The sequence below is a fragment of the Brassica napus genome, chromosome A3 (genome assembly GCF_020379485.1).
Source record: "Brassica napus cultivar Da-Ae chromosome A3, Da-Ae, whole genome shotgun sequence".
NCBI classification, from domain to species: domain Eukaryota; kingdom Viridiplantae; phylum Streptophyta; class Magnoliopsida; order Brassicales; family Brassicaceae; genus Brassica; species Brassica napus.
Genome location: NC_063436.1, coordinates 37297999 through 37370087, shown reverse-complemented (window position 1 = coordinate 37370087; position 72089 = coordinate 37297999). Strand labels below are relative to the sequence as shown.

The 72089-nt window shown below is 33.2% G+C and overlaps 1 protein-coding gene and 2 long non-coding RNA genes across 3 annotated transcripts; all 3 read left to right on the top strand.

Annotated features, from left to right (window-relative positions):
• Nucleotides 1–27344: 27344 nt before the first annotated feature.
• On the top strand, nt 27345–31396 carry LOC106442752 (WRKY transcription factor 6-like). Its single transcript, XM_013884405.3, has 6 exons — nt 27345–28478; nt 28662–28751; nt 28856–29002; nt 29097–29414; nt 29501–29614; nt 29957–31396. The coding sequence occupies exons 1-6, from the start codon at nt 28110–28112 to the stop codon at nt 30608–30610; spliced, it is 1692 nt and encodes a 563-aa protein (XP_013739859.1). The 5' UTR covers nt 27345–28109; the 3' UTR covers nt 30611–31396.
• A 9457-nt stretch (nt 31397–40853) lies between these two features.
• LOC106375057 lies at nt 40854–43612 on the top strand. Its single transcript, XR_007338458.1, has 4 exons — nt 40854–41312; nt 41394–42442; nt 42530–42692; nt 42762–43612. It is a non-coding gene; the product is annotated as an uncharacterized LOC106375057 (long non-coding RNA).
• Nucleotides 43613–45172: 1560 nt separating this feature from the next.
• Nucleotides 45173–45921, top strand: LOC125607293. Its single transcript, XR_007338457.1, has 3 exons — nt 45173–45259; nt 45390–45801; nt 45890–45921. It is a non-coding gene; the product is annotated as an uncharacterized LOC125607293 (long non-coding RNA).
• The last annotated feature ends 26168 nt before the right edge of the window (nt 45922–72089 follow it).

Genomic DNA, 72089 nt, shown 5'->3' with positions numbered 1-72089 from the left:
CAGATGGCAAATCATGATAGGGTTCAAGACATGATTACTGATGCATTTTTAGAAATGTAGAAGTGTAGCTGATGGAACTGGAAATGTAGAAGAACCTTATTTGGATGCAAAAAGGTTTTATGAAATGCTAGATGCTGCAAATCAACCAATCTACACTGGTTGTAGAGAAGGTGTCTCTAAATTGTCTCTAGCAGCTAGGATGATGAATATTAAAACTGATCATAATTTACCCGAGAATTGCATGGATGCATGGACAGAGTTGTTTAAAGAGTATTTGCCAGAATACAACGTGTCTGCTGAATCTTATTATGAGATACAGAAATTGGTTTATAGTCTTGGGTTGCCTTCGGAGATGATAGATGTTTGTATCGACAACTACATGACCTACTGGAAAGATGATGAGAAGCTAGAAGAGTGTTGATTCTGTAAGAAACCACGATTCAAACCGCAAGGACGTGGGAGGAATAAAGTACGGTACCAAAGGATGTGGTACCTACCAATTACAGATAGGTTGAAAAGGTTATATCAATCTGAGAGGACTGCTGCATCGATGAGGTAGCATGTCGCTCATTCATCAGATGCAAGAGCGTGGAAACATTTCAACAAGGTACACCAGATTTTAGTAGAAATATTCGGAATGTCTATCTTGGGTTATGCAACGATGGATTTAGTCCATTCGGAATGTCTGGAAGACAATATTCTTTGTGGCCAGTCATTCTTACGCCGTACAATCTGCCGCCGGAAATGTGCATGGAATAAGAATTTTTGTTCTTAACCATATTAATCTCTGGGCCGAAGAATCCAAAACAGTCGCTAGATGTTATTCTTCAACCATTGATACAAGAGCTACAGGAGTTGTGGTCAGAAGGGGTGAGGGCGTATGATTGTTCACTGAAAAAAAAATTTACGATGCGAGCAGTTCTGCTGTGGACGATAAGTGACTTTCATGCTTATGGGATATTGTCTGGTTGGACTACACATGGAAGATTATCTTTTCCATATTGTCTCGGATCGACGGATGATTTTCAACTGAAGAATGGTAGGAATAATTGTTCGTTTGATTTTCATCGTCGCTTTCTTCCCATTTCTCATCCGTACAGAAGAAATAAGACATTGTTTAGGTACAAAAGAGTTGTCAGAGACAGTCCTCCTCCATATATCACCGGCCAACAGATCGAAGCGGACATTGATTATTACGGAGCTCAAGAAACAGTTAAGTGTAGAAGAAACTGGCATGTTCCTGGAAATATGCCTGATAGATATGGTGTGGCGCACAATTGGCATAAGAAGAGTATATTTTGGGAGTTGCCTTACTGGAACTTTTTGAGGCAATTCCCAAAATATACTCTTCTATGTCACAACCTAGATGTGAGACATATAGAGAAGAACTTTTTGACACCATCATGAATGCAATACTGAAAATCCCTGAGAAGACAAAATATAAGAAGAAGTCAATGATGGACTTACCATATATTTGTTCAAGAAGTGATTTATATATCAAGAGCAATGGAAACATTCATGTTCCTATCTTTCGGTTGTCATTAGCCAAAACAACTTTGTTTAATTAGGTTACATCAGAAGTTAAGTTCCCTGATGGTTATGTTTCTAATATGTCAAGATGTGTTGAACGAGGTCAAAAGTTCCCAGGAATGAAGAGTCATGATTATCATGTGTTTATGCAACGACTACTTCCATTTGGTTTTGCCGAGCTCCTTCCAACAAATGTACATGAAGCAATTGCAGGTAAATATTAATTTATAATATACATATGTTATGAAATTTTATTAATTGGGTTACTTTTGCAATATACAGCCATCAGAGCCTTCTTCAGAGATCTTAGCACACATACATTCAAGGAAGAAGTCATCGAACAACTTCATGAGAACATTCCGATCATATTCTTCAATCTGGAGAAGAAATTTCCACCTTCATTTTTTGACGTCATGGAGCATTATTGGGGTCAAAAACGGTCACGACGGAATTATCACCCGAAAACCCTCGGAAATCGCATTTCCGAAAAAGATAGTAAAAAGAAAAATATAATTTTCGTAAAAAAATAACCAATACGAAGTTTTTACGAAGAAATATCTTTGAAAGCTCAAAGCAAACGAACCAAGCTCGGTCATTGCGTAACTACCGCACATACACGATGTCCGGTCGCTACGTAGCAACCAAGTCCGAGCCGAGCTTGGTCGCTACATAGCGACCGAGCATCCAACCTGCTGGGTCGCTACGTAGCGACCGAGCGATCATCCCGCTCGGTCACTACGTAGCGACCCAGCGGGTTGGATGCTCGGTCGCTATGTAGCGACCGAGCTCGAGCCAAGGCTCGGTCGCTACGTAGCGACCGAGCGCTCGTCCCACTCGGTCGCTATGTAGCGACCGAGCTCGAGCCAAAACTCGGTCGCTACGTAGCGACCGAGCGCTCGTCCCGCTCGGTCGCTAAGTAGCGACCGAGCTCGAGCCAAGGCTCGGTCGCTACGTAGCGACCGAGCGCTCGTCCCGCTCGGTCGCTACGTAGCGACCAAGCGCTCGTCCCGCTCAGCCGCTACGTAGCGACCGACCTCAAGTCAAAGCTCGTTTGCTACGTAGCGACCGAGCGCTCGTCCCGCTCGGTCGTTACGTAGCGACCGAGCTCGCCAAAGCTCGGTCGCTACGTGCGCTCGTCCTGCTCGGTCGCTACGTAGCGACCGAGTTCGGCCAAAGTTGGTCTCTACGTAGCGACCGAGTGTTCGTCCCGCTCGGTCGCTACGTAGCGACCGAGCGTCCGTCCCGCTCGGTCGCTATGTAGCGACCGAGCTCGGCCAAGCTCGGTCGCTACATAGCAACCGAGCATCCGTCCCGCTTGGTCGCTTCGTAGCAACCGAGCTCGGCCAAGCTCGGTTGCTACGAAGCGACCGAGCGTTCATCCCGCTCGATCGCTACGTAGCGACCGGGCTCGAGCCAAAGCTCGGTCGTCCCGCTCGGTCGCTACGTAGCGACCGACTGTCCGTCCCGCTCGGTCGAGCTTGGCCAAGCTCGGTTGCTACGTAGCGACCGAGCATTCGTCCCGCTCGATCGCTATGTAACGACCGGGCTCGAGCAAAAGTTTGGTCGCTGCGTAGCGACCGAGCTCTTCCGAAACGTCGAGACGACACCAGTCCATGCACTCTCGTCAAACCTTCAATGCTGGCTCTCGAAGACCGTGGCAAGCTCAGTCTATTTTTTCCGCTATTCTAAATCATCGATCAAACTTTGCGGATTAATATCGCGGAAAGTTCGTTCCTTATCGAAAGAAATCGTAGTAAACGCTTCGAGTCGGAAGACGGCCCAAAGGGACCTAAAACACGACTCGAGGCCCATCCTACGATTTCTTAACCAAAAGACCGTAAACCACATAACAGTTTACACTTGGTCCACAAGGAAGGATAAATGTCAAGTTTCCGCGGATAAATACGGAAGTTTTGAAGATAATTGTGAAGATCGGAAAAAATGGAATATCTACATTTTTATGCTATGACGGCTTAAGGGCAGAAGAGTAAAAGCGTAAACCGACCTTGGAGCTAGTATATAAGGAGTCCTAGGCGAGGAGCGTGGAGAAACGATTTTTCAGAGAAAACTTAGCACTTAGAGCAATTTAGGCAATTTTCCGTTTTTGTTATTTCGAGCTGCGACTCAATTAGGTTTAGCCGTCTTAGGGTTGCTAGAATTAGGAATCTCGCCGACAGCTCTCGAGCCCAGGCTTATACCTTGTTGTAACCGCTCATACGCAAATTTGGGATAAGATCTTCTTTGCTCTCTTTTTTCGATTTCTTATTTTTATCGTTGTTATTCTCGTGTTCTGATTGCTTGACGTGTGGTATTAGCAGATATCCGGGTCCTCTGGGAAATTAGAGTTTTCCTAGTTTCCTTATTTAAACGGAAATAGACAGTGCAAATTTCGGTTCCCACAAGCATCTAGTTGTCCACCTCCCGTATGAAGCATTGCTTCGTGAACCTGTTCACAACGGATGGATGTAACCATTTGAGCGTTCCATGAAACATTTGAAGGGAAAAGCAAAAAATCCTGCAAAGGTCGAAGATTCAATAGTTGCTGGGAGTTTGACAGCATAAACATCTAACTTCACATTATACTACTTTGCTCTAACTGTTCGTACGAGAAAAAGAGTTCCTAGAAGATATGATGATGGAGGGTACCGACATCATATGCAGTTGATGGTATTCCTGACATTTTCTGTCAAATTGGACAGTTTGGTGGTAAACTGAAAGAAGTATGGTGGTCATGTGAAGAAGATAAGCATAGTGCCCACACTTATATTTTGCTCAACTGCGAGGATGCAGTAATCCGTTCCTTTGAGAGGTAAATATTCTTGTGAATGTTAATTATATGAAAAATGTTAATTATATATGCTCAAAAGCATTCATTTTATTTGCAAGATGTTTGTATCTCAAGTTGAAGAAGCAATACCAGAAATATCCTCAACTGAGGTGGACGCACGGAAAGATAAGCACTTTGTCAAGTGGTTAAAATCACAGGTACATATGTATCTCACTTTAACAGTGATGCTATAAGATAATTTTAACGGTGATGCTTTTTATAGGTTGAGTATGACGATCCATATTACCCCGTATGGTTTCACGATTTGGTCCAGGTCCAGTAGCAAAGGTCACCACATCACCTATTTACTTCACACGAGGTTTTACCTTTCACACATACGAGTATGGAGACATCAGGCAACAACTAACTACGAAATATGTGTGAAAGGCGAAACAAAATTTTATGGGATCTTGCAAGAGATTATTGAAGTCGAATTTCCGGAGTTATTGAAGCTAAAATGCGTCCTTTTCAAATGTGAATGGTTCGACCTCGTTGTGAACCGAGGTGTTCGGGTTAACAAATTTGGTGTTGTGGATGTCAATTCTGGGAGAAGATACAATGGTGTAGCATGAACAGAGACATTGAAGAGGAGCTGAGTGAGTCTGATGAAGAACTTGAAGCTGATGATACTGCAGTCAACTTGAGGAAGAGAGACTTATCCAGTGAGCCAGCCAGCGTGTGGAGTGGACCAGTTACCAGATCAAGACTGAGAGCACAAGAGCAGAGTCTCCAAGACTTAACCAAAAATGTGGAGCTTGAATCAAAAGGAGAAGTCCAAGACAAACCAGCTTGTTGGTTCAATCTGATTTCAATGCAATTTGGGAGGGTTTTTATTTGGGTTTTCATTTATTCCAAACCAAAGACAATTAGGATTAGTAAACCAGTTTTAAATAGGAATAGGTTAGCTTGGCGATTTTCTTTAGTTCTCATAAACCGAATTGGTTAAGGATTAGGGTTAGACTCGTTTTTTCTTTAAGTTTACGCAGCTGGAGACATGAAACATCAACTTTGAATCTAATAATTTCCCAGCAGCTTTGTTTTCCTTTGTCTCATGTTTTTCTCTGTTCAGCTAAAGGAACATTGATCTCACTTAAAGGAAGGAATTCCTTGTGAAACCATCTTAGACTATACAGGGTGATCATGTGTCTTTGAGTAGCTATCTATCTTTGTCGCCATCCCACAGCATCAGAGAGGCGTCCATAGTTCAACAGAGTGCTAGTAGCCTCCAAGAACAACCCATGTTCATTACCTTCAAGTGATCCAGGAGCAGAAGCCATGCCCTGGCTGCACCAAGTGGCATCAGAGCCACTTGAAGGTTAGGGTTTGCGATTTGTCTACTCAGATCATTCACTCCATCAAACACTTTTCTTATCTTTCTATCTGTTGTAAGCCAACTGAGCCAACCCTGCAAATTAAAAAAAAAAAAAGAGATCTCTGATCCAAATCAAATAAAAATAATAATAAGAAAAGCTGAAGAGAAATCCAGCTAGCTGAAGAGTAATCCAACTTAGGGTGGTAAAGTCAGCTGGTGCCTAAATCTCTTAATACTTTCTCTCTCATTCATTGGGGTTTCGTTCTAGATCTTAGGTGTAGAGCTTTGAATCTTAACTGAACTTGTGAGGAAAGCAGAGACTTGGCAGCTGAAACTGAGTGAGAGAGAGAGTTTGTTTTTAATCTGTCTGTGTTTCTTTGTCTTTACTAACTTGTCTTTCAGGAACAATGGCTGATGATCGAGATGGAGAGGAAGTAGGAGAACCGGCTGCTCAGAAAATTAACCTCAACCAAGTTCAATTTGAGGCTATGATGGCTGAGATAACGAGAAGAATGCAAGCTAATTACAATCATGCTCAGCAAGCTAATGAAATCTTCCCTGGTGATATTGCAGGACAGGAGAGAGCAGCAGCTGTTGCTGGAGCTCAAAGAGCACTCACTGGACCTATAAGAGGACCACGAGTTGAAGTTGAAGTTGGGGGTCATAGGATCTATGATGATTAGGCTGATGAAAGTGATGACGAGTCTCAGGCTAGTCAACACGGCAGGCGCCATAACCACAGACAACCAGCAGCTGATAACTTAGGAAATCTCAAGTTGAGAATTCCTCCATTCCATGGCAAGAATGAGCCAGATGCCTACTTGGAGTTGGAGAAGAAGATAGAGTTAGTCTTTAATTGCCAGCAGTTTACTGAGGGAAGGAAGGTCAGATTAGCCGCCACTGAGTTTAGTGGGTATGCTATCAACTGGTGGGAACAGATTGCAACCACTAGGAGACGCAATGGAGAGCCTCAGATAGCTTCCTGGTTTGAGATGAAAACTGTGATGAAGAAAAGATTTGTACCTACTCACTATGGGAGAGATCTTCACCAGAAATTGAGAAAGCTTTCTCAAGGATCTAAGAGTGTGGAGGACTACCACCAGGAGATGGAATCACTCATCTTGAAAGCTGACCTGATTGAAGGAGCTGAAGCAACCATGGCTAGGTTCCAAAGAGGGTTAAACGGTGACATACAAGACAGATTGGAGCTACAGGAGTATGAGGACATGGATGAGCTACTGCACAAAGCCATTCTCATTGAGCAGCAAAACAAGAGGAAGAGTTCAACCAAGACTCCATACGACTCTACTTCAAAATATGTGTACTCCAAGGATGATAAGACACCTGATAAGTCAAGGGAGGGGTTTACATCAGCGGATGCAAGGCGAGATGACAAGGGAAAGGGACCAGCAACAGCTACCAGGTCCAGGAATGTCAAATGCTTCAAGTGTCATGGGTTTGAGCATTATGCCAGCGATTGTACCAACAAGAAGGTGATGATAATCCTAGCCAATGGGGATGTGGTTTCGGAAGACGAAGAATCCGACCAGGAGTCTGGGGATGAGGGCGTGGAGTACCCTGTCCGAGGAGAGTTACTGGTCACTAGGAGACTCCTCAATGCTCAACCAAAAGTCAAAGAGGGTGCGCAAAGAGAGAACATGTTTCACACCAGATGCTTAATCCAAGACAAAGTTTGCAGCTTGATCATTGATGGAGGCAGTTGTACCAATGTAGCAAGTGAGGAACTGGTAGAGAAATTGGGTCTTGAGGTGTATAAGCATCCTAAGCCATACCTCTTGCAATGGCTCAATGAAGAGGGAGGGCTAAAGATCAGCAAGCAAGTGAAGGTATTACTATCAGTGGGTAGATAATATCAGGATGAGATGACTTGTGATGTGGCGCCTCTTGAAGCTAGTCACATTCTACTTGGTCGCCTTTGGCAGTTTGACAAGAGGGCAGTACATGATGGCTTCACCAACAGGCACACCTTCACTCACAAGGAGAAGCAAATCACGCTGGTTGTGCACCAGGATCAAATGCATCTTAAGAAGAGAAGGGATGAAGATAAGGCCACTGGAAAAGCCTTGTTGCTGGATGAATCCAAACATGTAAGTAAGATGAACCTCTTTGCTACTACTAAAGATATCAAAACTGCTATGCTTGAACAGCCAAATCTGATATTAGTAGTTTACAAGGAGTTGTTGATCTCTTCTACTAACACTGACCCTGTGATTCCAGAAGAGATTGAGTGTCTTTTGCAGGAGTATAGGGATGTTTTTCCAGAGGATAATCCAGTTGGTTTACCATCCATTAGAGGTATTGAACATCAAATTGACTTTGTACCAGGAGATTCCATTCCTAACCGGCCAGCATACAGGACAAACCCTGTTGAGACAAAGGAGCTCCAGAAACAAGGCAATGATCTCTTGGAGAAAGGCCACATCAGGGAAAGCTTGAGTCCTTGTGCTGTACCTGTGCTACTGGCACCTAAGAAAGATGGGAGCTGGCGCATGTGTGTGGACTGCAGATCCATTAACAACATCTCAGTTAAGTACAAACATCCTATCCCACACTTAGATGATATGCTAGATGAGTTACATGGTTCATGTGTCTTTTCTAAAATTGATTTAAAGAGTGGTTACCACGAGATTAGAATGAAAGAAGGAGATGAGTAGAAAACTGCTTTTAAAACTAAGCTAGGATTGTACGAATGGCTTGTCATGCCTTTTGGCCTTACTAATGCACCTAGTACATTCATGAGGTTAATGAACCATGTCTTGAGAGCACTGATAGGTCGATTTGTTGTGTTGTATTTTGATGATATACTGATATATAGCAGGACCATGAAAGAACATGTTGATCATTTGAGACAAGTGCTAGATATGCTTAGGCAAGAGAAGATGTATGCTAACTATAAGAAATGCTCTTTTGGAACAGATAACCTTGTGTTTCTAGGCTTTGTTGTGACATCACAGGGCATACAGGTTGATGAGGAAAAGGTGAAGGCTATCAAGGAGTGGCCGATTCCTAAAACCATTGGAGAAGTCAGAAGTTTTCATGGATTTGCTGGTTTCTACAGAAGGTTTGTGAACGATTTCAGTACAATTGCTGTCCCATTGACTGAAATCATCAAAAGGAGTGTAGGATTCACTTGGGGGCAAGCTCAGGAAGAAGCATTCCAACTGCTGAAAGGGAAGTTAATAAGTGCTCATTTACTTGTACTCCCTGACTTTTCTAAAACCTTTGAAATAGAATGTGATGCTTCTGGAGTTGGAATTGGAGCTGTGTTGATGCATGAGAAGAGACCTATAGCTTACTTCAGTGAGAAGCTAGGAGGTGCCACCTTGAACTATCCAACATATGACAAGGAGCTGTATGCTTTGGTGAGAGCCTTGCAGGTTTACCTTTGGCCTAAAGAGTTTGTGATCCATACAGATCATGAATCTCTTAAGCATCTCAAAGGGCAACAGAAACTGAACAAGAGGCATGCTAGGTGGGTTGAGTTCATTGAAACATTTCTTTATGTCATCCACTACAAGCAAGGTAAGGAGAATGTAGTTGCTGATGCACTCTCCAGAAGTATTGCTCTTTTATCTTAAATGGAAACTAAGCTCTTAGGCTTTGAACATATCAAATCTATGCTATGCTGATGATCCTGAGTTTCAGGAAGTCTTTAAGGGATCTGAGAAACATGCTAGTGGTAAATTCTATCAAGTAAAGGGTTTTCTTTTCTATGATAACCGCCTGTGTGTTCCTTGTGGCTCTTTTAAGGAATTATATGTCAGGAAAGCTCATGGAGGAGGGCTGATGGGTCACTTTGGAGTCGCCAAAACACTCTCCACCTTGCAAGAACACTTCTACTGGCCGAGTATGAAGAAATATGTGGAGAGGGTGTGTTCCAAGTGTGTCGCGTGTAAGCAAGCCAAGTCCAAGGTCCAACCAACAGGTTTGTACACGCCTCTCCCTATCTATACTGAACCATCGATTGACATCTCTATGGACTTTGTTTTAGGATTGCCTAGAACCAGGAATGGTAGAGATAGTATCTTTGTGGTTGTTGACAGGTTTTCTAAAATGGCACACTTCATACCTTGTCACAAAACTGATGATGCATCTATAATAGCTGATATGTTCTTTAGAGAGGTTGTTAGACTGCAAAGCATGCCTAGGACTATAGTTTTTGATAGAGATACTAAGTTCCTTAGCTATTTTTAGAAAACTCTGTGGGGGAAATTGGGAACTAAGCTATTGTTCTCAACTCCTTGTCATCCCCAAACTGATGGACAGACTGAAAGAGTCAATAGGACTTTGTCTACTCTTCTGTGTGCTATCATTAAGAAGAACATCAGGACTTGGAAAAATTGTTTGCCACATGTAGAGTTTGCATATAATAGGTCAATGCATTCCGCTACTAAGCTTACACCTTTTCAAGTCACTACAAAAAAACAGCAGCATACCGAGGGAAAAAATCGTCGGTATGTCGTCGGAATAACGTTATTCCGACGACATACCGACGAAACAAGTCCTCGGAAATAACTCCTCGGAAATTCATTTTTCCTCGGAAATCCCTCGGAAATTTCCGACGGAATTCCGAGGAAATGAATTTCCAAGGAAACTCCGAGGACCACTAGTTCGTCGGAAAGGTCCTCAGAATATACTGAGGGAGAACTTCCTCGGGATATTTCGATGGACTTTCCGATGGTCCAATCCTCGGAAGTTCCGACGAAATGTTCCTCAGAATTTTCATTGGGAATTTCCGAGGAACGGAGCCCTCGAAAAATTCCGAGGAAGGAGTCCCTCGGTATATTCCGACGACTTATTCCGAGGAAATGTTCGTCGGAAATTTCCGAAGGTTCATTTCCTCGGAATTTCAAAAAAAATTAATTTTTTAAAAAAAATAAAATTTTTGAAATTTAAATTCAAAAATATAAAATTAAAATTAAAATTGAAAACATATTAGATAATATTCAAAGTTGTACAAATAAAAATAAAACATTCCGAGTTTTTGAAAAAAAAACTACGGGTTTTGCACGTTCGGGAACACCTCGTTCGGGTACATCCTCTTCATCATCTCCATCATTTGCTCGTTCAGCCTCTTATGTGCCTCATAGCCCGCCTGTTGAGCCGCCATCTGGGTCTCCAACACAGATATGCGATCATCCTTGTCCTTCAACTGAGCCGTAAGTACTTCTGGATCAACAAAGGGCGGTGGTGCAGAAAAAGGAGGAACCGACCAGAAGCGACGACCCAAACCGACCAAACGTCCCTTCTTCTTTGGAACCAACTGAAATAGAAAATAGCCAAATTTAAATAATATAAAAGGATGATAAAATAAAAATCAAGAAATAAATGAATTGAACTTTAAAAAAAAAGAACTTACCGATTCAACGATTTCGTTGATTCGAACCCGGGACAAGTTGGTCGAAGCCGTCGAATCGTCATCCTCGGTTTGAAGCTGAGACACTTCATCTTGCACCTGAGTTTGGACCAGGGTGACCACTTCCCTCACAAGACCATCATCAATCTGGCCGGTCTTCTTGTTGGTATACGCCCTCTTCATTAGGGCGACATCATCAACCGGCTCGCCATCATTTTCTTCCGCCTTGAAAACATAAATTAAACAAACATTAGAAATTAGAAGAAATGCACAAAAAATAAAATTTCAAAACTTAAATAATTAAAGAAAAAGCGGCTGAACTTACCATGCGATCCCCCAGAGTGGCAATAGATTGAGCACCCAAGTTATGCTTGAAAACGCCCTTTCCCTTTACGCTCGCTCCTACGGTTGGTGGAGTTGGTGGAAGAACTTTCTTTCGTCTCTTCCTTATCCCAATGCACACACAACTCCTCCCAGACCGTGTTGTTCATCGACTTTGGGACCTTTTAATAAAAAAAAAGAAAATAGTTAAATAAAAAAAATAGTTTAATAAATTAAAAAATTGTTTAATAAATTAAAAACAACCTTGTTTATTTCCCACTTCTTCTTCCACTCGTGCATCTGCTTCCCATAATTGTCCATAATTTTATGGACGAAGTGGTGATAGATAAAGAGCGTATCATCGAAATTCCAGTTGAATTCTTGCTGAAAAAAAAACACAATTAGTAGAAAATTTATATTAAAGATTAAAAATATAAGTAAAAAATTAGAATACTTACCGCAAACTGACGAAACCACAGATGCTGCTTGTGGGTAAGGAAGTCAGTGAAAGTCGGATGTCCCTTGTCGAGGGCCGAGTACATCATACGGTTGATCCATGCGCTGATCCCGTTCCCGGATCGGGTAAACCTAATAAAAAGAACAAATTATTAATAATGAATCAAATTTTAATGAAAAAAAAATACGTTTAATTACCATGTCTGACCCCGTCCATGTGAATACGGAGTGAGATAGGGAAGATGGTCACGACCGGGCTGTCGAACCAACTCCGCAACACTCATCACTCCCGGAGGACCCGGAGGAGCAGGAGCGACTGCAGCAGCGGGAGCGGGAGGAGCAGGAGCGGGAAATGGAGAGGGAGATGTATGGTAGGAGCTGTGGGGCGAAGCGGAATCCTGAATTTGGCTGGACGAACCCCGAGACTGGCTCCCCGTACCACCACGACCACGACGCTGTCGAGGCCGGGTCTGATCATCATTAGACCTGTAAATTAAAAAAAACATATTTAAAAATTAGTTCTAATAATTTTAATAAATAAAAAAAACATATTTAAAAAATAGTTTTTAATCACAAAAATATAAATAGTTTAATAATTACAAAAAATAGTTTTAATAAATAAAAAGTAGTTTAATAATTACAAAAAAAAAGTTTTAATAAATAAAAAATAGTTTAACAATTACAAAAAATAGTTTTAATAATATTAAATTTTTTTAATAAATATAGAACTTTATATTATATATATATATATATATTATTTTTTTTAAAGAAATCCCAAATAATAGTTTTTAATCACAAAAAACGTTTTATAGATATTAAAAATGTTTAATAAATATATAAATGATTTTATAATGCAAAAAATAGATTTTATATACAAAAAACGTTTTCATATTATATATACATAATTATCAATTAGATTTTTATAACCACAAAATTAATAAAAACTAAAAAAAAATTCCAAATCAAGTGAATACCATAATCAAACTCGATTTTACACAATCCTACCATTCACCCTAACAAAAATCTATAAATATCATTCCAAAATCATCAAATCTACTTAAAAACCTAACAAATCTAACCTAAGAGAGTGGGATAGGGTTCATACATGATGCAGTGACTGAAATTGAGGAGGATTAGGGCGGATTCGCCGGAAATCATCGAGAGAGAAGGGAGGAAATGGCAGAAATCGCGAGAGAGAAGAGAGAGTTCGGCGGAGAGGAAGAGAGAAATGGGGAAGACGATCTGGTTCGACCTAATAAATTGAGGCGTCCGACGGAAAATGTCCGTCGGAATTTCCTCGGAATGATTAAATATTTCCGTCGGAATTTCCTCGGAAATCATTAATTCAATTTTCGCGAAATATTTGGCGGCTTGGTTTACCCAGTTAAATGAAAATATTCCGAGGAAACAGGGTTTGGGCTTTCAAAACATCGATTTTTTTTTACCGTATTTCATTTCTTATACAATTGTAATGCATACCATTGAGGATTCTTTGTATAGATGATCATAAACCATGAAATAACAAAATTTCAAAAATAATTGTAAGTATTCCCTTTATTGTTTATTAAAGTGTATAAGTGTTTCTCTTATGTTGTGTGGTTTTCGTTCATGCAATCGTAAAAGTGTTTGTTATTGGGTAAAACACCAAAGTTTGACTTCATAATCTGGTTAAGACACTTAATGAAAGTTATATACGTGTTATTCAATCCGCAAAACGTTGTTTTCGGTTAAAAACCCCTAGTTCCTCGGAATTTCCTCGGAATATTCCGAGGGCATTCCGAGGAAATAATGGAATTTCCGAGGAAACCCTTATCTTCCTCGGAATTCCGTCGGAATATTCCGAGGAAGTTCCGAGGAAAAAGACTCTATAATCAAATCCCTAAATCGACAAGGTCTATTCCGAGGAAATTCCAAGGAAAACCTATCTTTCCTCGGAATTTCCTCGGTATTTCTATTAAAAAAAAAAAAAGTCGATGCTAGTCTGTTTCCGAGTCATCATCACCAGATGAATCTGAATCTGGATCTTGGTGAAACTCTCCAATCACTGGTTCATCCTCTACGTGAACGACGGCTCCTCTCTGAAGTCGGTTAAATCGACTACAAGGCCAACTCCAGCTAAATCTTCTGCTGCACTTAAGTTGCCGGATGTGTTTGGTTGTAATGGGTCTTCCAGCTCAGAACTTCCCTGAACTCGGCCTCTCGGGTTGAGTCTTGTAACAGTAACCCATGGATCATCTCTGTTCCTTACCCGGGGGTACTTGATATAACAAACCTGTAACATTTAAAAAAATTATTAGTAAAATTATAAATTAATACACATGATGGTGAATCATTTTGAATAATTAACATTTAATTACCTGATCGGCATGAGAAGCAAGAATGAAAGGATCATAATATTGCAGCTTTCGCCTCGAATTTACTGATGTAACACCAAATGCATATGTTCTCACACTTCGATCTGGAGTGTTGTCGTGCCAATCACAATAGAAAACAGTACAACGCAATCCAACCATGCCCAAATACTTGATTTCCAAAATCTCATGTATGTGTCCGTAGTATACATCATCTCCTGATGCAGAACAAACGCCAGCATCATAAGTCGTACTCGAACGTCTCCTCTTCTGAGTTGTGAATGCATATCCTCGAGTACAAAATCTCGGATATGACTTCACAACAAAGTTTGGTCCAACGACCATCTCGCGTATCCAATCGTCAAATGTTTCACCTCTATCCAAACCAGCAGACACCTATTAATAGCACATATATATGTTATACCAATAAATGTGAATTAGTATAAATATGTGATAAATGATATTTTAATTTGTTTAAAGCACTCACATAAGTAAACATCCATCCAGCAAATTCTTTATGCTTCATTTCTTCTAGTTCGTCCTCTGTGACAGTCAAACCAACACGTTTTCCTTCCGTGTTTTAGTTGGAAAGCATCAGTGTTATCTTAACAATATGGACATGATAGCCTTCCATGCGTTGTCCATCCAGATAACATACCATATGCTGGAAAATCACTTATTGTCCACATTAGTACTGCCCGCATTTGAAAGTTTTCTTTACACGAAACATCGTATGTTTCAGCACCTTGAGCCCATAGTTGTTGCAACTCATATATTAGTGGCTGAAGAAACACATCAAGTGATCTCTTAGGATGCTCTGGTCCGGAAACGAGAATCGAGAGAAACAAAAATTCTCGTCGCAAGCACAAGTTTGGGGGTAGGTTGTATGGTGTAAGAATGACTGGCCATAGAAAATACTGTCTTCCACTCTTGCCAAACGGGCTGAAACCATCAGTAGATAATCCAAGGTAGACATTTCTTCTCTCATACGCAAAGTCGGGATACTTTGATTGGAAATGCTTCCACGCTTTTGCATCTGAAGGATGTCTGATCTCACCATCTGTTGAGTGCTCCGCATGCCATCTCATTGGTTGCGCTGTGCGTTCAGACAGATACAACCTCTGCAACCTTTCCGTCAAAGGCAAATACCACATCCTTTTATATGGCACTGGAACTCTTCCACTCGTATCTTTATAACGAGGCTTCCCACAAAATTTGCATGTAACCCGCTGTTCATCCGCCCTCCAATAAATCATGCAGTTGTCGCTGCATACATCTATTACCTGATACGATAAACCAAGACCAGCTACGAGTTTCTGAACCTCGTAGCATGAACTAGGAGCTACATTATCCTCGTGTAGAATACCTTTTACAAAATCAGCAATCGCATCCACACAGTCTTCAGCTAAATTATAATATGTTTTAATGCCCATCAATCTTGTAGCAGATGATAAAGCTGAATGACCATCTCTGCAACCTTCGTACAATGGTTGCTTTCCAGCATCCAACATATCATAAAATCTCCTAGCTTCTGCATTGGGTAAATCTTCCCCTCTAAAATGATCATTTACCATCTGCTCAGTACCTACACCATAATCTACATCTGTTCTAATTGGTTCTTCTAATCTAACCGCTGGCTGAGGTTTGCTAGTACTACCATGTTCATAATCAGTTTCCCCATGATGATACCAAATTTTGTAACTTCGTGTAAACCCACTCAAATATAGATGAGTCCAAACATCCCACTCTTTAATAACCTTTCTATTTTTACAATTAGAGCAAGGACATCTTAACATACATGTTTTTGCTTCCGGTTGTCGGTGAACTAACCCCATGAATTCGGTTATACCTCGTTGGTATTCTTCCGTAAGCAATCTCGTGTTCGGATCCAAATGAGGTCGATCGATCCAAGAACGAAAATAATTTGAAGAAGACATGTTTTTTATGAATCAAATTCGTGTGTAAAGAGAGTAAGAGGGAGGATGAAGATATGGACTGAATGAAGAGGAAGAGGGGTGCTTGTATTTATAGTTGAAATCCTGCCGACAGACCGAGAGAATTCCGACGGAATTCCGACGCCAACGGCTAGTTCGTCGGAATTTCCTCGGAATTTTTAAAATCCCTCCAACAGCTCTCCAACACTCTCTAATGGCTATAATATATCCTCGGAATTCATCGGTTTTTTCCGAGGAATACATTTTTCCTCGGTATTCCATAAGAATATTTCGACGGATTGATATTTCCTCGGAATTCCGTCGGTATATTCCGAGAAAACCAAATTTTGTGTTTCCTCAGAATATCCTCGGAAATTTCTCGGATATTCCGAGGATTTCATTTTCCGTCGGAATGTCCGTCAGAATACCGCTGTTTTCTTGTAGTGGGTTGTATATGGATTCAATCCATTGTCTCATCTTGATTTGTTTGCTTTACCTTTAAAAGGAAAAACTAACCTTGATGGCAAGCAGAAAGCCGAGTTTGTTAAGTCTTTGCATGAACAGGCCAGGAACAACATAGAGGAGAGGACCAAGATGGATGAAAGACGGAAGAACAAGGGAAGAAAGGAGCTGTTACTAGAACCTGGTGATCTTGCTTGGATCCACTTGAGAAAAGACAGGTTTCCTGTTGAGAGGAAATCAAAGTTGTTGAGAAGGACAGATGGCCCTTTCAAAGTGTTGAAAAGAATCAACAACAATGCTTAACAGATTGATCTTGAAGGTAAGTATACAGTAAGTTCCACTTTCAATGTTTCTGACTTGATCCCTTTTGTTGCAGATGAAATGGATTTGAGGACAAATCCTTTTAAAGGAGGAGGGGATGGTGTAGCCATGAGCAGAGACATTGAAGAGGAGCTGAGTGAGTCTGATGAAGAACTTGAAGCTGATGATACTGAAGTGAACTTGAGGAAGAGAGGCTTATCCAGTAAGCCAGCCAGCGTGTGGAGTGGACCAGTTACCAGATCAAGACTGAGAGCACAAGAGAAGAGTCTCCAAGACTTAACCAAAACCGTGGAGCTTGAATCAAAAGGAGAAGTCCAAGACAAACAAGCTTGTTGGTTCAATCTGATTTCAATGTAATTTGGGAGGGTTTTTATTTGGGTTTTCATTTATTCCAAACCAAAGACAATTAGGATTAGTAAACCAGTTTTAAATAGGAATAGGTTAGCTTGGCGATTTGGTTTAGTTCTCATAAACCAAATTGGTTAAGGATTAGGGTTAGACTCGTTTTTTTCTTTAAGTTTACGCAGCTGGAGACATGAAACATCAACTTTGAATCTAATAATTTTCCAGCAGCTTTGCTTGTCTTTGTCTCATGCTTTTCTCTGTTCAGCTAAAGGAACATTGATCTCACTTAAAGGAAGTAATTCCTTGTGAAACCATCTTAGACTATACAGGGTGATCATGTGTCTTTGAGTAGCTATCCATCTCTGTCGCCATCCCACAGCATCAGAGAGGCGCCCATAGTTCAACAGAGTGCTAGTAGCCTCCAAGAACAACCCACGTTCATTACCTTCAAGTGATCCAGGAGCAGAAGCCATACCCTGGCTGCACCATACAACAAGTTCGAGCCTTTCATCCTAGCTTCTCAAGCCGAGCAAGTTAGCTTCCTTCTATACCCTCGCCTTCGAAGTTCTGGGATAAACTGGTTAGCTGTTATAAAAATTACACCTCGTGGACGAATTGTTGCTGGAGAAGAACCACCTTTGCAAGAAGAAGACGCTATCAATGAAGTTGATGTACCTGATCAACAACTTAATGAAATTATTCTGATCGAACCGGAAAATCGACAATATGAAGATCTTCCCGGAGATGTGACAGGTGAAGCACGTGAAGACGAGTTCGATGGAAGCGACGATGATCATTGTACCGATCTTGATGAGAACGAAAATGATTCAGAATGATATAATCTATGTAACAAATGTTTTTTTTTCTTTTTAATTTTCTCATTTTAATGTATGTGTAACAAATGTTGTTTTTCTTTTTCATTTTCTCATTTTAATGTATGTGTAACATATGTTGTTTTATATGATATGTTTTCTTTTGGTTTTAAAAATTTAATTTGGAGTTTAGGGTTTAAGTTGGATAAAGAGATAAAGAGGAAGAAAATGTAAAGAAGAAGATGGTGTTATAAGATAAGTAACTTTGGGGTTTAGGTTTTCAGGTTTCGGGGTTTAGGGTTAAGCCTCGTAAAGTCGTTGTTAACAAAAACAGGGGCCTGGTAAATTCGTCGTAAATGAAAAAAGCATGAGCGTTCCACGTAAATTCATCGTAAATTTTCCACGTAAATTCGTTATAAAGTTAAAAACACTGGCCTGGTAAATTCGTCATAAATAAAAAAAGCAGGCCTGGTAATTTCGTCGTAACTGAAAAAACGCGGGCCTGGTAACTTTGTCGTAACTTTACGACAATTTTACGAGGAATGTCTTTTCTTATATATAGGCGACGCCAATGAACGAGCAAACTCGTTCATTCCTCCAAAATCTCTCTCCACTCCTCTAAGGTAACCTTTCTCTCTCTCTCAAATGTTTTTTTAAAAAAAATTGTTTAGTTTTAGGTGGTTTTTTAAAACAAATTGTTTAGTTTAAGTGGTTAGTATAGGTAATTAGTTTTAGGTGGTTAGTATAGGTAACTAATTTAAGTGGTTAGTATAGGTAATTAGTTTAGGTGGTTAGTATAGGTAATTAGTTAGGTATCGGAATAATATTTTTAAATTATGTCGTTAATAATAAAACTAACTGTAATTTTTTTTAAAAAATTAGATGGGTCCTAGAAGAAAGCCAGCTGCACCTACTTACTCTCAGATGTTTCATTTGTGTCGGGACATCTTCTTCCGGTTCATCATCTTCCGAGGCAGTTCCGGACTCTCAGACATCTCAGAGACTTTCTTGGAGTCCTCCTCCTCCTGCACCTCATATGCCTCCACCACCTCCTCCTCAAGCCGCTGCACCTCAGCCTGTCCTAGCAGGTGCAGTTCCTCCAGATTTGTGTGTGCCTCCATCTGCCCCATACTCGAGATATACAGTGGAGGATTTTCTCGCCCAGCCTGGACGAGAGGGCTTGGATGTTATGGATCCCGATAGACCGCCAGAAACTTATTGCAACTTATTATTTTTTAGTACATTAAAATTTAATTATTTTTTTTAACAATTAGGTTCTCTTTTCAGGTTTGGGGCCAACAATCGTGTTGGCCGTAGTGAGTCGGAGACGATCAAGGGCTACTACGACGGAGCCTACCCGAATTGGAGCAAGACTCCAGACCACGTTAAGACGACTTGGTTTAAATGTTTTGTGGTAATATATTTTAAAAAAAATCTAATTAAATATTTATATCTAATTATATATTTATTTATTTTTTTTTGTTTATAGTATGAGAAGACGGTAGTCTTACCATCTCTGTCTGATCTATTCAAGATGACTCACACCACATCAGACGGGATTTTTGTGGATCCAGCATCCGAGAAACTCTTCAACGCAGTGGCTTCTCGGGTGTAAGAGCGGGAGATGCAATTAATCCAGCAGTCTCCCGATAGATTACCCGTCAAACTGACTACCGAAGAGGTCGACATGATCTTCGAAGAGGTGAAACTTTATAAATTTATTTAAATAAATTTAAGTATTTAATAAAATTTAACTATATTAATATGAAGGATTTGATTAGTAAGAGATGTGGTTTCAATTTTCGAGTGTAAAATTATAATTGTGTATTTTTTGTTTTGGTTTTAGATTTTTATTTCTTAACGATTTTTAGATTTGGACTGTACATATTTGTCTCCGTATAACAACTATAAATATGTGAATTTATAGAAGAATTGTGAACTTTGAAAAAAAATACAAATCAAAACTAGTGTAGATTTAGAAATCTAGGTGTAACTGTATATGTGGAGAGCATCGACAGACTACAACAATAACCAATCTTTTTTTTTTTAATAATAACCCATCATAATGTAGTCTAACTAATATATATTATATTTGAAATATCCGTGTTTCATATTCTAATTAATATTTTTGATTTAAAATTAAAACATAAATTTTAATATAAAAGTATAAATGATGAAATTTCGTTTGGAAAGTAAACAAAACTTTAAATTAGTTAAAGAAAATTAAAAGTAAAAGACAAAATAAGTATTTAATTCTTCAAATAGAGAGGACTAGTAAATAATTTTATTAAAAGAAAATTTCAGGAATTGTGGTATTTAATAACATATTGATTTGTAAGTTTATTGTTGGTGAAAAATATAATTTTCTTTTACAACATCCTTAAATATCTTTTTTTTTTAATTCTGTTTGATCAATTTTTTTTCTTTTTGATTGATCAAGGAAAATTAAGTGAAATGACTAAGGGTGTAACTGGTTTAGTATTTTTTGGAATAAAACTGTTTGAAATAGTTTATTCCAAGAGATTCCAAAGAAAATACACCATTTAAGTGGAATTAAAAACAATTGTCATTCCATTAATTCATGTGGGATAGGTGGAAGCAAATGGAATCTAGTTATAATTTTTTTATGATAAAAAAAGAACATGAATGACTGGAATGGAATCAAACTAAATCAAAAATAAAAATTTAATTAAGTTTAAATATTTTTTTAACTTACTTATCTCAGTCAGATAGTAGATTTGTTAAGGTTTTAAAATTTAAAATCTGTTCTGGTAGTTTTTTAAGGTTTGTTACTAACTAAATAATAGCAACATCTTCTTCTTATTTAAACATTAATACGTAGACTATCAAACCCACCGATTAAAATTTGCTTTCTCCTAGTATGTCTTATTTCCTTTTATACTTGTTATGCTGTTTGTTTCTGAGAAAAAAAAAGCTTAAATTTTACTGTTTCTTGATCGATAGTTGTATATAGCCTAGTACATTTTGTTTGCTACATTTCCAAGTTGTGTACAAATGGTTACATTATTGTTTCTTTTAACATTATTTAATTTAAATTAAAAATTAATTTCATTCCACTCTTTTTTTTGTGCAACCAGTTACTTTCATTCATACTTAAGACACTACAAAGTAAATAAGCTCTTTCGGACAAATCCGAATAGCCAAATTTAAAATTTCAACAACACCAATAAAACGATAAAGGGATAGAGACACAAACTCAAAAGAGTTTGATACTGCATCTAAAGACATGCCTAAAAGGCCAAGCATTACACTAGAAAATGAGAACAATCTCACTTTAATCTCTTCAGACGACTTTTGATGAGCCAACTTCTCATGTGGCTTTGAATACAAGTCCATAACCTCGAACTTCATCGAAATGAACATCGCTGCATCTACCGGTTCCAAACAAACCTTCACACAAGAATGCAAGACGGTTAGGATAAAGATTTTCTTCTCTGAAACTGAATCCCAAAAAAGGATCTCTCTTGAAGAAATGAATTTTGGTGGAAGTGTTCTCTCCTTAGAGGATGTGGATAAAGATCTCTCTCGACCCTGACGAGAGAAAGGTTGTGTAAACTTTTCCAGAGTGGTTAAGTTTAAAGGGTAGACTGAGACAAGCTTTTGTATTTTCAGGCTATGGATCGTTGTGGTGCTGAAGCTTGTGGTTATAATAGCAATCAGTGGTTGGTTGATGAGCACTTTAACTTCTGGCCATAACCCTGTAGCAACACCAAGCGAAATAATGTGATCATAATTGCTTAGCAGCTTATCAACTTCCATGAGTTCAGACAGGTCATCTGAGGCTACTATCCCTAAGCAGCTCTGATCCTCGGCATTACCGTACCGGAGGCTGTGGAGCGAACAGGGGGGATAGCACCATAACCTGTAGTCTTTTATCACCAAATGAGGTTTGAAGGACCAGACACACTGGCTATTTTCATTGGACTCCGAGAATAACAGCAGTAACAAGTGCTGACTTTGAGAGGAAACCATCGGAGACTTCATTGCTGGAGTATCATTCCAAAATTTTAAAAACTCAATGACAGGCCCATCCAGTAAAGAGAGTGAACAGATCTTCTCCGTAGAGAGAGTAACAATCATCCCAAAGGACAACGAACAAGGTAGATTCCAAAGTATCTTCAGATCTGGTCGCAGTGAGATCCAAGAATTGGAGCAGGTTAAGAGCAGAGTAGCGGCGACTGGTAGATCTTCTTGAGCACTGAGAGTCCCTGACTGAGGAACAGATCTCCACAGAGAAGAAACGCTCTCAATCGACATCGGTTTTGACAAATACGAATCCTTTGAGAAAGGTTCATCGGGGCTTGAACCCGAGAAGCAATGAGGATCGGTGACTGTAAAAGCCCGTGAGTTCAACGTCGAGAGAAAGATAATCCATAGGGATAGCGACGCCGAGAGCGATGGTTTCAAGAAACAGCTTCTCCGTCGTGAACCCATAGAGCCAAAGAGTCGAAACTCACTCGACAACAAAGAAAGAAACGGACTGAAAACGCGGACAAGATTGAAGAAGAACAGAGAGACAAAGATGTAACAGAGCTGAATTGAAGAGTCCCGACGCCGGTGAGATTGGGCTTCACCAGCGCCGGAGAATGGTGGAGGAAGGTTTGCCTCGATAATTTCATTTCATTCTATTCCTTAAAAAGGTTACTATTTGTGTTATAAAAATATTTCTCCGCAATTATCCATTCTATTTATTTTATTCCATAACTTCCTTCATTCCATTAGGTGGCATTCCATTTTTTTCAATTCCTTGTATTCATAGCATTCCTAAACTTGATTTCCAGTTACACCCCAAACAAAAAACCAAAATTCATTATCTAACCAAAATCATACCTTCTCTCCTCTTTTCTCTCCTCTTTTCTCTTCCTATCTCTCTCTACCTTTTCTCTTTAAAACTAATTTGACTTTTTTCTTTGGTTATATCACAAATAAGCCCTTTGATCAATGTTCAGACAAAAAAAAAATTTTGTATCAAGTTTCCATGAAAATGAAACAGGCTGAGTGAGTTAGACCACAATTATCGGGGATAAGAAAAGGGTTTTTTAAAGGGTAGACCCCACATTTTGAGTTAAAAACGGTGATAGAAGATATGAAATAAGAATTTACTTTTTTCTGATCCTTAGAGCATCCGCAATGGTGAGTCTCACCATGGAGTCCTTAGTATTATTATAATAATATTTTTATTTGTTTGAATAGTTAAGGATTTTAATCCAAAAGGTATGTCCAATGGTGTTCTCTAATTTGGAGTTATTAGGAATTAAAAAATAATAATTTTTTTTTATAAAGGTGAATTAAATTTTTTTATTTATTGCATGATTAAATATAAAGATACAACATTTATTAATCTTCATTCACCAAATTTGTTCCAAATATTTTCAATTAAATCATTTTTCAATTGTTGATGTAAACGCTTATCGTGAACATTATCCCGAATGCCGAGCATATTATGGATATTTGTAGGCCTCTCGATATCCACCCGTGAACTTCTGATGCAGTCTCCTTCTTCAAATTCATATAGATCGTACCGAATGTACCCATCTCGTTCGTTTTCGACTATCATATTGTGTAGTATGATACATGCTCGCATAATCTTCCCTATTTTTTTTGTCCAATGAAAGAGCCGGATTTTTCACAATCGCAAATCAAGCTTGTAATACTCTAGAAGCCCGTTCCACGTATAGGTCTCTCTTTAGCTAATTTCTTTTGCTAAAATATATATTATATACTACTTTTTTGTTGACACAAAATTTCAAAATTTACTAGAAGTAACGAAATCGAAACTCAGTTGCTTACATTTTTATATTGCGCAAAATATTACCCTTTAGATTGTGTGTTTTCGTTTTGTGTTGGAGTAAACAAACCATTATATTTGAGTGATTAATCTAAACGTCCTACACAATTATATAAAGAGAAGTATACGTGTATTTTACCTTCACAATCTAAACGTCCGACTTTTTTTTCCTCACTACAAAACACAAAAGCCTTCCCATCCATTCACAAGTAGCCACATACCGTAAGGATCAAGTCCTAAAATTCCTTAGTTACGTTACAGTCCTTAGTTTTATTAAGCAAAATATTATTATTATATGTGTATTTACCTAAGATTAAGCGCTAAGGATTGGTGATGTTACTCTGTTGTGGATGGTCTTATAATGTTTGCAGGCTCTACTGACACGTGGAGGTTCGCGATTGGTTCCGTTTTTAATTTTTTTTTTTTAATCAGAAAAAACAAAAAAAAAAAAATTTAAGAAACCCAAAATACAGATTTACCGATAATCATGGCCTTATGGGTTTAGATCCAGGACCCGGCATGACGCAGGAGCTGACGTAAATCTCACATTTTGTTTCTTAAAAGTCTCCGGAAAATTAAATCAAAGTTCATTATTTTAGAAAAATGTGACGAAAGTGTTGGATATGGACTTTGTCCCCAACAAGGCCTATAAGATAATGGGCTCAGCCCATTTGAAAGGGGTTCACTAGGAAACCCTAGACCACTTCTTTCTATAAATAAGGAGCCAACCTCCTTTGAGATTGGACTCTTGGCTCTTGGACTCTCTTTTGGTCTCTCATTCATCTCTCTCTACTTCTAGAGAGAGAAACATCTCTCCACATGCTTTTATCTAGGCACTTGTGATCCTTTGTTGTAGAACTACGATTGGCTTGATCCCCTTTCGGGGTACGTAGGCAACTCTTCGCCGGGTGCAGCTATAATCATTAAACACCTTTTTCTTATTCTCTTCGAGTCCTCGTCTCGTTCATTCAAGCGCAGATCTTTCTCTCGTCACTTGATCGATGAGTCGTCAATCGATCGACGAGTCGTCACTCGACCGACGAGTCCTTACTCAACCGACGAGTCCTCACTCGACCGAAGAGTCGTCACTTGACCGTTCTCTTCGAGTCGTCTCCATCCGGTTCAAGCTCAGCATGAAGACTTCTCCTAACCCCACTGACGAGTCCTCGTCTCGTTTATTCACTAGTTTGTTGACAGTTCCCGAAGACTTCCATTTTCTTATAAACCCTCTTCGTAAAATTCATTGAGATCAACTCCATCTCTCTCAACGAACTGGGGGGCTTACTGTTGGACATGGACTTTGTCCCCAACAAGGCCTATAAGATAATGGGCTCAGCCCATTTGAAAGGGGTTCACTAGGAAACCCTAGACCACTTCTTTCTATAAATAAGGAGCCAACCTCCTTTGAGATGGGACTCTTGGCTCTTGGACTCTCTTTTGGTCTCTCATTCATCTCTCTCTACTTCTAGAGAGAGAAACATCTCTCCACATGCTTTCATCTAGGCACTTGTGATCCTTTGTTGTAGAACTACGATTGGCTTGATCCCCTTTCAGGGTACGTAGGCAACTCTTCGCCGGGTGCAACTATAATCATTAAACACCTTTTTCTTATTCTCTTCGAGTCCTCGTCTCGTTCATTCAAGCGCAGATCTTTCTCTCGTCACTTGATCGATGAGTCGTCAATCGATCGAGGAGTCATCACTCGACCAACGAGTTGTCACTAAACCGACTCTTCGGCCACTCGCTCGCTCTTATCACTCAGTGCAGATCGTTCTCTCGTCACTTGACCGACGAGTCATCACTTGACCGACGAGTCGTCACTCGATCGACGAGTCGTCACTCGACCGGAGAGTCCTCACTCGACCGGCGAGTCCTCAGTCGACCGTTTTGTAGTCACTTGACTGTTCTGTCGCCACACGACTGTTCTGTCATCACTTCGACAGACGAGTCCTCACTCGACCGACGAGCGTTCTCTCGCAGTCGCTTGGCTCGATCTCTCGCGGCCACTCACTCGCTCTCACGGTCACGGTCACATAACAAAACAATCTCCCAACATGTAGGAGCGCGAATTGTTTTGAGCGATGCTTACGCACGAGCACGACCTTGTCTCTCGGACAAACGTACTAGCACTCGCACCCACTAACGAGCATGTCCTGATCAGACACATGCTCGAGGGATTTTCGGTCGTATCGCGGTCCCGACCCATGCGATCGAGACGACAACTTTCAATCATTTTATAATCCTCTAAAGCCAGGCTTGGCCAACCTAAAATTTTTAGGATTACTTCAAGATCGAGTGAAAACCGTTGTTGCTCGGAAATATAAACGATTGTCTTCGAACCTCGAAAATTTAAACTGTTATCGAGGACTCGAACTGACGGCATGATGTGTTAAAATTTGATAAGACCGAGTCATCGACTCTCCGGTTTAATTCAAGACATCGAACAAATTGCCAAATACAAATCGTTTAAACCCAATATTCAAAGTAGAATTCAGCGACTCGTCGAAGGGCAACTGGCACTCTCAAGTTGACCCACCGCACGACTCGCAGTTGCTCAGATCTCTTTCTCGCAGTTGCTCAGATCTCTTTCTCGCGGTCACTCGACTCGCAACTCTTGCGGTCACTCGACTCGCACTCTTACGGTCACTCGACTCGCTCCTTGCGGTCACTCGACTCGCTCCTTGCGGTCACTCGACTCGCACTCTTGCGGTCACTCGACTCGCACTCTTGCGGTCACTCGCAGTTCCACTCTTCCGGTCACTCGACTCGCACTCTTGCGGTCACTCGCAGTTGCACTCTTGCGGTCACTCAACTTGCTCTTTGCGGTCACTCGCCTCGCTCTCTCGCAGTCACTCGGCTCGGATCGCTCTCTTGCAGTCACTCGGATTGCTCGTAAGTCTCGAGCATGACGTGATACTGCGAAGACACGTCCTCCCGTGACGATTTGATACTGCGAAGACACGTCCTCCCATGACGATTTGATTGTGCGAAGACACGTCCACCCGTGACGATTTGATTATGATGGTTCGCTCATGGCGATACGTTCATGATGATGTCTACGGCGACTTGTCTTTGGCAGTTTGTCGATTGACACTTCATCCATGGCAACTTGCTCCGATGGTTCAGAACACTGTCCTCACAGATCGTTCGCGCAACCATCCCGGAGTAAGAAGTCTGATCGGAATCAGAAGTATGTCGATGACAGCTCGCCCGAGACGGTCCGTCTATGACACTTCATCTATGGTAATCTAACCATGACGGCCCATTCATGATAATCGTCTGCGTCGTTCTCTCGCAGTCGCACGACTCGATCTCTCGCGGTTACTCTGTGCAGATCGATCTCTCGCAGTCGCTCAGATCTCTCTCTCCTCGCGGAGTTGACGTGTCGACTCAGCGCTGAGTCCATTTTCTTATAAATCCTCTTCGTAAAATTCATTGAGATCAACTCCATCTCTCTCAACGAACTGGGGGGCTTACTGTTGGATATGGACTTTGTCCCCAACAAGGCCTATAAGATAATGGGCTCAGCCCATTTGAAAGGGGTTCACTAGGAAACCCTAGACCACTTCTTTCTATAAATAAGGAGCCAACCTCCTTTGAGATTGGACTCTTGGCTCTTGGACTCTCTTTTGGTCTCTCATTCATCTCTCTCTACTTCTAGAGAGAGAAACATCTCTCCACATGCTTTTATCTAGGCACTTGTGATCCTTTGTTGTAGAACTACGATTGGCTTGATCCCCTTTCGGGGTACGTAGGCAACTCTTCGCCGGGTGCAGCTATAATCATTAAACACCTTTTTCTTATTCTCTTCGAGTCCTCGTCTCGTTCATTCAAGCGCAGATCTTTCTCTCGTCACTTGATCGATGAGTCGTCAATCGATCGACGAGTCGTCACTCGACCGACGAGTCCTTACTCAACCGACGAGTCCTCACTCGACCGAAGAGTCGTCACTTGACCGTTCTCTTCGAGTCGTCTCCATCCGGTTCAAGCTCAGCATGAAGACTTCTCCTAACCCCACTGACGAGTCCTCGTCTCGTTTATTCACTAGTTTGTTGACAGTTCTCGGTTCAAACAGAAAGAAGAAATTGGTCCACGCCCCAAACCCTTTTTATAGGAGAGTCTAATGTTCTGGCAGAAGACTTCACAATCTCTTTCTCTCTCTCTCTAAACCAAACCCAAAAAAATCTTTACATCTCTACCTTTTAACAATCTTTCTCCTTTCGTTAATCTCGTGATCTTCTTTCTTCTATTTATGGACATAGGATGGTCTGGTCTCACTCTTGATTCATCTTCTCTCGATCTCGTAATACCTAAACGTTTCAAAAAAAATTATACTCATCGCCGCCTCTCGACTCCGTTGACGATGTCTACAACTGGAGATGACGTTGACGATAACAAGACCAAAATATCCAACGCCGCCAGAGATTTTAGGTTTCCAGTGAGTCTTTCTGGTATCTGTGACCGTCAAGATAATGATATATCGAGTGGCGTCGCCGGTGAAAACGATTGTGCAGTTCCCGGCGAAGATTTTTTCTCCGACGAGAAATCTAGGGTTTGTTACCTAGAGGACGCTGGATTTTGTGTTAAAAAGGAGGTACAAGATGATCGAACGGACGTACATGTAAGTTTGAAAATATCAATAACTCGTATTCTATAATTGATATTTAAATGATAAACCGAACTTGTAACATAAAGGTTTGTGTTAATGTCTACGACATAATATGAAAGTCAAATACGGATTTCAAAATTTACTATTTATGAAATATTCATCAAATTTTAATTTTGTGAATTTATTTTTGAGTAGACCGGTTTGAATCTTCGAACCAGGAGTGATCAATCAGTGACCGACGACGAAGAATCTTACGAAATGGAAGATAAGTGTGCAAAAAATGAGGTAAATGTAATTTAATTTTCTAGCACGTTCGCAATCAATATTTTTTGGTTTATAGGCGAATGAATCCGGTTTAGTTAATATTGTATTTTAAATATTAATCACAGTCAATTAAGTTACAAGATGAGCTAAAGAAAGTGACCATAGAGAACCAAAAGCTAAGAGAATTGCTTACACAAGCGAGCAATAGTTACACTTCACTTCAGATGCATATTGTTTCATTAATGCAACAGCAGCAAAAACAACAGAACAAGGTAATTAAATAATTGAGAGGGTTAACCCAAGTAAATGGCATTTTCTCTAAATGATTAGACAATTAATTCAACACTGACAAACCAGTATTATTAGGCAATAGAGGCTACTGAAAATCATGAGGAGACTATAGTACCAAGGCAGTTCCTCGATCTAGTCCCTTCCAGAGCACCTGGCGAGGCTGAGGATGTGTCAAATTCTTCAACGGAAGATAGAACTCGTTCAGGCGGTTCTTCTGCGGCCGAGAGGCGTAATAACGAGGTTAGGGACGGAAAGAGACTTGGACGTGAAGAAAGCCCCGAAACCGAGTCTAACAAAGTTCAGAAAGTGAATAATAGTACGTTTGATCAACCCGGAGAAGCTATCATGAGGAAAGCTCGTGTCTCCGTTCGTGCCCGCTCGGAAGCTCCTATGGTAAGTACTTAACGGAAAAATTAATTACACTTGTATCACAAAATAAAGTATACGCGCTAATTAAGTTTGTAATTATGTTCTTATAGATAAGCGATGGATGTCAATGGAGAAAGTATGGCCAGAAGATGGCAAAAGGAAATCCTTGTCCACGGGCTTATTACCGTTGTACGATGATCACGGGATGCCCCGTTCGCAAACAAGTACGTATATATATATAACTTTTGTATTCAACAATAAAATGCATATAAGCATAATACAAGCTAGCTAGCTAGGTACAGTTCCGAATTATTTTTGGAGACTGTCATGAAACTTCATGGGTTGTATCAATGTCCTTTATGTGTTATAATTTGGGTTCCAAGCCGGAAGTGTGCATTTTTGTGAACCGAAGACGGAACGCAACAAAAGATTTGAGTTAGTTTTAGAATTCGGTAAAATATACCTTTAGATTCGTGACTTCTTGTGTAAATTCATTAGAGATGTCGAAAGTATATGTGTTTGACTGATGGGCTAATGGTATTCTTCCTCATGATATATATTTATAGGTTCAACGTTGTGCGGAAGACAGATCGATCCTGATAACGACCTACGAGGGAAACCACAACCATCCATTGCCGCCAGCAGCAGTGGCGATGGCTTCAACAACCACGGCCGCGGCTAACATGTTACTATCCGGGTCAATGTCTAGTCACGATGTGATGATGAACCCTACCAATTTACTAGCTAGGGCTGTTCTTCCTTGCTCGACAAGCATGGCCACAATCTCAGCCTCCGCTCCATTCCCTACCGTCACCTTAGACCTCACCCACTCACCTCCATCTCCTAATGGTTCCAACTCCTCCCCTTCGACAGCGGCCGCTAACAACAACAACCACCACAACGCATTGATACAGCGGCCACAGCAACAACAAATGACGAATATACCCCCGAGTATGTTACCTCATGTAATAGGTCAGGCATTGTATAACCAATCCAAGTTCTCGGGGTTGCAGTTTTCCGGTTGTTCTCCATCAGCTGCCTTTTCGCAGCCGCACGCTGTGGCTAATACAATAACAGCACTCACCACTGATCCGAACTTCACGGCAGCTCTTGCAGCCGTTATTACTTCTATGATTAATGGTTCGAAACACCATGAAGGCGAAGGAAATGATAGGACCGTATTATATAAACTACGGAGAACTGAATATTGTAAAGAATAAAATTTATAAAAGTATACCAAAGATTAAGAAAAGGATGATTCAACTGCAGAGGCGAGATATTATCTCTTTCCTTAACTCAAAATACGTCCCGTAGTGCGACGGTTTGATAACGTAATGAGTCCCAAAATACAACTGCAAAAAATCTTCTGATTTGCGTCACTCTATCAGAAGCCTGGCGAAACTAGTTTTGTGTATACTCTCAGACTCAAAAGAAAATCAAAGAAAAGGATAAAAGAAATATGGAGGATTGTATGTTTTCTCTGTGTGTACACAAGTAAACACAAGTGCTCCTTTTATAACTTAATAAGAATGAAACACGTTATGTAATTGAATGAGTCGACTAACGTACAATCATAATAGCAATAAAGGAAATTGATTCCCATCTCTACGATTTAAAAAACGTTAGTACATCAAGTCATAAAGTTGCATTGACCACATCAAAGCCAACAATATACTTTAATTGAGTTTATATTTCATATTTAACCAAATATAAAAATATTTTATGAATAAGATTTAAAACAAATTAATTGACATTAAAGTCTAATCAACTTATTAAATCTAAATTCAAACCCAATTATCTAAAGTGAAATATTTGTTAAATTTTATATTTAACCAAATAATAGTTTTACAAGCTTTTCATATCATTCACTTTAGACATCCATTTCTCATTCAAAACAACTTCGATTTTGACCAGCAAATACACTATTTCATAGTGTTCACGGTGACGATTACATCGTGCCCAAATTCCGGTCTTTCCGACAGACGTCTCCGTCGAAAAACCCATCGGAAAAATGGTCCACACCACTTTGTCAAAAACGAGTTCCAACAGGAAACAACAAAAATCAATAGAAAAATATCACATACAATTTGTTTGTTTTTTATAGTCTTCATTTTTTTCGAATTGGATTAATAGGAAATAGAAAGTTTATTTCATTGTTTTATATTTCTTCTGCTTCGTATCAAACTTGCAGTAATCTATACTAATAAAAGGAAGCTTTTGAGGCTCCATAGAGCGTCCACATCAGCGGGAAAAACTTATTCTAAAAAATGACACGTGGCATTAACAAAAAATAAAAAATAAATATACATATAAAGAAAAATAAATAATAAGTAAATAAACAACATAAGAAATATAAATATTACATTAAACAATAATATGTAAATATACAATATAAGAAAAAATAAATGAAAAGTAAATATACAATTATAAGAAATAGAAATATTACATTAAACATCTATCATAATTTATCATCTGATATAAAAGCAAGAAAATTAGAATACGTAAATATATAATTAAAAAAAAAAAAAAACAAAATTAAACATCTATCTGAAAAATGTATCTATACTAATTAAAGAGAGCTTTTGAGGCTCCATAGAGCGTCCAAATCAGCGAAAAAAAAACTTTTTCTAAAAGATGACACGTGTCATTATTAAAAAATAAAAAATAAATATATATATAAAGCAAAATAAATAATAAGTAAATATACAATATAAAAAATAAAAATATTATATTAAACAATAATAAGTAAATATACAATATAAGGAAAAATAAATAAAAAGTAAATATACAATATAAAAAATAGAAATATTACAATAAACATCTATCATAATTACATTAAACATCAATCATAATTTATCATTTGATACAATTAAAAACTGAAAAAAAACTAAATTAAACATCTATCTGAAAAATGTACAGTTAAATAAATAATAACTAAATACATAATATAAAAATAGAAATATTATATTATAAAATTATCGTAATATAAGAAAAATTAATATAAAATATAAGAAAAAATAAATATTAAGTAAATATAGTATATAAGGAATAAAAATATTACACTAATTATATATCATAATATAATCATTGATATAAAAGCAACAAAATTTAGAATAAATAAATATACAAAATAAGAATGATAAACAGTAAGTAAATATACAATATAAAAATGGAAAAACTAAATTAAACATATATTTGAAAAATGTATAGTTAAATAAATAATAATTAAATATCCAACATAAAAATATTAGATTACACATATATTATAATATTAGAATAAGTAAATATAAAATATAAGAAAAATGAATAATAAGTAATTATACAATATAAGAAATACAAATAATACATTAGACATCTATCTAAAAATCTATAATAAAATAAATAATAAGTAAATATAAAATATAAGAAATAAAAATATCACATTAAACATAAATCGTAATATTACAATTTGATTTAAAAGAAAAATAGTTAGATAAGTAAATATAGAATTTAAAGTAAATATACAATATAAGAAATATAACAACTACATTAAACATCTATTGAAAAATGTAGAATTTTACATTTTTGTTACTTCCAAATACTTTTATAAATAAATATACAATATAAGAAAAATAATCATACAATATAAGAAACATAAATTTTACATGAAACATCTATTATAATATTATTATTTGATATAAAAGCACGAAAATTAGAATAAGTAAATATACAATATAAGAAAAATAAACAATAGGTAAAATACAGTTAATAAATGAAAAAACTAAATTAAACATCTCTCTCAAAAAATGTACAGTAAAATAAATAATAAGTAAATATACAATATAATAATTAAATATTATATTAAACATCTATCGTAATATTAAAATAAGTAAATATACTATATAAGCAAAATAAAAACAAATCTGAGAAATAAAAATACAGTAAAATAAATTATAAGTAAATATACAATATAAGAAATAAAAATTTTACATTAAACATTTATAAATAATATTACCATTTGATATAAAAGTAAAAAGATAAAATAAGTAAATATACAATATAAGAAAAATAAAAATAGGTAAAACGCAATTAAGAAATACAAAAACTACATTAAACATCTATCTGAAAAACATATTATTTTACATTTTTATTATTTAAAAATACAATAAGTAAATATAAATGTTAAATATTATAATAATTAAATATAAAATATAAAAAAGAATAAATAATAAGTAAATATAATATCTAAGAAATAAAAAAATTACATTAAATATATATCGTAATATTATCATTGATATTAAAGCTAGAAATTTAGATAAATATAAAAAATAAGAAAAGATAAACAGTAAGTAAATATACAATATAAAAATGTAAAAACTAAATTAAACATTTATCTGAAAATATATAGTTAAATGGAAAATGTTTATTTAAATAAATAATAAGCAAATATACAATATAAGAAATATAAATCCCCCTATATATTAAAAGAGAAGTTACTTTAGTGAGGTCTAGTGACGTGTTGTTCATAGGTGCAGTTTCAAAAAAATTGTTATAATCTGATTGGTCGATTGTTTTTAATTTTTATTTATTTAAATTAGATCTAAAAATTTAAGATAAGTCTAAAAACATTTAACATCACTTGCCATATAATGTAAAGAATATTACAAATAAAAATTTATGGCAACTAATTCTCGAAATTATAGAAAGATTAATAATGTTTTATTTATTACTTTTAATATTTATAAACTATAAAATATAATGAAAGAATTTTTATATAAGATAATTATAATAGCTTTATACTCTACTTGATGAATTGTACTCGAATATAATTATATAATAACTATTTTAAATATTACAAAATCCAAACATGTTTATTAATATGATTTTTAAATTATTTATTATTGTTTACAGAATAAATTTATCAAAATTTTAAAATTATTTATATAATGTTATAAATTATTTATAAAAATATAAATTCTACTATATATTGATTGAGAAGTCACATAAGTAATTTTTTATTACGTGTTGATCATAATTGAACTCTTCAAATTGTTATAATTTGATTGACCAATGATTTTTAATTTTATTTAATATAATTATATCTAAAAGGAAAGGATAATTCAATTACCACTTTCTAAATAATCTACATAATATTAGAAATAATTATTTATGGTAACTAATTGTTGAAACTATGAAAGAGTAATAATGCGATCAATATTTTTATATATTTATAAATTGCAAAAAATAATAAACAAAAATGTTTATTTGAATTGATATAATGATTTTATATTCGTATAGAAAGAATTATATTTGTATATAAAGTATAATAATAACTATTAATGTCGAATAATTCAATGCATGCTTTATAAATCATTTATAAAATTATAAATACATTTATAAAAATTTTTATATTGGCTTATCAGTTGTTTTAAATTATTATAAGAGGTTCTAAGTCATTTATAGAAGCTTATACATTAATTTATAAAATGTATTTTGATAATTTATCCTCCTATTACAATACTTTGAATTTTTTCATTTTTAATGGTAAAATTCCTCAACTATGTTTACTTAGTGTAGAAACTTCTAAACTAAAGATTTACTGGTAGTAATGGTAATTATTACTTGTTAGAGTTTAATTAATTAAATAAAGTTAGTTTACGGGGTTTTCGTTAAATACTTAGTTCGAGGGTTTTTACCCAAAACAAATTTAGTTGAGGGGTTTTAACGTTAAAATTCCTTATTTCTTATTATCTATTATTTAAATCCTTATAGTGGGATTTGTTTTATTAAAAACCAGTTGCAATCAACTGACGAGATATCTTCTTTCCTAATATCATGCATTTAATATTTAAATATATATATATATAGCAAGATTTGAGTTACCAAAATTATGTATATATTATAACCAGAATATCTTAAAAAATTTATTAGAAGATATTCTATCTCATAGCTGAATTAAAATTTATTAGAGGATATTCTATCTTATAGCTTCTCTTGAAAACTAGGTCATTTAGAAACTTAAACTAATTTGCTATATAAATATCACGCCACCCCTATTAGTTTCACGCATCTATCTTTTAAGTTTTCACATGTTTTTGATCGTTCTTATTTAAATTCTACTTTTGTTATCTTGCGCAGGTGTATGATAATCAAATAAGTAAGTCATAGATGGAAACACCATTACTGGTAATTTTATGGGGGATTCTTCTTCTCCGTTTATTTTTGTTTTCTTCCTTTCAATGTTGTATCTCTATCTATATTTTTACATCAGTAGTGATTCAACTAACAAAAAGAGACGACTCTGTTTATTCAGGAACTGATCATCCCTTTCGAAAAAGGTAATTCTTTTTTTTTATAAAGTTAAATCACTTATCAAGAATATAATATAAGATGTGTACGCTAATCAAGTGCAATTTATTTATTGTGCGTGATCCTCTTCGGTACGTCTGAGAGCCAAAGGTAATCTCAAAGCTTCTTAAAAACTTTGAAACTCATTGACGTTGTCCTATCAATTATATAATTTGTTATCTTTTGGGGATTGTTTACATCTTTAAATATTTTTGTTAGAATTACCTCTTTTCTAACTCAAGGCTTAGAGAAGAAAACCGTAAATCATCTCTGCTGTTACAATGAAACCAATGATAATAAATCTCAGGTTCAAATCTCTCTTTTATATTTTATGGCTGATTTTTTTATTGGGTTTATGCGTGAAATATTTGTTTTTTCTCAATTATATTTTTCTGATGTTTTAAGATTAGTGTTAAATGTGATCGTTTGAAGCATAATGCATTCTCAGAACACACCTCCATGATAAACACTTCTATGTAAATTGTGTCAATTATGTTAGTGATTTTGCATCTGAGTATTGTGACTGATGTTCCAAGAGAGAAAGCGTATCATCTCAAACCGAGATTGTTGGGAAAGGTAATTGGTTTACATATGTAATTGAATAATTGACATCTAAAGGATACATTTTATTAGATAGTACCAAGCATTCCTTTTAAATCTTTTGAAACTTTTTGAACTAACAGAATAATCATGCTTAACCTATAAGCAGTTCAAAGAGTTATGTATCTAAAGGATACACTTTATCAGATATAAATGATACGTTTTATTAGATACTACCAAGCCGTCCTTTTAAACTCAAACAATGCCATGTTCTGAGTTGTACACATTGTATTGACTTTTTTTTTCCTTGCGGTGTGTATTCAGATAACAGTAGTGAAGTGCAGATATGAAGTAATATCAACCAAAATTAAGAGAAAAGTCTTTTAAAAGCAGAGATAATTACATGAGACTCTCTTGAACATGGCAAACAACCAGCAGTTTTGCGAACCCCGAATTTCTTAAACATGTTTTCTACTTTCCTTTTTCTTTTATTTAGTTTCATCTGATGAGAAGTTTGAATCACAGACTCTTGACATTTTAAAATTTATATTATTTGTTTGTGTAATGGTGCAGAGGTTTCAATGAGACCGGCTTATCATTCTTCCAAGAAAGTATTGGTGAATGACAAGCTTGAAGCTGAAGTGAAGAAGAATAGAAAGATGATAAGCTTGAAGGAGACACTGCTTTGAACAAGTTCTTCCGTGAGATATATTTGAATTCTGATGACGATATGAGGAGTGCTAGAGCAAATCATTTGTGAGTATCTATCTATCTATATTCCTATTTAGTCTTTCTTCTCTCATGGAGATTACAATGTTTTAACATTTTGATTGACTCGTTTGCAGTTTTTCTCAATCAACAGGTGGAATCTAATGGGATAGTGCTTTCAATAGACTGTAAAGATGTTGGTGCTAATAAAATCGAGAGCACTCTTCATGATGATCTGGCGCTCAAGACATGGAAATATGATCTTATATGATGTGTTGGTTTTACCTTAATCTAGACAAAACTCGAAGCCTTGGTCTTAAGGTCTGGTTTCTCTACTTTATGGACTTAAGGTACTTTGTATTTTCCATAACTTATATTGTTTATACGAAACACTGAAATTTTTAATCTAAACGTTCTAATGTATTTTTTGTTCATATGAACATAGTATAAATATCAATATGTAACATCGAATCTTTAATATTAACCACATACATGTAACATAAGTATTATATAGTTGTAAATATGTAATTATCAATTTAATATTAATGTTAATGTCTGCACATGCGTGCGGGCGGTCCACCTAGTATTACATTAAAAATCTATCGTAATATTATCATTTGATATAAAAGCAAGAAAATTAGAATAAATAAATATACAATATTGAAAAATTTCCTATGATAGCCCCTTTTAAGTTTTTGTTACAAAATAGCTATAAATGAGAAAAATGACCAAAATAAATCTTATTAAAGCGTAAAACTACATTTATACCCTATGGTTAACTAACATAAACTTATGGTTTAGAGTTAAGGGATTGGGTTTTGAGGATAGGGTTTCAAATTTTTAAAAATAAAAATTAAAAATTAATTTTTTCAAAACAAAATGGGCTATTTTGGTCATTTTTCTTATTGAATTCTATTTTATGACAAAAATTAAAAGGTTTATTTGAGAGAATTGCCCTACAATATAAGAAAAAAATAATAATAAGTAAATATACAATATAAGAAAGGAAAAACTATATCAAACATCTATCAGAAAATGTATCGTTTTCTAAATAAGGATATATGTATTCACACAAACATACAAATCAGAATTTGTTGTTGTTCAGAATACAACGTTCAAAAAACTAACTATATGGTTAATATTTGAAAATAAAAATAGCCCTGTGCGTAGCGTGGATTAACTCCTAGTCTATATTATAATAGGAGAGTTTTTGCTCTCTCTTAAACCTGTCCACGTAGGCATTAAGTGGGTCCCACATTTTAAAATTGCGTTTTGTCTTTAGGATTCGGTTAACGTTTTGCGTTTAAGTTTTTGCTTGGAGTGGTTTTTTGATATGGGCCGATAACTTTTATTTTAGTTTAAATCTTATATATTAAAAGAGAAGTCACAACTTTGATTCATGTGTGATTTTTTTAAAAATGGATCTAATGGACCTATTACTAGAAAATCATGTTACATTTAATTCTAATCTTATCATTATTTTAGATCTAAATAACTCAGAATCTATATTATAGGAACTAAATAATATGTCTACTACATTATAGGAACTAAATGACTATCAATCTTTAAAAAAAAAAATGATCTGGAAACAACCAATTCAATACAAAAAATATACGATAAAATTATTATGTTTTAGAAAATGATAGACACTCATATATATTAATATATACTAATGTAGAACTGAAAACAAAATGTTTATATAAAAATAAATAAAATTAAACATCTGCGCAGTTGCGCGGGTAGAGATCTAGATTTCCACTAAAAAATATGTGGAAATATTTTGAAAAAAAAATATTAATAATATTTAAACTAAATTGCACTATAAAATTGTCTTATTTTTAATTATAAAATATGTTGAGAAAAAAATCTACAAAATCTTATTAGATATTTTAAATATTATTATAAAATGAATCATTGACTAATTTGGTGATTAGTACTCTAATATTATTATAAATTAATCTTAGTTAAGATTTTATAATAAAAAAAATTTGTATACTATTTTCTTCAAAATTTCTAATTATAGTCTATATCTTATATATTAAAACAGAAGTCACAACCTTGATTCATGTGTGATTTTTTTTTAAATGGACCCTCATTAGAAATCAGTTATCATTCATTTATTACTAATAATAATATAGATTAATAATATATCATTCCTAATATAACATCTTATATATTAAAAGAGAAGTCACAACCTTGATTCATGTGTGATTTTTTTAAAAATGGACCTAATGGACCTATTACTAGAAAATCATGTTACATTTAATTCTAATCTTATCATTATTATAGATCTAAATAACTCAGTTTCTATATTATAGGAACTAAATAATATGTCTACTACATTATAGGAACTAAATGACTATCAATCTTTAAAAAAAAAATGATCTGGAAACAACCAATTCAATACAAAAAATATACGATAAAATTATTATGTTTTAGAAAATGATAGACACTCATATATATTAATATATACTAATGTAGAATTGAAAACAAAATATTTATATAAAAATAAATAAAATTAAACATCTGCGCAGTTGCGCGGGTAGAGATCTAGATTTCCACTAAAAAATATGTGGAAATATTTTGAAAAAAAATATTAATAATATTTAAACTTAATTGCACTATAAAATTGTCTTATTTTTAATTATAAAATATGTTGAGAAAAAAATCTACAAAATCTTATTAGATATTTTAAATATTATTATAAAATGAATCATTGACTAATTTGGTGATTAGTACTCTAATATTATTATAAATTAATATTAGTTAAGATTTTATTATAAAAAAAATTTGTATACTATTTTCTTCAAAATTTCTAATTATAGTCTATATCTTATATATTAAAACAGAAGTCACAACCGTGATTCATGTGTGATTTTTTTTTAAATGGACCCTCATTAGAAATCAGTTATCATTCATTTATTACTAATAATATAGATTAATAATATATCATTCCTAATATAACATCGACTCCTAAAAACCTGGTTTGGTTAACAAACTCACCTTGATTCATGTGTGCCATTTTTATTTAGATCATCATTTAAATTTTTTATTAAATGTATTTCCTTAATGCTAAAATATAATCCTTTAACTACATAAATCATAGTATAATTTGATATCTTTCAATTTAAAATATAAATATATATAGTTAATTTTCTTAACAAATGTGTTGAAAAACATTATAACAATATCGTAATTATCAAAAATTGTATATAAATATTTTCACAAATTTTGTAATTAGTAATGAAGTTAATGTTATTATAGATTAATATATATATATATTTATACTCAGTTATCTTTTATAAAATGAAAAAAAATTATATCAAATTTTACTATTTTATAGTTATATCTATCATTTTAAAATAAAACATTGTATTTAACTAAATATGATAAAATTATTTTAAACTGATAAATAAATATATTTTATTTTCATAAACATTAAAAATTTATGCTAGAATTATAATATGTTGGTAGAACGGGTTAACATTAGTAAATTATATAATTCATGTATAAAATTAACTTATCTTAAACTTATATATATATATATAGTTATTATCTTAAATGAATAAACATAAAAAAATATTGATAAAGGAAATATAGCGCTTTAAATTACGGATCAGGATCATAATAATTGAATAAAAATAATTTTAAAATGTATATAATAAAAAATAACAAATGTATGTGATGATTTGAAATAATCAATTAACTTACAGCATGAAAACTATCAAATTGTTATATTTAAAATAATTATATATAAATATTTAAATATATAAGTAACTTTAAAAATATATTCTAATTATGTAAAATATATATAAGCATGAAAATTAACACCCGCACGGTTGTGCGGATCCAAATCTAGTATGATGTTAATTGTGACACTAGGCCAATAAGGTCGAGAAGATATTTTCCCACGAAAGCCCTTACTCCATTATCGTCCTCTTCGATGTCAAACCAGATCTTTTCGTTATCTTCATCTTGATGTAGATTTGGGTTTTAATCGGCTCAGTCTCCTCTGAGAAACAAAAAAAAAAGCTCTTTGATTTCAATGAAGCAGTGAATCTTCTCCAAACTCTACGTCTCCCCATCTTAACTCCGTCAACCATTAATGTATCTTCCTTCCTATTTATAACATCATGGGGAACACAGAATCCCTTCATCTCAAATACAGTCTTGGCCGTCGCAGTTATACCAACTCCTCCAAAAATTCGATCTCTGGTGCTCCAGTTTCTCAAGCCGATGTCCGCCACTCAACGTTCGACTCACTTTGTCTTGGTCGCACTTCTCAGTTTGTTGCGGTCGCCTTCTCCACTTTTGGGATTCCCATAACATAAAAACAGTGAATAAAAGGTAACGAGATCTTTTTTTCTATCACCACTGATCTGTTGTTTCTCTTCTATAATCGATGGTGACTGTTTAAGACCACCGTAGTGGGATCGAGCTATGGGAGAGTGGAGTCGGAGAGTTCGTCTCCGATGGAAATGGCGAAGGAGATGGTGGTTGAGTAGGAGTTGTGGCTGCTACTGAACTGAGGGAGAGATTAGGAGAGAGAGCGTGTGAAAGAAAGAGGCTGTTTGTGGAGGTTGGGAAAAGGAATGGTTTGACCGAATGTGGTGTTACATATCCCGGTGGAGCAGAGCAGTTGTGTATATCATATTTAAGTATTTTCATCTCTTTTAAAACATAGATATTTGTCTTCAAGCTTCCAGTTGTCCCGTAAGACAATTATATGGATTCTAATTCTACAGAGATAATTTGGTGTTGCAATTGGCAGAGGAAAACAGTCTACCAAAACATAAGCTACTGTGAATCTGTTTGCTATAATCGTACTATGCTTTATGTGTATGGTCTGAAGCAGTTATAATTAACTCACAATGGACCAGGCAAGTAGATTATGAAACCAAAAAGAGCTTCTACGGTTAATGGGATTGATGATACTGATTCACGTAATGAATAGAGTTTGTAATTATATTGTTCTTTCTGAATATATGGCTTTTTAGATGGCTTTTACAATTAAATCTTCAGTATTTATATTGTTCTTTCTGAATATATTGTTTGTAATTCCTAACTTCAAAATACGAGCACTAAATATCAAGTTTATTTTCTCTTTAAAACACATGAAGCAGATTTCCTCTGTAAAGCTATGATTGTTGGAGTCTTCCAACAAAATGGATGGTCATTTGTCCCATGCACCGGCTGCAACAGGAAGTTGGATAAAACGGGCACTTCCCTGCTACATTTGTGTTTCCTCCAACATCACCGGTGTTCTCAGCTTCAAATTATATACACCGACTAATTTCCTGATACTACATTCATATATATATATATATATATGCTTTAGACATTTGACATTTTGTCTTTCAAGGTTCTGTGTTGAGCTAGCTGTCGCAGACAATAATGATAACGCAACTTTTGTTGTCGTCAACAATGAGATGACAAACTAACCCAGGAAAATGCATATGGCCTTTTTTCTACAAGAGGTAACTCTACACAGCAACGACACCAGTGTAATGTTTCATAATTACATTGACTACTCAATATCTCCATCTAACAACATACCTATACAGATGCCTAGCGGTGGTTTCCAGGATCTACCATAATGATTCCAGGAGCTTGAGGGCAAGTACTTTGTCTTCCATATACGTGTCACCCTACAATCACAACCAGCACAATCATACATTCACCGTCTACGCAATCAGAGAAAATGTCTTCTTTGGCACTCAGCCACAGGTATGGTAATCTAAGTTTCAAAATACTCAACATATTCGTTTTTCCACTGACTTCCCCATTGTTACTCAGACTTGCAGCATCAACCAAACTACAAGATGTGACATCGAACCTGGACTACTTACAGCATCTTCTAGCCACCAAGCTAATGCGTCAAACAAATGGGATGATGAACCAAATCCAGCGGGCTTGGAAGAGGAAGGAAACAGTTGCTAACACCAAATGCGTCAGTGATTCTTGCAGATCACTCTTTCCGTCACTCTACTTTCAGTTATTGTCATTTAAAAAAACTAAGCTTTTTTTTTTTTTTTTGTCAAACAAACTAAGCTTTTGGTATCATATTTTACTCTATGGGTTGTTGTAAAAATTTTCTTCAAGCTTTCTATGACGAGATAAATTAATATCCCCCTATACATTAAAAGAGAAGTCACTTTAGTGATTTCTGCTGAGGTGGCACTCATAGGGAGCTTCTCAGAAAAAACGTTATAATTCTATTAGTTGAATTTTTGTAATTTTTCTTTCTGATTTATTTTTTCATTCCTTCCGCGTCATTAAAAACGCAGCCGTTTTTGCTGAAGTTTTTTCTTCTTTTTTTTTTCCAATCGCGTGTCAAAATGAAGGGGGAGATGGTTTCAATCTGATGAAGACAGTCCGACCAGATGAGTTTTGTTCTTCATAACACAAAGGCTCAATCCTATCCATCGCTAATTGCATCGACAACCAGACGAGGTGAAGTTTATCGAGTCTCTCCGAATTTTAATTTTTTTTTTGTTCTCTGATTAGATTCGACTTTTAAGATATGATGCGAACGTTTTTTGATACCTTTGATTGGATTCGACTTTTAAGCTATGATACAAAGATTGTTGGATAACACTGATTCCAATCGACATATGTTTCTTAATTGATTACATTTTGCTTATTTACATTTTGAATCTTTTGTATCTAATTGATTGATTTTAAAGTTTGTTTTTTTGTTTCATTAGCACTATTTTGAGCTTTACAAAACAATTCCAATGGCCTGTTGCATTGCTAATTGCAGAATGATTAAGATCTTAATGGGATAATACTGTCAGAGATAAGGTAAACCTTCTCTTCTCCATAAAGCATATGCAAATCCGTTTGTTCAGTCGGTTTCATTCCTTTCTGGTTCCGGTCCTTTGGTTTTCTGATTTTCAATTTTGGTTTTCTTAATTATGAGATATTAAGCCCATATAATTAGATCACTAGATAGATATTAAGCCCATCTTGCGCAAGATTTGCCTATTACTAACTTTCCTTATTAGTCTAATCAATTACTTGTGGAAGTTGTCTTCGTATTTATTATATTACTTGCGCAAGTTAAAATCATATCATATGCAAATCAATTTAGGAGAATACACAATTAAAATATTTCTTTAAACGATTTCAATCTTTATTAGGGGTCATTAATATGATAAATAAATCGGCTTAATATATATATGACATACCCGAAAGGAACTTCAATACAAACATTCAGCTCTCACAAGAACAATGGCAATGGTGCGAGACAAAAAAAATATTGTTTCTTTAGTGAGAGAATTAAAACCACGTAAAGATACGTCCCGTATAGAAGTTATGATTCTTCGCTTGTGGAGAAACTATAACAAAGAATCAGGAAACACCATTGAAATGGTGGTTGTTGATAAAGAAGTAAGTAACTTTAAATATGTTTTTTTTTTCAACCATCGTTTATATAATTATTCTGCGTATATAAAGACTTCATTTTTCTGTTCTAGGGGACAAGAATTCATGCTTCAGTTGGTGAACAACTCATCAAAAAATTCGATGACAAGCTACGGGAGGGAGAGGCGATTGTCCTCCAGTTGTTCAAAGTGTACGATGCTACTGGTGAATACCGTACGACGCCACATCCTTACAAAATTGGCTTCTTTCACACAACATTTGTTGGAATAGCTGATGATTTTCCAAGTGCAGTTCCCGAAAAGTATTTCGCGGACTTCTCTGATATTCTTGGTGGAAATCTGGACCATAGCTGTTTGGTTGGTGAGTTAGTTTCTACTCAGTTAGAGAGTCTTTCACTTTACTACTACCTGTTTCTGATTTGAGTCTTATTTTTGGTATGTAGATGTGGTTGGCCAAATAGTTAACTTCGGCTCTCTGGAAAACAAAATAATAAAAGGAAAAGACAACATGAGGCTCTTGGTTGAGTTGCGTGACCCAAAGTAAAGTGAAAGATTTTTAATCTTATTTATACTTTGCTAATAAAACATCTATTAACTGTATTTAACTTAAGTTTATATTATACAATAATGTGAAGATGATGTGTACTCTGTGGGGTAGTTATGCTAAACAAGTATACGATTACAGTAGGAGTAACATGTCCACCATGATTATTTATGTGATCAGATTCTGTTCTGTTAAAGAGTGGAAAGGTAAATAATATTCTTCCGGTTTGTGTAAAATGTGTCTGAGCATAACATATTAATAATCTTAATATACTTTGTAGGTGCGTACTCCATATCTAGCGGGTATAATTCAACCCATATCCTGCTCAACCCAACACTTGATTTTATTGAGGAGTTCAAAGCAAGGTACGTATCCGATGTTCACCCGGATGGAAACCTATGGAGAAGTTCACTACTTATAGATGTTTGTTTTGATTTTTGAACATCATTTTCACAAACACGTTTTAACATAAAGTGTGATTATTTTATTTGGCAGTCTCCCTGATGATTCACTTGCTCTTACGAACAACGATAGTAGCCAATGGTCTGTTGGTACTGCTACTTCTATTCGTGCCAGGTTTTTTGTTCTTAATGAGAGGCTAACCATCGGAGAGATCATTGATATCTCTGTGGTATATAGACTATACTCTTCGCTTTTGAATTTTTTACACATTTGTATACTCCATGTGTTATCAGCGCTTTTAAAAAATACTCATTGAGTAATAATAGGTTGGCACTTTTGTTACTCTGGGGACCATTGAAACAATTGATATTGAACGTGGCTGGCAATATCTAAGTTGCAAATACCATAACAAAAAAGTGATGCCTACAACCAATGTTGATGCTGATGACCGGCCCTTGTTCTTCTGCAATACGTGTGACAAAGAACACAGTGATGTTATTTCCAGGTATTGACCGGGTAAGATATACTAAAATATCAGTTAGGTAGATCGTCATTGAAATAGTCTGTGACGTTTTGTCTTTGGATTTGTTCAGGTTCAAATTAATTGCCAATGTCAAGGACGATACCGGTGAGGCTAATTTTCTGTTGTTTGATGCTAATGCTCAAGCAATTGTGCGTCATTCTGCTGCTGAACTCTATGACGAGGTACATTTTTAAATTCCATTGTACATCAATTAACACAGTAAATTATATTGGGTCACCGCTATCTATGTAATTGTAGAATGAAGATGAAGACTTCTTACCTGAAGCAGTGAGCGATCTCTTTGGTAAGAGAGTCCTTTTTGAGATTTCAGTTGACGCTGATAACATCAAAGGAAAGAGTTCTCAGTATGTTGTTCGATTGGCTACTGATGACTGTGAAATGGTTGAGGAATTTGCTGATTTGCCTCCTAAATCTAACCCGGTAATTTTCCATATACACGTGCGATTAATTTGATTGTTATAGGAGCATAATAGTGATACGATTAAATCTTTTCTTGCAGGTATTAATGTTGGAGTCCGCAGATGATATTTCCTCTGGTTCTGGTGGTTTTACAGCAACTCCTTTGTCCAAAAGAAAAAGCGAACAAGATGACGACAGTTGCCTTGAGGATCAACACTCTGTTAACAATAAACTCTCGCAAAAGAAACTCAAGGGCGAGTGAGCTGTCTCTTTTTGATGAGTTTCTGTCCTTTATAGTGTTATGGCTTTGTTTTTGTTTCATTTTTTAAAACTTTGTCTGAGTATCTTTGTCTTTGGTTTTGTTTTAGATTTGGTCCGACCATCTTCGTTTTTTGCTTTTAATTGGAAAAAAAAAAATTTATCATGTTCCAATCTAAACCAGACAACCTTTTCTTTGGTTGGCTCAGAATTTTGATTTAGTATTTATGCCAATGGGCTTACGTTTTAGAATCATTACATTGGTAAAATTCCTTATTCAGAGAGTTCTTTGGTTGGTTCTGACAATAGATTTTGTATTAAGCTCAAATTGGCATAAATACAAAGTTAGCCCATTTGAAATACTGAAAAACCAAAAAATGTAACCGAAATTTTACTAATCGTAACATTATTATCAAACCGATCCCCCTTATTAGAATTTTATTGGTAGTAATACAAGCTCAGCCCATTTGTAATACCCAACTAAAAACCAATTTATTGCCCGAATAGATTTTGTATTAAGCTCAAATTGGCATAAATACAAAGTTAGCCCATTTGAAATACTGAAAAACCAAAAAATGTAACCGAAATTTTACTAATCGTAACATTATTATCAAACCGATCCCCCTTATTAAAATTTTATTGGTAGTAATACAAGCTCAGCCCATTTGTAATACCCAACTAAAAACCAATTTATTGCCCGAATAGTATTTAAGCCCATAATTTTGTAGCTGCTATACTATTAAATATATTTTTTGACGTTTTTTTGTATAGACAGTATTAGACTATATTTTTTAATATGAAAACTTATTTGTATATTAATTTGTAGATTCTTTAACTAAACATTTTTCAAAAAAAAATCATGCAAAGAGATCGTAGATATAAACCCAAGGTAGTGCAAACAATGGGTTTTTTGTACAGGAAGTAAAAATCGAAAATTATTAAAAAAACAGGAGTTTAATGCATAACCTTTTTCAGATAAAGGTTATCGAGATTATTTTGGAAGAAAATAATTATCATTTTTATAATAAAACATACACGGAAAATATGATTAAGTCGGTATATCCCCCTATATATTAAAAGAAAAGTCACTTTAGTGATTTCTGGTGACGTGTCGTTCATAGGTGAAGTTTCAAGAAAATTGTTATAATTTGATTGGTCGATGATTTTTAATTTTTATTTATTTAATTTTGATCTAAAATTTAAGGTAAGTCTAAAATCATTTAACACCACTTGCCATATAATCTACAGAATAACAATTTATGGAAACTGATTCTCGAAATTATAGAAAGATTAATAATGTTTTATTTATTACTTTTAATATTTATAAACTATAAAATATAATGAACGAAATTTTATATAAGATAATTATAATTGTTTTATACTCTACTTGATGAATTGTATTCGAATATAATTATATAATAATTATTTTAAATATTAAAAAATTCAAACATGTTTATTAATATTATTTTTAAATTATTTATCGTTGTTTAAAGAATAAATTTATCATAATTTTAAAACAATTTACAGAATGTTATAAATTATTAATAAAATTAAATTTACTTTATATTGAATATTTGTTTATTGTTAAATATTTTTTAGAATTTCTTTTTGATTTATTTTTTCCATCGACACTACTAAAAAGGAAAGTCCTCTAAATACTTACCTTATTTTGTAATTTCGATATATCATTTAATTCATCGATCCCACTATAATAGGAAAGTACCATTGAATACTAATTGCAAGGGAAAACATAATTTAATGACCAATTAACATCACTTTCCAAATGACTTACATAATATTATTAATAACTATTTATGGTAACTAATTGTCGAAAGTATGGTATATGAATCCATTTTATTAATTCAAATAAATAATTTGGATTCCAAATGACTTACATAATATTATTAATAACTATTTATGGTAACTAATTGTCGAAAGTATGGTATATAAAGTCATTTTATCAATTCAAGTAAATATTTTGGTTTATTATTTTATGTAGTCTATAGATATATTAGAATATAAAGTCATTTTATCAAATCAAATAATTTATTTTAATTCATCGATCCCCTATAAAAGGAAAGTAACATTGAATACTGATTGAAAAGGAAAAATAATTTAATCCCTCTATTAACATTACTTGCGCAACAATATTAGTTAATACATGTAATAATTAGTTTCCTTATTACAAATGGAAAGAATTCTCTTGATTTTGTTGATTGATTTTTTAGAATTTCTTTTTCGATTTATTTTAATCATCGACACTACTAAAAATGAAATCACTTTAATACTTTAACTTTTGTGTTTTCTCGATTCAAAGAACATCTTTTTGCGATCATTTCTCTGTTTAATTCATTAAATACTCACTAAATATTTTAGATGTTAGAGAAACGAAATTAATTGACAAGATATTTTCTCTCCTAAAATCATGCATTTAAAACTTAATATTTATGGTGAGACTTGTCAACCAAAATTCTGGTGCAATCTATTCACGAGATGTTCTCCTTTAGCTTTATTAACAAGATATTCCAAAAATAATATTACCTTATAAGTATAAGATTTATTGAGAATTTATTAAAGAATATTCTACTTCTTAGCTTATCATGCAAGTTAAATCAATGAGAAACGTCTACCAATTTACTATAAATAAGACATTCACAGTAGAAGAAACGAAATAATTGAATTTTGTATTCTGAACTTTTAATGTTAATAATGTTCTGAACTTTTTTTTTCTTATTTTAGAACATTAAGCTTTTATATTTCATGAGAGCTGATTTTTCTTTTGGTTTATATGCGGATACCCTATTATGACGATTTCTCCACTGAAGCTATATATGATTTGATTGTACACCTCTTTGTTATATCATTTCGATAACATCTTTGTTCCTCAATCTGGTAAAAAAATTTTACTCAATTTGATAACATCTCTCAGCTAAATCATTTCAATAGCATCTTTTTGTGCTGCGAATATTTTTCTTTTTTTGATTTGTAGATTTATATTATTGTTTAGAATTATAAGCTTATATATACACATATTTGTTTTTGGTTTTCTGATTGTGATTTTGTTTTATATTTTTTCAGAGATGATTTGAGAGAAGTGGTCATATTTCAGACCTCTAAGGGTTCACCATTCCGATCCTGCAAAAGATGTGCACTTAGAATGGTATTTTCTCTACTATACATCAAAATTGGATAATCAATTATATTTTTAAAATATCTATAGTAGGATGGTATTTTCTCTACTGAAATAATATCTTATTTCCTAATCTCATGCTTTAATATTTAAACTTTAAGGACAAGATTTGTTAATTAAATCATTAGTGTAAACTACTCCCGAGATATTCTCTTTTTTTATATTTAAAATGTAATTTTAGTAACAATATATTCCATAAATAATCCTAACTTATAGGTAGATACATTTTTAAAATTAATTTGAGAACATTCTATTACATAGCTTATTGTGAAAGCTAAATATTTTAGTAAAGTCTAGCATTTTACTTATCTTTTGTGTTTTCTCGATTCAAATAACATCTTTTTGAGATAATTTCTCTGTTTAATTCATTAAATACTCACTAAATATTTTAGATGTCAGAGAAACGAAATTAATTGACAAGATATTTTTTCTCCTAAAATCATGCATTTAAAACTTAATATTTATGGTGAGACTTGTCAACCAAATTTCTGGTGCAATCTATTCACGAGATGTTCTCATTTAGCTTTATTAACAAGATATTCCAAAAATAATATTACCTTATAAGTATAAGATTTATTGAGAATTTATTAAAGAATATTCTACTTCTTAGCTTATCATGTTTTTATCAAAAGAAAACGTCAGTAGATCAAATTAATTTTTACATGTTCTTTCAGGCTTGAGTTTATCAGAAGATCAAATTAAGAGTTTATCTTTGGCGGAGATTGAATCAATCATGCGTTTGAACGTAAGCTCATTTACATTGTTTAAGTTTTGAAACGTGTTATCAATAGTATACTCTTCTTTTGGTTAAGATGTGGCTTTTGTTAGATTTTCTATTAATTAATTTTTTTTGTTTTACTTTTGTGGAATTCGCGATATTGTAATGTTGTAAATCAATAATAAAGACATTTTCTCACTATTAATAGGTGAGAGAGAGAGGGAGGGAGAGAGAGGGAGGGAGAGGGAGGGACGGAGAGAGAGAGGGAGGGAGAGGGAGGGAGGGAGGAGGGAGGAGGAGGAGAGGGGAGAGAGAGTGGGAGAGAGGGAGAGAGAGAGAGATTAGTGTTTACGGTATATCCAAAAGTTTTGAGTTTATTGTTTATGATTTATCCGGTAAAGCCAAAGGGTTAGAGTATACTCAAGGGTTTAAGGTTTACCAAGAGTTTAGAGTTTAAAAATTAATGAATGTAATTTGTATATTTTACAATAAAAAATAAAAACTAACAGCAAAGTAGATTGCATTATATCTTGAATTAAATAATGTTAAGGAGATTTATAGTTTTCAACCACAAATAATGAATCATAACTATGTGATTATCATACATATAATATATATTATGCATATACATGTCATTGTATGTAAAAATTAACTAACCATGTAAAATTAAACTAATCATAATATTAATATCCGTATATGCGATAAAATATCCGCATGTGCGATACAATATCTGCAGTCACTCCATAGAGAGCTGGATATTTAATCGCCGAGTTAATAGTTTTGATAAGCTGACAGAGTCTGATTCGAAAATCACCGACTGCAATTCGTATCTTCTCTCTGCTCAATCCATTTCTAACATTATTTATTCCATATTTATTACATATTTTGAACTTTTTATTCCATATTTTGAATTTTTTATGTCCTTAATTACATTCTGAAATGGTAAAAGAGGGTTTCAATGGGAATGTAGTGATAATATAAAATATATTACCTCTGAAACTATACACTATTTATTCCAGATTTTGAAAATAAAATATCTTCTTAAACATACAAATTATTTTGGAACGTTGCAATTATACATACACACAATAAATACCTCTTGATACTGAAGTTACTTTGTTCCATCTCGTCCATGTAAATTATTGAGTACCAACATTTTTTTGTACCTGATGCTTTCTCCCAAAGGCGGTGGTATTATGATATAAAATTCGTTACTTATAAAACTATGTATTACTTAGTTAATAATTTGAATATGTTTATGTCCGCACAGGGTGCGGGCCGGCCACCTAGTTTGCTCTTAATCTTAACGGCCAGGGGACTTTGGGCCTGTTTGTTTCTCCATCTAGATAAGATGAGAATTTTGTTTGTTTAGGCACTAAAAGTGTAACTCATTCAGATGGATCATCCGGATGACTTTTGAAAATTTAAGCTTAATTTTAAAGTCCATTCAGCTGAACCAATTTGGATCATTTGAATGGAGATGGTTCATTCAAAATGGTATAATGTCTATTACCCCTAATGTAATTAACAAATTACAAATCTAAACTCCTAACATAGGCTCCAAATCTTGATAGAATTAAAGCATGGTTAGGATACTAACTTCACGATCAAACTGAAACCCTTGACATACATTCTCTTAGGATTAGATTTAGAGAAAGAGTGTCGTTGATATTGTTGTGGTGAATGAAGCACAAGTTGTAATAGAAAAAAAAAATACAAAACAAGACAAATATATGTAAAATTTTGTTAAGCTTCAATAGTAGATGGGTCATGTGTTCATATATCATTCATTATGTGCACTTAGGTATGTAGTGGTCACTGGAGCAGCCTGCAGTATCGAGAAACGTCTTGCTGCACTCCTTTCGCGTCCAGCCCGCGGGACGGCTTGTAAGGGACTGTGCAATTAGGCGGTACAAGACTGGGCCGGCTTTCTTAGACCGCAGCCCGCGCGGGACGGGACCGCCTGGACCCTCAAGATGCTGAGCCCGCGGCGGGACGGGACGGGACGGTCCAACCTGTTTGACATTCCTATCTAAACATAATATCATTTTTGTCACATACGAAAATTAACAAAACTACAAAAACACGTTTTCCCGCGAAAACCTAAAAACTATTTTTTCACACCAAAACCCCAAAAACGCATTTTTCCGCAAAAATTGCAAAAACGTGTTTTCCCGTCAAAATTACAAAAACGTGTTTTTCCGCAAAAACCGAAAAACGTGTTTTCATGCCAAAATCACTAAAAACATGTTTTCACACCAACACCACAAAACATATTTTTCCGCCAAAACACAAAAACACGTTTTTCCGCCAAAATTGCTAAAACGTATTTTCCCCCAAAACAAAAAAAACGTGTTTTCCCGCTAAAACCGAAAATCTCGTTTTTCCGCCAAAACCGAAAAATCTCGTTTTTCCGCCAAAACCGAAAAATCTCATTTTTTGCCAAAACCGAAAAATCTCGTTTTCTCGCGAAAACCGCAAAAACGCAAATATGTGTTTTCCCGCCAAAAACGTGTTTCCCCGCCAAAACACATTTTCCGGCAAAACCGTAAAAACGCGTTTTTCCGCCAAAACCGCAAAAACGTGTTTTTCCGCCAAAACCGCAAAAAAATGTTTTCTCGCCAAAACCGAAAAAATGCGTTTTCCCGCCAAAACCGCAAAAACGCATTTTCCCGCCAATAACGAAAGATCTCGTTGTCTCGTCAAAACCGAAAAATTTTGTTTTCCCGCAAAAATCGCAAAAACGTGTTTCCCTCTAAAACCGCAAAAAAATGCGTTTTCCCGCCAAAAACGTCTTTTCCGCCAAAACCGCAAAAACGTGTTTTCTCGCCTTAACCGCAAAAACGTGTTTTCTCGCCAAAACCGAAAATTTGTATTTTCCCGCCAAAACCGAAAAATCTTGTTTACCCGCCAAAACCAAAAATGTGTTTTCTCGCTAAAACTGAAAAATCTTTTTTTTTCCGCCCAAACCGCAAAAAGAAAATTCGTTAATTTTGAAATAATTTTAATGTAAATATATTAAACTAAATAATTAAATGTCTTATAGTTAAAATTAATATCAAATATATGATTAAACCAACACAAGGATATTTTGGTAATTTGTTTACTAAACTCATTTGAATGAAAATAAAAATAAAGAAACAAACATAAAATCCATTTAGATGATTCATCTAGATGAACTATGTGGTTGAACAAATAACAAAAATCTGAATGGATCATCTGAATATATCATACAAATGAATCATTTGGATGGAGATGACAAATGGTGAAATAAACAGCCCCTTTGTATATTCATACTGATCTTAATTTGCTCCATTGTAATTCAATCAAAACTGCTTCCTATTCTACAAAAAAAAATTAAATGCCAAATAGGTTCCGCAGTCGTTAACAACACCATCTGAAAGTCATATAATAACTATCAACATTCACAATGTCAAATAACAATATGAACTGCACTGCAATCGTTCAACACCTAAAAACACCGCTTCTTATTTTTTTTTTAAAAATCCGCTTCTACGCTTCCATACGATTCCGCTTCCACGTTTCGGCTTCCGTTTCCATGTAACGTAGAACACAATACATAAATGAGTACTATTTCCCCATTAAAAATTACATATTTCTCTACCAAAACTCCCGTATGCAATTCTCAAACAATTTTTTTAATCTTACGTTTTTAAATTAACATTAAAAAATTTTAAAAATATTAATAACAAAAGAAATTCCAAAATAAACCAACATCAAATAAAACACATAAATATACTACTATGCTAAAACGACAATTATCTTAAACAACAAGAGAAAAATAAATTACCAATACTTCATCACCAAACCTCAATCATATTTAAAAAAAGTTACCAAAACAAAAAAACACACATAACATAGCATCACCCACATATTTTTAAATAGATCAATGAAAATGTCAACGACCCCCGCGCTTGCGCGGGGATTATACCCCTAGTATATAAAAGCGAAACACTTTACAAAACATATGTATCAAAGCTTTGTTGTTCACAGTTCACCTTCTGAGAGATCATGTTCAGTAATTATCGTAAAGATGTAATATGTAATCAGCTTAAAATCACTTGGCAGTTTCAATAGTTGTCTCCATTGTTCTATTATAATAATAAGACATTGTAGATGCTCAAAAAAGGTGATAACCATATATATTGGGTTTATTCAGTGTCACGTACATAGCAAAATATATTCCAATCCAATTTAACTGTATGTTTGCAAGATGAAAACATATATGTGTTTCACTATATGTAAGTTGGGTCAAAATATATATGTAAGAATCAAGGCTTAAAACATATACGTTCCAATCGTTTTGATTTATTCTGATGAATTAGCCTGTATAACTGGTTTCTACTGTATATGTAGTTGGTTAATCAGTTGTTAAACCGGACCTCATCCAAATAATTTATGGACGGTTTATTAGAAGTCAATTCAATTTTCATTACCTTAGAAAGAAAACTTAGTTGGAGTAACAAATCAATACACGTGATACACAATTTTTGTTCAATTTTGAATTTGGTAATACGGAATTCATTTGTATTAAATAACAAATATCTTGCTCACTGTCTTTGTGTCCAAACCTATTTGATTCCAAAGATATATCATCATAACTACATCATAACTTTTAGGGATAAATCGATATCTTTATGGCATATGTGAAAGTATATATTCCAAAAGGATTATTATTTGAAGAAACTATATATTACGTGTTTAATGTGACATTCTAATTTGTATAACTTACCATATTACTTATAGACATTTATCTTGAACGATATTGTATATTTATACGAAGGTTAGTCGGATATATTTCTTGTGTCCACATGCCCTACCTAAGTCTACTATATATTTCTTTTCATAGACATTTATGTTACATTGGTTGTTCTATTCCGGTCTGGTTACCCAGACCACCTCAAGTTTGAGTAATAGAATAGCCGTTTGATGGCAAAAAAAAAAAGAAGTCTACTATATATACAATCTTCACAGAAGCTCCTAAGAAATTAACAGATCTCATCGACTTTGAAATCTCTTTTATGAAAATTAGCTTAATTTCTTATAATTTACTCAGTATTCAAAGGAAACTGGCTATTGCATTTAATAATTTCATAGTTAAGTGGGGGTTAGTGGTTCTAATACTTTAGTGGATTTATAAATTCTTTTTGGATTTATAAATTATTGACAAATCCCTTTATTTTAAAATCAAACAAATAGATTCAAAATCAATGATATAAATTTCCAAATCAAAATAAGTTGATTGTTATAAATGAATGAAATTGATTTTCAATTGAAGTTCTCATTGCATAATAGGGCATGCATCACTTGCATGCGACATTTACATTTTCTTCTTCTGAAGTGTCATGATCTCCAAGAAATTCTGAATTCATGTTGATAATATATACATTTGACTAAAAAGCTTAAGAACCTATCAAAAGAAGCACGAACACATTCCTAAGTTCGATAAAGTATAATATTCTTGTTTCATTTATTTGATTTGTATGTATTTTACAATAAGTTTGTGTGCAAGACATGCCCCTGATGCAAATTCTGAACATGAACAAAAAACATTATAATGAGGTTTATATCAACCACGTGTATTAGGACACACACAAAATATAAGAAAATGGAAAAAACCCAATAATGCAAATCCAATCAAAATAACATGGTTTAACTTGATATTTGCTCCCTTGTATTTTACTCTTAAAATACTCATAAATCCACTCAAATCAAAATCAAAATCAAATCCTCAAACAAATCATTAACATTGAATAACACTTGATTCTAAAATCTGCTTTAAAATCATATAGCCAATATATATAGGTTGAGATAGTCACCTGAGAGTCAGTGTCGTATCTGTACTTCAAAAGCTTCTTACAAACCAATTATATCCACTGATCCACTGCCTTTTTATCATTGTAATTTTCAATGGGAGAAATTTTTATTCAATTATGTAATAAACGAAAACCTTTTAGGGCCAGAGCATCATGCGAGCAAATAGTTCTTGTATTCCATTCATATTCTGACTTTTTCTTTGGGAGCAACACAATTAGTCAATTATGTTCTTCCTCGCAGATGGACCGAGCAAATTGTTCGGGAATGATTCTTTTGAGTTCATTAGTTATTTTAATGTTTGTCCATGCTCCGGCTTAATAAAGAAAAAAGTGAAAAAAGAAAATTAAAAAATATAATTAATAAAGAGAATATCAAACTGGGATTGTTTTGTAACTATTTTTATCTGAAAAATGAAGTTTCTAACCTGCTGTCGGTGAATGAAGTAAAGAAAGCAGAGAGGAAGGCATAACATGTTGGAACTCGTTTTTGACAAAGTGGTGTGGATCAATTTTCCGATGGGTTTTTCGACGGAGACGTCTGTCGGAAAGACCAGAATTTGGGCACGATGTAATCGTCACCGTGAACACTATGCATTAGTGTATTTGTTGGTCAAAATCAAAGTTGTGTTGAATGAAAAATGGAAGTCCAAAATGAATGATATGCAAAGCTTATAAAGTTTTAAATTTGATTAAATATAAAACATTTAGAAAATTGATCATTTTGGATATTTGGGTTTAATATAAATTTAAATTTGTTGATTAGATATTATGTCAATTGACCTATTTTAAATTGATTGTAATTTTACTGGTTTTCGGAACCTTGAGATTCTAAGATTGCTGGGTATCATTAAACCCCAATCTTCCGGCTCGGTAGAGCAATACAAGCAGGTTTATATATGAAAATATTAAGTTGGAATTGCAGAGGTCTTGGAAGTCATTGGACAATAAGTTATCTTCGGGAAACATGGCATAAACATAAACCAGATTTTATGTTTTTATCAGAAACGAAACAGGATTTTGGATTCGTACAAAGGTTTCAATCACATTTTGGTTATGATAGTCTGGTTACAGTGGATCCAATTGGGAGAAGTGGTGGTTTAGCCCTTTTTTATAATAATGAGTACCAAGTTAAAATATTATATTCTAGCAATAGAATGATAGATGTCGAGGCAATGGCCAAAGGGAAACAAGTATTCCTTACTTTTGTATATGGAGAGCCGGATCAAAGTTTGAGAGATCATGTATGGGAAAGGTTAACCCGATATGGTTTAGCTAGATCGGAGCCCTGGTTTATTATAGGAGATCTAAACGAAATTACCGGGAATCACGAAAAAGATGGGGGAACTCTAAGGTGTGCGACGTCCTTTATCCCTTTCAACAATATGATAAGGAATAGTGGACTATTAGAATTTCCGGCTCGTGGTAATAAAATGTCATGGCAGGGACGGAGAGGGAAAGGAAAAGGAGCTGTAACGGTTAGATGTCGACTGGATAGAGCCTTGGCGAATGAGGAATGGCATACACTCTTTCCATTTTCTTACACAGAATATTTGAGGATGGTGGGATCGGATCATCGACCGGTGATCGCTTTTCTGGAAGCTAAATTATCAAGGAAAAAAAGAGGTCAGTTCAGGTTTGATAAGCGGTGGATAGGTCAGGAGGGGCTTATGGAATCAATTGTGTCGGGTTGGACAGAAAATCAGGAGGGCCAACCAGGGGATTTTATTACCAAAATTAATAATTGTCGACATGAAATATCTTCATGGCGGAAAGACAATCAACCTTATGGGAAGGAAAAAATTCAGAATCTTCAACAAGCTTTGGAAGATGTACAAACAGATAACAATAGATCCCAAGAGGATATTATTGAGATTTCCAGGAAATTACAGGAGGCCTATAAGGATGAGGAGGAGTATTGGCATCAGAAAAGTCGAAATATGTGGTACTCATCCGGGGATTTGAATACTAAGTTTTATCATGCTTTAACAAAACAACGGCGGATCCGAAATAAAATAGTGGGCCTCTATGATGATGCGGGTAATTGGATCACAGATGAGAACGGTGTTGAGAAGGTGGCGGTAGATTATTTTGATGGTTTGTTTAATTCTACTAATCCTACGGAGTTTGATAGTTTCTTGGAGGAGATAGGACCATCAATTTCTCCTCAGATGAATCAAAGGCTATTGAAGTTAGCAACAGAGGAAGAAGTGAGACAAGCTTTATTTATGATGCATCCGGAGAAAGCGCCAGGTCCGGATGGAATGACAGCTCTTTTTTTTCAGCATTCCTGGCATGTTATTAAAAAGGATGTGGTCGAGCTGGTGAATAATTTTTTGAGATCAGGTGATTTGGATCCAAGGCTGAATATAACTAATATTTGTATGATACCAAAAGTGGAGAGACCGACAAGGATGACGGAACTGAGACCAATAAGTCTTTGTAATGTGGGCTATAAAATAATTTCGAAGGTTTTGTGTCAAAGGCTGAAAAGTTGTCTTCCCAGACTAATCTCAGAGACACAATCGGCTTTTGTGACAGGAAGGTTAATTTCAGATAATATTCTTATCGCGCAGGAAATGTTTCATGGTTTGAGAGCCAATAAGTCTTGTCAAAATAAGTTTATGGCAATAAAAACAGATATGAGTAAGGCATATGATCGGATAGAGTGGAATTTTATTGCGGCTCTCCTTCAAAAAATGGGTTTTGATCCTCATTGGATTAAATTAATGCGAGAGTGTGTCTCTTCGGTTCAATATAGGGTGCTTCTCAATGGGCAGCCACGAGGTGTAATTATTCCCCAGCGTGGATTACGTCAAGGAGATCCTTTATCCCCTTACTTATTTATTATGTGTACGGAGGCGTTAATTTCAAATATTAAAAAGGCGGAGCGGATGAAACAATTAACCGGTATGAAAGTGGCAAGAGCTTGCCCTGCAATCTCTCATTTGTTATTCGCAGATGATAGTTTGTTCTTTTGTAAGGCAAACAAGGAAGAGTGTCAAACTATACTCAGGATTCTAAAGGAATATGAGACCGTCTCTGGACAACAAATTAATTTCCAGAAATCCTCAATTCAATTTGGACATAAGATTGATGAAGATAGTCGTCAAGAATTGAGGGATATCTTAGGAATTCAGAATTTAGGTGGAATGGGATCTTATTTAGGCCTGCCCGAAAGCCTAGGAGGTTCTAAGGTACAAGTGTTTGGATTCGTACAAGAACGGTTAAATAATAGGGTTAATGGATGGAGTTTAAGATTTTTTACTAAGGGCGGCAAGGAGGTGATTATTAAATCGGTGATTACGGCTCTGCCAAACCATGTGATGTCTGTATATCGGTTACCGAAAACGACTGTGAAGAAGCTAACGGGTGCTGTTGCGCAGTTTTGGTGGAGTCCAGGAGGTAGTACAAGAGGTATGCATTGGAAATCATGGGATAAATTGTGTGTCCATAAAGATAATGGTGGGTTAGGTTTTAAGGACTTGACTGATTTTAATACGGCCATGCTTGGGAAGCAACTGTGGCGGCTGCTCGAGAAGCCAAATTCTCTTTTTTCTCGAGTTTTTAAAGGACGGTATTACAGGAATGCTTCACCCCTGGATCCGATTCGCTCATATTCCCCGTCATATGGCTGGAGGAGTATTACTTCTGCTAGATCTCTGGTTTGTAAAGGACTAATTAAAAGGGTGGGAACAGGATCATCTATTTCAGTATGGAATGATCCATGGCTCCCATCCACTCGCCCGAGACCAGCTAACAAAAACCTTCATAATAGTTACCCGGAGCTCACAGTGGATTCTCTCATTAATTCGGAATCCCGCACATGGAATTTACAGGCAATTAGGGATTTGGTGGATCCACACGATGCAAAAATAATCGAAAGTATACCATTGTGTAGAAATCGGATGGAAGATAGGAATGGATGGCATTTCACCAAGAATGGGAAATATACAGTACAATCAGGGTACCAAGTGGAAAGGATTTATCCTGATAAGGAAAAGCCACCAGAATTTTATGGACCCAATGTTGATATACTTAAAGCTTTCTGCTGGAAAGTGAGGTGTCCTCCAAAGTTAAAGCATTTTTTATGGCAGTTGATATCAGGATGTATGGCGGTAACGAAAAATCTAAGGGCAAGAGGAATACAAGGAGATACGTGCTGTGCACGGTGTGGTGATCCTGAAGAATCAATAAACCATGTGTTTTTTGAATGTCCCCCAGCTCGTCAAGTCTGGGCACTATCTAAAATTCCATCAAATCCGAATATTTTTCCTATTGGCTCTCTTTTTGCTAATATGGACCATCTATTTTGGAGAGTTAATCCAAAGATGGAGGATCATCAGTTTGCATGGATACTATGGTACATTTGGAAGGGTCGAAACAATAAAGTATTCAGTAATCTTGATATTGATCCCAGGGAAACACTTCGATTAGCAGAACTAGAATCAACACTTTGGGCTGAGGCACAGGTTAGTAACAACAGGTGTGCACAAGAAGTACAAGTTAGGCCTAACGTAGGAACCACAGGAAGATGGTGTTTCACAGATGGTTCTTGGAAAGATAACGACCTATTTTCAGGACAAGGTTGGCTCAGTACATTATCAGGGTTTGATGGTTTACTAGGAGCAAGGAATGTAAGGGCTTGTCTTTCACCGCTTCATTCGGAGATGGAGGCATTAATTTGGGCAATGGAATGCATGAGAAACTTAAGACAGTTTCAGGTTACGTTTGCAACGGATTGTTCTCAATTGGTGAAGATGGTTTCAGAACCAGAAGAATGGCCAGCATTTGAAAGCTACCTGGAAGATATTAAGCTGTTGAGAAGAAGTTTCGTCAACTCAGATATTGTTCATGTACCTAGGACGGAGAATACAAGGGCGGATAGTTTGGCACGTAGTGCTCGGCAACAACCGTCTTTCGTCGTACACATGGATTCAGAGTTACCACTTTGGTTTACAGGGTCTATATGAGTCTGTAATCTTTTTGCTGTCAAAAAAAAAAAAAAAAAGACCTATTTTAAATATTATTTTGCATAATAATATTATACATATTTATTTAAATATGTAAACCCAAGAAAAGAATATTAATGGTTGTTGATTTGGTCAAAGCCACAATATTACTTTGCAAACTTAACGTACATGAATCGTGGAAATCAATTCCATTATGACATTCAATTGGTACGTTAGTGGACTCATTAAATTACATAACGTGTACTTGAAATTTTCAAGTTTAACAGGAAACACTTGTGTAACTTTGAATACACCGAGCAAAAGCTTACAATCCTTCATATTTTTTCCTCTCTCTTTGATATTCTCTTTTGAGTACGTGAATATACACAAAACTAGTTTCGTCAGGCTTCTGATAAAGTGACGCAAATCAGAAGATTTTTTGCAGTTGTATCTTGGGACTTATTACGTTATCAAATCGTCGCACTACGAGACGAATTTTGAGTTAAGAAAAGAGATAATATCTCGCATCTGCAGTTGTATCATCATTTTCTTAATCTTTGGTTTAATCTTATCAAATTTATTATTTACAATATTCAGTTCTCCGTAGTTTATATAATACGGTTCTATCAGTCTTAACTCAAAATATTCGTTTATTGCTTTGCACTAACCGAACTTATTATTATCGTAAAAGTTTTTTTTGTTAAGAACAGGTGTTGAACGATCCAGAACAGGTTCCCATAAAACGGTTTGGTACCGGTAGTTTCTCAGTGTTGTGTGAAGTTTTTTGATCTTTATTCTTACGCTTCTGTTTTGCAGGATTATTTAAAATAGAATTTTTAGCTTATCTCCTGCAACGTGACATTTGCTTATCTTTGCTCAGTTCTACTGGTTCTAATCGTCTTTAGTTATTATTGTTGTTGGGATCTTTAGTTGTTGTCCTTGTGTCTTAACCGCAAGGATTTGTGCCGCTGGTATTTTCTGATTAATCTTTCTATATTGCAGAACTTAATCGGTTATCTAATCTATATCTGCGTTTTTAGAATAATTTAGATGGAGTTTCGTTTTTTAGAATAATTTAGTTGGAGTTTCGTAGAAAAAGAGACGTTTGATCTGAAATTTCCGTTACCATTAGAGCTTATCAGTTTATGTTATTTGTTAAAAGGCGTGTGTTTTTTTTCCTTTAACCGGTTTCAGCCATTGGTTTAATTTAATTATCAAAGAGCATTCACGTTTTTTGTCTTGCATGTTATCAATAATGTCTAACCTTTAGAATTCTGGTTTCAGTTTTTTCTTTTTGGAATATCCATGAAAGCAGAAAAATATTGAAGATTTATGTATGGTGAAACCATAGTCATTAATAACATTTTGATTCTTAAGAGATCATGTTATATGAATGAAAATAGATTTGTGAGTCGATGCCCCAAATTAAGTTTGGGAGAGGTCTACCACATATAAATCTGTTTGCCATAAAAAATAAAATGTTTGTTGATATTGAACAAAACATTTATATTTCGTTATTGCTTAAATGCAAGTTGTAAAAAGATTGAACATGCAAAAATAATGAGAATTAAGACTAATATGACTAAAACTGTGTAGTTTCTAAAGTTAATATGGTCGAGAATAATCATATAAAATTGTGTGGTTTTGATGGCAAAAATAATATCTTGTAATGATATGTATATTTTCTAAAAAACAAAATATGTGTTTGGAAAAATCCAAAACATACAAGTTGGATTTATAAATCAACTTAAGAGAACTATGAAGATAGTTGTTTGTAAAATATGATTTCTGAGAATGAAATACACCAAAAAGAAAATTTTAACATTTAAATCTAAATGAGTTGTAGATTAATTTTCTAAACTCTTAAGAGATGTTAAATGTAAATAAATATGCATATTTTTTAGTTATCTCAAGAAATAAGGGGGAAGCTTTGCCTACCATATAAAGTTGTTGGCAAGAAGCCAAATGAACTTAGTGATAGTTATCACAATATGATTTTTTTTTATTAAAAAAAAAACAAACTAGTGTCATACACTGAGTTTTGTGTATAATGGTTAATTGTATCTTGAATAAAAGATGACAAAAATCATTAGACAATTGATCTCGACTAATCTCAAGAGATTATGTTCACTACGATGACAACCTAGGATCCTTTTATTAAAGGTGTGTCATGAGATCAAATTGTTATATCATCTAAAAGAATGAGTAGCCTGTGAATTAAGATGAGGTTTGGCGGTAACTCTACTGAACTGACTGGAGATCCCAAGAAATAGGTTCAAGGAGACAACTAAGTCAAACTAAATCTGCCCAAAGCAGTGTACGACTTCGGTCTATACCCAGTTCTTATGATGATTAAACAGTGCTACATGTAAGGAATATATGATAAGCATTAGCTTTTAATGATTTGTGTCCATTGTTTTGAGATATGAATGGAGTAATACATGATACTCCTCTAAACAAAACTAATGGCAAATCACCTTGTGAGTGTGAAATGGGGCCGTTTCTAGCAGAATGAAGGAAATGCTATATTCTCCAAGTTCACTCATGATTACCAAGAATGTTCACAGCCAAAATGAACACAGTAGAGAAATTAATTTGTGAGAGAATGAAGTTGTGTTATAGCTATTGTCCCGGTTTACACCAAAGTCTGGGGGTTCAAGACATCATTGCCACCTCCTGTTCGAGTAAATCCGATAGCTATTAACAATGACTGGTTCAAGGCTGAAAAATTGCTACCAACTCATCATGCAGTGGATTTTTCGCTCGTACTCTCAAAAGTTTTTTTTTCTTCTTTTTTCATGTGTATAGAATCATTTCTATTCATGTGGGAGATCGTTAAAACTCGTTTTTGACAAAGTGGTGTGGACCAATTTTCTGATGGGTTTTTCGACGGAGACGTCTGTCGAAAAGACCGGAACTTGGGCACGATGTAATCGTCACCGTGAACACTATGAGTTAGTGTATTTGTTTGTCAAAATCAGAGTTGTGTTGAATGAGAAATGGAAGTCCAAAATGAATGATGTGCAAAACTTATAAAGCTTTAAATTTGGCTAAATATAAAACATTTAGCAAATTGATCATTTTGGATATTTGGGTTGAATATAAACTTAAATTTGTTGATTGGACATTAAGTCAATTAACCTATTTTAAATATTACTAGACCCTGACCCGCGCGCAAGCGCGGATATGAATTTTCTGTTTTTGGTTATTTATTTAACTAAATGATGTATTATGTCTATATTCACCAAGTAATAAATTTCATAATATTTGATGTTTATATTCACCAAGTAAATAATTTGATGTTTATATTCACCAAGTAAAAATGTAATATTTGATGTTTATATTCACCAAGTAAATAACCTTTTGGCATCTTAAACCATCTATTTATGACGAATATTCGATATCATATAAAAAATAGAACAAACAAACGTAATTAAAAATTTGTAGACGATATATAAAAACAATAGTTATTAATGTAAAATATGAAGAAATATTATATTATGACTTAGTATGGCATAAAAGATTATAAATTAGTTATACATGTTTAAAGAAAATACAATTATTTTTAAACTTTTATGAAAAATTTAACATATAAAAAAGGACGATGAATTAGTCATCAAATTGTAAATATTTTTATAATTTTATTAATAATAAATTATTTATAGTCTCTGTTTTTTGTCAAGATAATTATTAAATGTCCATAACATTAATATGTTAAAAGGCCATATTATGAAAGCCCATATTGTAACAGTTTTTTCGGGAAGTGTAACAAAACAAATTACATTTAACTCTTCATTTTGTTTAAGTTTTGTGTCGGTAAAAGATTAAAAAAAATCTATCTATCTTTTTCATTGTTCAATTTGAAGCTTATTATGCAAAAATCATACGCAAATATAGGCAATCGGTTAGAATCTCTATATCTTTATATTCTTATAAATTTTAAATTTATTGTTTCCTCTTCTGCAAGCAAATCAATTACCGAAGTAATAGATCAATTGGTTGTAATCAAATCTATTCTTATAATTAATGTAATTATGGTTACAGTTTCTATATTTAATAGGTACATTAAAGATACAACATTGAAGATATTTTGTTTTGATTAATAGAAGATATTGGATTTTGAGTTTGTATTTATTGATTTGTGTTTTTATAAAGCTTAGAAAATCAATAGGATGATTGGTTGGTTGATACATCCTATAAGGAAAACAAAAACTATAGGTGGTTTGAAATTGTACGTCGATCAGTGCATGATGTAAGTTGACTATATAAAACTTGAGCATGATCATTTCAAACTAAAGTATAAGAAGGTTATATGCATTTGTTATATAGTAGTTAATAGGAGTATATTTTAAATATTACATACGTCAAGTGATTCACGTTTTCGTAAAAATAAAATTCAAGTTCATTATTGGGTCGTACTCGTCTGTAATAAGCTATGTTAAATATGATGTATTTTTAGGTTCATTTAATGACATTAAGTTTAAATTTGATTAAGGAAAATTCATTAATTTAACTGAAAAACACAAGCATTAAAATATGTAGGTTCATTTAATAACATTAAGTTTAAATTTGATTAAGGAAAACTCATTAATTTAACTGGAAAAGACAATCATTAAAATATGTAGTTTAATTTAATTGTGAGTGGCATGAAAGTGTAAATAAGTTAGAAAACTTAGGGATATTTTTTTAATGGGTACTTCTCTTTTAATAATATATATTTTGCATAATAATATTATACATATTTATTTAAATATGTAAACCCAAGAAAAGAATACTAATGGTTGTTGATATGGTCAAAGCCACAATATTACTTTGCAAACTTAACGTACATGAATCGTGGAAATCAATTCCATTACTAGATTTTAATCCGCACACCCGTGCGGGTAATATTTCATTTATAAATATAAAATTTTATATTATTTTGTATATAATAATTTATGATAATATATTGCTGTCATTTTAAAAATAACTAAATAGATGATATATAGTTCTAAATATTAAAATTTAACATATGTTAACAATTTTATCTTTTGTAAAAATTATTCAATAATTTATGAATATTAATCATTTTAAAAGATGAATGATAATTTAGTCACTTAAAATGGTAAATAATATTTTATTTATTTATCTTACTGAAAGTTTTTTTTTCAAAATATATTGGTTTACCAATTCAACATAATTTTAATATGTTTGCAAAAAAAAAAAACATAATTTTAATATGTAATTCATTAATTACTTCTATTTTAATATAATGTAGAATATACTTATAAAATTTATAAAATTAGCAAAAAAATTCATTACTTTGTTTATAATAAATATTTAATTAAAATTAATTTATAATAATATTATACTACTAATTTTGAAATTAATCAGAGCATTAATTAAAAGAATATTTAAATTTTTAAAAAGATTTTGTTAGATTTTTGCTCAACAGATTTTGTTGTTTCTAAAATTAAATTTTAAATTTATAGTTAAAATGGATTTGTTATTAATATCCTTATAATTATTTAGAAATTTTAAACATTAAATAAACTAATGTAAACAATTAAAACAATTATTTGAATATATGAACCTAGACTTCTAGTATGACTATTTTGTAGTAGATAAAAATGGTTCTTCTCTTTTAATAGAGAAGATTTAAAAACAACTAAATAGATGATATATAGTTCTAAATATTAAAATTTAACATATTTTAACAATTTTATGTTTTGTAAAAATTATTACATAATTTATGAATATTAATCATTTTAAAAGATGAATGATATTTTAGTCACTTAAAATGGTGAATAATATTTTATTTATATATCTTACTGAAAGTTTTTTTTCAAAATATATTGGTTTACCAATTCAAAATTGTTTTAATATGTTTGCAAAAAAAAAACATAATTTTAATATGTAATTCATTAATTACTTCTATTTTAATATAATGTAGAATATACTTATAAAATTTAAAAAATTAGCAAAAAAAATCATTATTTTGTTTATAATAAAAATTCAATTAAAATCAATTTATAATAATATTATACTACTAAATTTCGAAATTAATAAGTGCATTAATTAAAAGAATATTTAAATTTTTAAAAAGATTTTGTTAGATTTTTGCTCAAAAGATTTTGTTGTTCCTAAAACTAAATTTTAAATTTATAGTTAAAATGGATTTGTTATTAATATCCTTATAATTATTTAGAAATGTTATACATTAAATAAACTAATGTAAACAATTAAAAAAATTATTTGAATATATGAACCTAGACTTCTAGTATGACTATTTTGTAGTAGATAAAAATGGTACTTCTCTTTTAATAGAGAAGATTTAAAAACAACTAAATAGATGACATATAGTTGTAAATATTAAAGTTTAACATATGTTAACAATATTATCTTTTGTAAAAATTATTCAATAATTTATGAATATTAATCATTTTAAAAAATGAATGATATTTTAATCACTTAAAATGGTGAATAATATTTTATTTATTTATCATACTGAAAGTTTTTTTTCAAAATATATTGGTTTACCAATTCAACATAATTTTAATATGTTTGCAAAAAAACATAATTTTAATATGTAATTCATTAATTACTTCTATTTTAATATAATGTATAATATACTTATAAAATTTATAGAATTAGCAAAAAAATTCATTATTTTGTTTATAATAAAATTTTAATTAAAATTAATTTATAATAATAGTATACTACTAATTTCGAAATTAATCAGTGCATTAGTTAAAAGAATATTTAAATTTTTAAAAAAAAATTGTTAGATTTTTGTTCAACAGATTTTGTTGTTCCTAAAACTAAATTTTAAATTTATAGTTAAAATGAATTTGTTATTAATATCCTTATAATTATTTACAAATGTTATACATTAAATAAACTAATGTAAACAATTAAAACAATTATTTGAATATATGAACCTAGACTTCTAGTATGACTATTTTGTAGTAGATAAAAATGGTACTTCTTTTTTAATAGAGAAGATTTAAAAACAACTAAATAGATGATATATAGTTCTAAATATTAAAATTTAACATATGTTAACAGTTTTATCTTTTGTAAAAATTATTACATAATCTATGAATATTAATCATTTTAAAAGATGAATGATATTTTAGTCACTTAAAATGGTGAATAATATTTTATTTATTTATCTTACTGAAAGTTTTTTTTCAAAATATATTGGTTTACCAATTCAACATAATTTTAATATGTTTGCAAAAAAACATAATTTTAATATGTAATTCATTAATTACTTCTATTTTAATATAATGTAGAATATACTTATAAAATTTATAAAATTAGCAAAAAAATTCATTATTTTGTTTATAATAAAAATTTAATTAAAATTAATTTATAATAATATTATACTACTAATTTCGAAATTAATCAGTGCATTAATTAAAAGAATATTTAAATTCTTTAAAAGATTTTGTTAGATTTTTGCTCAACAGATTTTGTTATTCCTAAAACTAAATTTTAAATTTATAGTTAAAATGGATTTGTTATTAATATCCTTATAATTATTTAGAAATGTTATACATTAAATAAACTAATGTAAACAATTAAAAAAATATTTGAATATATGAACCTATACTTCTAGTATGACTATTTTGTAGTAGATAAAAATGGTACTTCTCTTTTAATAGAGAAGATTTAAAAACAACTAAATAGATGATATATAGTTCTAAATATTAAAGTTTAACATATGTTAACAATTTTATCTTTTGTAAAAATTATTACATAATTTATGAATATTAATCATTTTAAAAGATGAATGATATTTTAATCACTTAAAATGGTGAATAATATTTTATTTATTTATCATACTGAAAGTTTTTTTTCAAAATATATTGGTTTACCAATTCAACATAATTTCATAATATTTGATGTTTATATTCACCAAGTAAATAATTTGATGTTTATATTCACCAAGTAAACATGTAATATTTGATGTTTATATTCACCAAGTAAATAACTTTTTGGCATCTTAAACCATCTATTTATGACGAATATTCGATATCATATAAAAAATAGAACAAACAAACGTAATTAAAAATTTGTAGAATATATATAAAAACAATGGTTATTAATGTAAAATATGAAGAAATATTAACTATTATGACTTAGTATGGCATAAAAGATTACAAATTAGTTATACATGTTTAAAGAAAATACAATTATTTTTAAACTTCTATGAAAAATTTAACATATAAAAAAGGACGATGAATTAGTCATCAAATTGTAAATAATTTCATAATTTTATTAATAATAAATTATTTATAGTCTCTGTTTTTTGTCAAGATAATTATTAAATGTCCATAACATTAATATGTTAAAAGACCATATTATGAAAGCCCATATTGTAACAGTTTTTTCGGGAAGTGTAACAAAAAAAATTACATTTAACTCTTCATTTTGTTTAAGTTTTGTGTCGGTAAAAGATTAAAATAAAATCTATCTATCTTTTTCAATGTTCAATTTGAAGCTTATTATGCAAAAATCATACGCAAATATAGGCAATCGGTTAGAATCTCTATATCTTTATATTCTTATAAATTTTAAATTTATTGTTTTCTCTTCTGCAAGCAAATCAATTACCGAAGTAATAGATCAATTGGTAGTAATCAAATATATTCTTATAATTATCGTAATTATGGTTACAGTTTCTATATTTAATAGGTACATTAAAGATACGACATTGAAGATATTTTGTTTTGATTAATAGAAGATATTGGATTTTGGGTTTGTATTTATTGATTTGTGTTCTTATAAAGCTTAGAAAATCAATAGGATGATTGGTTGGTTGATACATCCTATAAGGAAAACAAAAACTATAGGTGGTTTGAAATTGTACGTCGATCAGTGCATGATGTAAGTTGACTATATAAAACTTGAGCATGATCATTTCAAACTAAAGTATTGGAAGGTTATATGCATTTGTTATATAGTAGTTAATAGGAGTATATTTTAAATATTACATACGTCAAGTGATTCACGTTTTCGTAAAAATAAAATTCAAGTTCATTATTGGGTCGTACTCGTCTATAATAAGCTATGTTAAATATGATGTATTTTTAAGTTCATTTAATGACATTAAGTTGTAATTTGATTAAGGAAAATTCATTAATTTAACTGAAAAACACAAGCATTAAAATATGTAGTTTCATTTAATAACATTAAGTTTAAATTTGATTAAAGAAAACTCATTAATTTAACTGGAAAAGATAATCATTAAAATATGTAGTTTAATTTAATTGTGAGTGGCATGAAAGTGTAAATAAGTTAGAAAACTTAGGGATATTTTTTTAATGGGTACTTCTCTTTTAATAATATAGATTTTGCATAATAATATTATACATATTTATTTAAATATGTAAACCCAAGAAAAGAATATTAATGGTTGTTGATTTGGTCAAAGCCACAATATTACTTTTCAAACTTAACGTACATGAATCGTGGAAATCAATTCCATTACTAGATTTTAATCCGCACACCCGTGCGGGTAATATTTCATTTATAAATATAAAATTTTATATTATTTTGTATATAATAATTTATGATAATATATTGCTGTCACCTTAAAAATAACTAAATAGATGATATATAGTTCTAAATATTAAAATTTAACCTATGTTAACAATTTTATCTTTTGTAAAAAATATTACATAATTTATGAATATTAATCATTTTAAAAGATGAATGATATTTTAGTCACTTAAAATGGTAAATAATATTTTATTTATTTATCTTACTGAAAGTTTTTTTTCAAAATATATTGGTTTACCAATTCAACATAATTTTAATATGTTTGCAAAAAAAACATATTTTTAATATGTAATTCATTAATTACTTCTATTTTAATATAATGTATAATATACTTATAAAATTTATAAAATTAGCAAAAAAATTCTTTATTTTGTTTATAATAAAATTTTAATTAAAATTAATTTATAATAATATTATACTACTAATTTCGAAATTAATCAGTGCATTAGTTAAAAAAATATTTAAATTTTTTTAAAACATTTGTTAGATTTTTGCTCAACAGATTTTGTTGTTCCTAAAACTAAATTTTAAATTTATAGTTAAAATGAATTTGTTATTAATATCCTTATAATTATTTACAAATGTTATTCATTAAATAAACTAATGTAAACACTTAAAACCATTTTTTGAATATATGAACCTAGACTTCTAGTATGACTATTTTGTATTAGATAAAAATGGTACTTCTCTTTTAATAGAGAAGATTTAAAAACAACTAAATAGATGATATATAGTTCTAAATATTAAAGTTTAACATATGTTAACAATTTTATCTTTTGTAAAAATTATTACATAATTTATGAATATTAATCATTTTAAAAGATGAATGATATTTTAATCACTTAAAATGGTGAATAATATTTTATCTATTTATCATACTGAAAGTTTTTTTTCAAAATATATTGGTTTACCAATTCAACATAATTTTAATATTTTTGCAAAAAAAAACATAATTTTAATATGTAATTCATTAATTACTTCTATTTTAATATAATGTATAATATACTTATAAAATTTATAAAATTAGCAAAAAAATTCTTTATTTTGTTTATAATAAAATTTTAATTAAAATTAATTTATAATAATATTATACTACTAATTACGAAATTAATCAGTGCATTAGTTAAAAGAATATTTAAATTTTTTTAAAAAATTTGTTAGATTTTTGCTCAACAGATTTTGTTGTTCCTAAAACTAAATTTTAAATTTATAGTTAAAATGAATTTGTTATTAATATCCTTATAATTATTTACAAATGTTATTCATTAAATAAACTAATGTAAACACTTAAAACCATTTTTTGAATATATGAACCTAGACTTCTAGTATGACTATTTTGTATTAGATAA

Excerpts from the sequence above, each read along its gene's own strand:
- LOC106442752 (XM_013884405.3), top strand. The coding sequence starts at position 28,110 with ATGGACATAGGATGGTCTGGTCTCACTCTTGATTCATCTTCTCTCGAT. Across the intron at positions 29,003-29,096 it reads AGCAAAAACAACAGAACAAG|GCAATAGAGGCTACTGAAAA; the intron begins GTAATTAAATAA and ends CAGTATTATTAG. Across the intron at positions 29,415-29,500 it reads CCCGCTCGGAAGCTCCTATG|ATAAGCGATGGATGTCAATG; the intron begins GTAAGTACTTAA and ends ATGTTCTTATAG.